Genomic DNA, 72,089 nt, shown 5'->3' with positions numbered 1-72,089 from the left:
TTTTAAGTGTTACAATATATGTTTCTAAATTAAAGTGATTATTGAATTGGATCTTCTTGACTTGATTAGTAATGAATCTATTTTATTCCAAGGACTCAGAATTTCTTTACCATTACTACATTCTCCAATGTGTGTGATAAATGAAAGATTCTAATCAACATCCTTTCTGTTAGTTTAAAGAGGAACAACAAGGTGCTAAATACAAAAATACTATTCTGAAATGCAAATCAAATCTACAGTGAGGTACCACCTCATAACAGTCAGACTGGTCATCATTAAAAAGTCTGCTAACAACAAATACTGGAGAAGATGTGAAGAAAAGGCAACCCTCTTAGATTGTTGGTGGAAACATAAATTGGTGCAGCCACTAAGGAGAACAATACAGAGGTCCCTCAAAAAACTAAAGATAGAGATGCCATATGATCCAGCAATCCCATTCCTGGCTATACATCCAGAGAAAACTCTAATTCGAAAAGATACATGCACTCCTATGTTCACAGCAGTGCTATTTACAACAGCCAAGACATGGAAACAACCTAAATGTCCATCAACAGATGCACAGATGGAGAAGATGTGGTATAAATATACAAAGGATTATTACTCAGTCATCAAAAGAATGAAATCATGCCATTTGCAGAAACATGGATGGACCTAGAGATTATCACACTAAGTGAAATAAGTCAGAGAAAGACAAATACCATATGATATCACTTGTATATGAAATCTAAAAATATGATACAAATTAACATATCTATGAAACAAAAACAGACTCACAGTTATAGAGAACATAATTGTGGTTGCCAAGGGGGTTTGAGGGTAGGAGAGGGATGGAATGGGAATTTAACAAACTATTACATACAGGATGGATAAACAACAAGGTCACACTGCATAGCACCAGGAACTATATTCAATATTCTATGACAAACCATAAAGGAAAAGACTATGAAAAGGACTGTATGTGTACAATTGAGTCACTTTGCTGTGCAGAAGAAATTAACACAACATTGTAAATCAATTATACTTCAGTAAAATACAAACAAACAAAAAAAAATCACACCAGCTTAAAATACTGCTGCCTCAGCCCTCACCTTTCTGGGACCCAGGTAAGAACAAGGAAGTGCATAGGACCTACCTCTGAGCTTCCAAAACAGGAGATTATAAAGACTCCCATTTAGTATTCTGCACTCCATTCACAGGAGAGCCCATAGGCCCTCACACAGAGCCACAGTGTTTTACTTTAGACATCCTTCTAATAAACGTGATCATCTGATTTCCCAAGGAGATAGGAGAAGGTGACAGGAGAAGTATCGAGTTAGAAGTTGGGGCATGTGGTGTGGAATAATTTTCTGTAGGTGGGTATGATGACTGCAGCAATAGTGGGCCTGGAGCGGAAGGGGTATGAAGGTGTCTCAGTGAGCAAGCACACTCATATGCAGATCGTTCTGAGACTTGATTTGAATGGATAAAGAATACCCCTGGCTCTTAAGAGTCCTCTGAACAACTCTGAAATAACTGTTATTCAAAACATTTGCTTTGAGTCCCTTTGTTTTCCACCTGAAACTATGACAACATTGTTAATCAGCTACAAAAACACACACATTAGCTTTGAATCACACAGAAAAGGACAAGTGATGTTGATTAATTATCTTTAAGAAAACAGGGACGTGTATAGGTTAACTTTTTTAGTAGGTTTTATAAAGATTAAGACAAGTTGCCCACTTCCCTTTAACTTGCTTGAAGGGATGAAATCTCAACCACACAAGAGCCAAGGAAACTTGGCTCCTCTAACTGATTTTCTAGTATTCAGATATTTATAATCTTTTGTATATTAAATTTTCATTAACTTGCATTCTATTCACTTAGAATTTTTGAATCCCAGCTGGATTGACTAAAATTTTGCCTTTGCCTAATTTACGAAGAAAGTGTTTGCCAAGCAAATTAAACATAGAGAGAGATTTAGTTTGCTTATCAAAAAATATAAAGTCCTTTGAAATGCTCTATGCAATTAGAAGCTACTCAAATATTAATTTTCTTCTGTTTATAATATGGAAATATCTCAATCTCAGCTTTGGTTTATGTACATAAAAATAGTTTTTAAAAATTGTATTTCCTTAAACATATTTCAAATTTAGACTGATCATCTAGGTGTGTCCAAATTAATAAATTTTTCTTCTCCCTCGTGGATTATATTATAATCAAATCAGTGATAACTGAATAGTTTTCAAGCTATTTGAGTAAAATGAAAAAGATGTTTTAAAAAGGCACAATCACCACTTTTGACAAATTGTAATTAAAACCTTCTTCATTAAATTGATAAGATCAAACACCATTTTAAATTGAGAAACAGGCTCTAATATATTCAACATCCAGAAAAACTTCACAAAAGTTTCATAAATGTTTGTAATTATCCTAATTTTTCTCCTATAGTCTAATTTATAAACACTGGGAAAACAATTTTCATACACTGTAAATCACAAACAACAGATGAAAGACTGAAATTATAGACATGGAAGTTTGCACATGTCTCATAAGGTAAACGAAGTCCCAGAGTGGCTCACATAGATAAAACATGTAGAACACGTCTCCTAGGGGATGTATCTGGACGATTAGGGTTAGTATTTAATATTTTCTAATTTAAAGCTGATTTAGCATCTTGCTACTTTATGTTCAGAAAAGTTTATAAACAGAGGTTGTGTCTGACTACACAAACTATTTAGGAAAATGAAACTAAATTCAGTCAAACAATTATTTCTTGTTTTCTCTAGCAACTGGATTTGGTCAGTCCAATAGATTATAACTAGATAATAACTGGTTGGTATTTTTGATTTCTAAATGGTTATTGAAATACTGATTTTAAAACCAAAAACCTTGTCTAAATAATACTACATATATCTGTGATTTGCTTTGAATTAATCTGAGAATGGAGGTGGATTATTATGGGTGAAAGAGATGTGCCATGAGTTGATAGCTGCTGAAGCTGGGTGCTGAGTACATAAGATTTGTTATACTCTTCTGTCCACTGTTAGTGTGTTTGACACTTTCCATAATAAAAAAGACGAACTTATTATCAAACACAGTAGAAAGAAAACAAAACTGATTACTAAGTTAGCATTAGAAAAGGAAAAATCAAACTGAATTGTGGCTAGTTAGCCTTGTTTCGTTTTTAACATCTTTAGTGGCTACACTGCAAATATCTACAGATGTTCTGTATAGCTTGGTCTAGAACCAAGTCTTCAGGCCTGCTGTACTCACCACGCAAGCATGGGTGAGTCAGTCCTCAGAATGCTGGGAGTTTGAGGTCCCCTTTCCAGAGCTTTTGGGTGATCCCTCAGCCCACCTGTCAACCAGATATTAGTAGGGCCAAGGAATTCATGGTTGAACACTATGAGATTTCTATACAACAGTAATTCTGTGATTTTTCCAAGTCCTCAGGCCCCTCACTGAATAAGAATTAACCCAGTAAACGTGATTCAATACCTGATTCTTGCTGAAAGTGGGCATATACGTACAAGCACACCTACACTCGCACATTTAAGAATGTATAATTATACCCCTACCTTGTTCCCAGAAGGATTTAAGATATTTGTGCACATGTGAAATAAAACTTAGTTTTGCCATTTAAAATTTCTTTCCCTAAAATAAAGCTTCATGAATATTTATATTTGCATAAAAAAGGCAAGCACCTTGTCATGAGACCCTTTTGTTCAAGTTCATGATGAGAAACTGTCCTATTTATACACAGATCTTAGATTTGCTTTTGATTGAAATGTGGTTAAGATCAGAAAAGTTGTCTTGTTAAGTATTTTGCTTTTCCTCAGTGACATCCACTTCAAATTCTCAATTCATGACTTCTCAAATTGTTTTCAGTCATGAAAACAGGGTCCCATAGCTTGTAAATTTACACATACAAGTCCAGTTGTTCATATACACTCTCTGCTGGAGGTGTCTACCCCTGCTCTTGGTCATCTCATCACCCATCATCAATAAAAGCCTCAGAATCAGAAAGTAGAAGGAAGCAATTTTCTTGCTAAAGCAAAAGGAGCAAAATCTCCAAAGATGACTTTGACCATCCAAAAGTTTAAAAGCTGGAGGAAAAAATGTTTTTTCTGAGCATTACAAGCAGGGGTATTACCCTATCACACCCATTATAATAATTGCATAAATTGAATCCTACTTGGCTGAAATTCTTCTGTTAGTCTGCCTGGGTAACATCAGGGCAGGATATGCTTCAGGCACAGTAACTCCAGCCAGAGGGCTTCAGGGACCAGGGAAACCATGGGAAGTCACTGCAAACCAAATTAACCTGGAGTGAGGAATTATAACCACATTATATTTTTCATCCAACAATAACGAAGAGCTATCAGTGCTAGGCACTGATTGTTGAAAAGTCAAGGATGCCTAAGTCTTGGTCCCCGCCCTCACTGTGCTCCTGAGACTTGGTCCTATCACTAGAGTAATTCTCATTACAGAAGCTTGGGAACATTTAGTAGATTAACCAATGGGAGCAATGAGAAGTTAGTAAATGTGGTCACTGATAAAGTTCCCTCAAAAGCCATTTAAAATAGCCTGTGCTGTGCTGTGCTTAATGACTCAGTCGTGTCCAACTCTTTGTAACCACAGACTGTAACCCACTAGGCTCCTCTGTCCTAGGGGATTCTCCAGGCAAGCATACTGGAGCGGGATCTTCCCAGCCCAGGGATAGAACCCAGGTCTCTCGCATTACAGGTGGATTCTTAACCAGCTGAGCTACAAGGGAAGCCCCCAAATAGCCTAGAAAGTGAGTTTAATCATGCAGACAAGAGATAATTCTCTAAATTATTTGTGTGGGTCCTTCTGACCCACGGATGGAACCCATGTCTCCTGCACTGCAGGCAGATTCTTTACCACTGAGGCAGCAGGGAAACCCTATCTAAGGAAAACAGCTATTTGAATGCCGACCATGATGTAACAGAATTCAGGGGCTAGTTTGCTAGCCTCAGAAGCAAAAAAGCAGCATTCCTAGTGAATGGAGCCCAGGAAGGAAAATTTTGGTTAAGGGGAGGAGGTTGGGATGTTCCCGATTTTGGTCTGTGATGGTACTACAACGCCTGGTTCCAAGCCCTGGAATATGCCTCTTGCTTGAATGTTGGTTTGATTGTGTTGTACTTAAATCTGGTTAGGGCCTAATAGATGGATGCTATTTTCCTTGAGGAAGTAGTTGATTTGAGCAACAACTAGGATCCCAGTGGGAGGAGAAATTCTTTTTTCTCTTTAATTAGGTGCCCTAGGAGTCCAAAGCTCTCTGAGAATGGTATGGATTGTAGAGAAAACTTGCGTATACACTAATGAGGCAGGTTGGGACCAAACTCAACTGGAATTCCATCACCTCCACTAGCTTTGTTTGTAGTGATGCTTTCTAAGGCCTACTTGACTTCACATTCCAGGATGTCTGGCTCTAGGTGAGTGATCACACCATCGTGATTACCTGGATCGTGAAGATCTTTCTTGTACAGTTCTTCTGGGTATTCTTGCCACTTCTTCCTAGTATCTTCTGCTTCTGTTAGGTCCATACCATTTCTGTACTTTATCAAGCCCATCTTTGCATGAAATGTTCCCTTGGTATCTCTAATTTTCTTGACGAGATTTCTAGTCTTTCCCATTCTGTTGTTTTCCTCTATTTCTCTACACTGATCTCTGAAGAAGGCTTTCTTATCTCTCCTTGCTATTCTTTGGAACTCCGCATTCAGATGCTTATATCGTTCCTTTTCTCCTTTGCTTTTCACTTCTCTTCTTTTCACAGCTATTTGTAAGGCCTCCTCAGACAGCCATTTTGCTTTTTTGCATTTCTTTTCCATGGGGATGGTCTTGATCCCTGTCTCCTATACAATGTCACGAACCTTCATCCATAGTTCATCAGGCACTCTATCAGATCTAGTCCCTTAAATCTATTTCTCATTTCCACTGTATAATCATAAGGGATTTGCTATTTCAAATCCTGAAAAATGATGCTGTGAAAGTGCTGCACTCAATATGCCAGCAAATTTGGAAAACTCAGCAGTGGCCACAGGACTACAAAAGGTCAGTTTTCATTCCAATCCCAAAGAAAGGCAATGCCAAAGAATGCTCAAACTACTGTACAATTGCACTCATCTCACATGCTAGTAAAGTAATGCTCAAAATTCTCCAAGCCAGGCTTCAGCAATACGTGAACCGTGAACTTCCAGAAGTTCAAGCTGGTTTTAGAAAAGGCAGAGGAACCAGAGATCAAATTGCCAACATCCCTGGATCATCGAAAAGGCAAGAGAGTTCCAGAAAAACATGTATTCCTGCTTTATTGACTAGGCCAAAGCCTTTGACTGTGTGGATCACAATACACTATGGAAAATTCTGAAAGAGATAGGAATACCAGACCACCTGACCTGCCTCTTGAGAAACCTATGCAAGTCAGGAAGCAACAGTTAGAACTGGACATGGAACAGACTGGTTCCAAAGAGGAAAAGGAGTATGTCAAGGCTGTATATTGTCATCCTGCTTATTTAACTTTATGCAGAGTACATCATGAGAAATGCTAGGCTGGAAGAAGCACAAGCTGGAATCAAGACTGCCGGGAGAAATAGCAATCACCTCAGATATGGAGATGACACCACCCTTATGGCAGAAAGTGAAGAGGAACTAAAGAGCCTCTTGATGAAAGTGAAAGAGGAGAGTGAAAAAGTTGGCTTAAAGCTCAACATTCAGAAAACAAGATCATGGCATCTGGTCGATGGGGAAACAGTGGAAACAGTGTCAGACTTTATTTTTGGGGGCTCCAAAATCACTGCAGATGGTGACTGCAGCCATGAAATTAAAAGACGCTTACTCCTTGGAAGGAAAGTTATGACCAACCTAGATAGTATACTGAAAGCAGAGACATTACCTTGCCAACAAAAGTCCCTCTAGTCAAGGCTATGGTTTTTCCAATGGTCACGTATGGATGTAAGAGTTGGACTGTGAAGAAAGCTGAGTGCCAAAGAATTGATGCTTTTGAACTGTGGTGTTGGGACTTGAGAGTCCCTTGGACTACAAGGAGATCCAACTAGTCCATCCTAAAGGAGATCAGTCCTGGGTTTTCATTGGAAGGACTGATGCTGAAGCTGAAACTCCAATACTTTGGCCACCTGATGCGAAGTGTTGACTCATTGGATAAGACTCTGATGCTGAGAGGGATTGGGGGCAGGTGGAGAAGGGGACTACAGAGGATGAGATGACTGGATGGCATCACCGACTCGATGGACATGAGTTTGAGTGAACTCCGGGCGTTGGTGATGGACAGGGAGGCCTGGCATGCTGCGATTCATGGGGTCGCAAAGAGTCGGACACGACTGAGCAACTGAACTGAACTGAACTGGGACCAAGCAGCAAGGTATTTCCTATTCTTAAACCTGCCTACTCCCAACTGAAAGAAAAATGCACAACCTAAATATTGAGAATTACGCTGTATTCGGTGGATATTCTAAGGACTTCAAGCCTGGGGCACAGCATCTCAGATGAGAGACTCCTCCAAAAAGGCAAGGTTTGGAGCCAGAATATGTCGGAGTTTTTGCAACAAAGATGATCCAGAACATCAGAGTGAGTGAAGTGAAGTCGCTCAGTCGTGTCTGACTCTTTACGACCCCATGGACTGTAGCCTACCAGGCTCCTCCGTTCATGGGATTTTCCAGGCAACAGTACTGGAGTGGGTTGGCATTTCCTTCTCCAGGGGATCTACCCAACCCAGGGAACCTGGGTCTCTCGATTTGCAGGCAGACACTTTACCATCTGAGCCACCAAGGAAGCCCAAGAACCTCAGAAGATAACTGTTAATTATAGAAAACCAGATACCTCAGTTAAGGAACTTAGCACTTTTCTGTGTATGGAAAAATGCAAGTCTTGGCTCAGTAAAATCATTCCTTTGATATGCACCTCTGCTATCTGGGGCCAGTATCACCTGCTTTTCTCCATCCTGAATCCCCTCAGGGTACACAGTTGGGAGGCGGCTGCACTGATGAGGCAGTGGGCAGCCCATTTGTCTTCATCCTGAGCTCCCTCCTCGGGGCTCACTGATGGGGCCAGCAGCTGTAATGTGATGGCTTGATGGCTACATCATTGCTTACTGATAGAGCAGGCAATATTTTTCCTTCACATCACATATCCTATTCCTTGTAGAGCTTTTTAAATACACAAATTTGCAGGCTGCAGGCCAGTCTTAGAGTCCAACCTCTAAGGGTGGGATTGAATTGTGTCTTTTTATAAAGGTCTCCTAGGTGGAAATCACTTAGTTAGGGGACTATGAGCTAAAAATGAGTGATGTGTATTTTGTAAGTCTAAAAAACTAATCTTCCTATCTGTGTTTATTTCCCTTCTGTTTTCCCTCAACTCATAGTATAGACTTACTTAAACATTCCAGCCAAGTCTATTTTGTACTATGAGTTGTATGTCCATGCTTGTGCCAAAATATTAAATATGAAGTAATGCTTCATCTCCCAGAGCACCAGTTTCTTTGTCTGTTAAACAGAAAATGAAATAATGTATATAATGCATTTAATACAATGCCTGTAGATCCCCAGTGCTTTCCCTAAATGGTGATAAGTAATAATTCTCATCTCTGCTAGATTTTTGCTGTGAAAGGCAGTAACTTCCTCCCATCCTTGGTCAAGAAGAGATGTGCTCAGGTGAAAGATATTAATAATCAATTGAGCAGTGAGGGCAGCCCAAGGACTCTGGGCCCAGGTCATGCGTTGGACATGTATAAGAACGCAAACTTGTATCTGAATGATGGAAAATTTGTTATTCATGTTTCATAGATCTGAATTACAGAAATGACCCAAAGTTAATTTTTTTTTCAATCTGCTAGTGCCTCTACTGTATGTAAAACAGAATTTAAATCTACACAAAATTTACTCAGGAAATTATCTCCTGCATTAGACAAGGCCACATAGTTATGAAAGAGAAATTTCCAAATGTGAAACGAAGCGCAAAGATAAATGATCAGCTAGGAGCTCTACCAGCTCTCATTTCCCTTGTTTCTGGAATAAGGCAGACCCAAACTACCAGAAGTTACCATCACATTCGGCAAGTAGTATTGTACCTGCCATGTCCATGGTGTCGTGCTAGGTGATACGGCCAGTTTTGGGTGAGAGTAGAGGTCTGGGATACATGCAAAGAAATAGTGCAGATGCCCTGCCAGAAGAGGCAGGCAGCCACACTACACTAAGAACCAGCGTGTCCCTCTTCTGTGGCGACAAGGCCCACACCTTGTGCCCTGCACACTCCTCCTACTGCCCACCCCACCGCCCCATGCTCACACTGCCCCACCTCACTGGCTCCTTTCTCTTTCTTGTCCTCACGTCAGGAGTCCCCTCCATCTGGAACGCACCCCCGACCCCACTCACTTTCTGCAAACATCACCTCTCTTGATTGGAGGAGGCCCATCACTGTCACCTCTTCTGAAATGCTCTTTCCTGACCATCTAAACCAGCATTCCCTTTCCTCTGCTCTCCTGTTAAATCTCTCTCAATCCTTTTCTGGCTCCCTTCATAGTATGACAACTCCCGTCAAGGAGGCTCAGAGGGTAAAGAATCTGCCTGCAGTGCAGGAGACCCACGTTCAATCCTTGGGTCGGGAAGATCCCCTGGAGAAGGGAATGGCAACCCATTCCAGTATCCTTGCCTGGGAAATCCCATGGACAGAGGAGCTTGGCAGGCTACAGTCCATGGGGTCGCAAAGAGTTGGACGTGTTTGAGGGACTAACACTTTCACTTACCTCTGCTCTCCTGTTAAATTCCTTTCAATCACTTTCTGGCTTCCTTCATAGTATGGCACCTCCCATCTTTTATTGTTATTTTATTTATTTGTCTGTTAACTGGGGTTTTATTTGTCTCCTTCACAAGAATGCAAAGCCCACTATAGTATCCTCAGTACTTCTGTCTTTAACATTGTTAGTGCCCAGTACATACTGAAATGAATGATTATCAAGTCAAAGCAAAGAAAGAAGGGAGATTTAAAATTATTGAAATTAAAGGGATAAGAGCTCAGAGGAGGAAGAGAGAGCCTCCTGGTATAGAGGGAAGGTGGTTGAGGTCCCTTTTCTGAGTGACTACAGGCCAAGTCTCACTAGACTCGTGAGAATGGCCTCTTGGCAGACACCCCCAGGGGTAATCATCCAAGAAGTCACTGGGTGTTTGGGGGTTTCTCAATAAGATGCCAGAAAACAGTACATTATTTACAGTCACCTGTACTGTGCTAAGTTGCTTTAGTCGTGTCCAACTATGTGACCCTGTGGACTGTAGCCTGCCAGGCTCCTGTGTCCATGGAATTCTCCAGGCAAGAATATTGGAGTGGGTTGCTGTGCCCTCTTCCAAGTGATCTTCCTGACCCAGGGATCAACCCTGCTTCTCTTGTGTCTCCTGCATTGAAAGGCAGGTTCTTAACTACTAGTGCCACCTGGAAAGCCCAAGGTCACCTGGGTCCTACTTAATCAACATGAACTTGACTCTGAGGGGTCCAGGCTATAACTAACCCTGAAAAGCCATTCCTTGGATCACGACCATGACCTCCTTAGTGCCTACAGCATCCTTACTCTCACATTAAACATTAATATTTTATTAATAAATATGGGCTGCCATCTATGGGGTCGCACAGAGTCAGACGTGATTGAAGTGACTTAGCAGCAGCATATATAATAAAATATATATATGCCCTCAATAAATGTGAGTGTTAATAATAAATTAATAGTACTCTCACATTTATTGAGCACCTACTTATGTGTTAGGCACTAGCTTTACCGTTTAATGCCCACAGCAACCCTACAAAGAAGATATAACTTAGGAAATTGAGGCAAAAAGTAGCTAAGGAATTTACCAAAGTCACCCAAGCTAGAAGTGGTAACACTGGGGCCCTATCCCAGGCATCTGACTCCAGAGCCTGTTCTCTGAAACCCTGCACCATCCTACCTCCAGAGCTGTTCATACACACTATCGGTTGATTGTACTCTCAACCACTCTAACTCAAATGGAGTTTGCTAAATATTTAAAAGCACTTCTTTAGTTCAGCAATCTATTTCAGGAAACTCTCTTAACTTTCTCTTTTGAGAATGTGGAAGCTCAATTAATTTATCCATGACAGTGGTACGGTTTTTACAAACACTAGGATGTTTTTAACAACCCGATTATTCAGCGACTTCCTGGCACTAGGAAAGATCCCATCATGGTCTTACCCAGCTTGGGGGCTACAGGGTCAATGTGCTGCTTTGTTGAAAGTCTTCAGAGGTGTGTTGCTACCACTTGACAAATCCTCCTCCTCTTTTTTCACAAGCTGCCTTTTGGATTTCTTCCACCTTGGCTGGCATATAATCTTAAATTAAAATGCCAGCTGGAAGACTGGTATACACAGTCACGTGCCCAAAGCTCACGTGGAAGTGGCGAATGCTCCTATTGCTAAGGAATCGCTGGTAGCATGCAAGGATGCCAAAGCACAAATCCTCGCTCTTTCTCATCCTAAAAGATGCAGAGGCAAAAAAGCACAACCTCCCTGAAAATTCAAAAGTGGTGTTGGCTTTTTTGTTTGATGGTGGCATACAGTTGGAACTGTGCATACTGTTGAGACTGTGTGTAGAGGAGAATGAGTCTTTTTGGCTTTCTGCATAGAACTGCTGCGTAAACCCGTCTATGCCAATATCAACATCTGGATCTGCTAGGAGAGAGTATGGAGGCCTCTGTGGTCTTTTCCCCATATGAGTGACAACTTTCACAGGAACCAGGTACTCCCAGAGCTCTACTGCTTTCTTATCTCAAAACTCTTTGTTTGGATAAAATATATAAAAAGGTTTAAAAAGGGCCAAATATAATGTCACAACATTAATAACATGTTGCCGGAAATGTGTGTTTTTTTCTCCTCTAAGTCTGTTGAAATTCAAAACAGGACTTATTTCCTCCTTATCAGTCTACAGAAAAATAAAAATTTGTGTATGGCCAAATTCTAGAAAATCACTGAAAGGTATTTTCAATCCTAGGTGAAATATCAGATTTTACCTTTTCCCCCTGCTTGCTTATTGTAACAAAGCCATTCCAACAAGTTCTTCTGGAGACATTTCTAAAAGTCTATAATTAGAAGCAGGCAGACCTAGGTCTTTTCACCAAGCAAGAGTTTTCACATATACCCTGAGGTATGTTATCAATGCTCACCCGGTGGTGGTGACCCTAAAATGACCTGACTAGTAATAAAAGATGTCAGATCTTGAATGCAGCTACTTCACTGGGTGATTGACTGTTATACTTTCTTTACAAAGCATTTTTGCATCATCTACTAAAGTTGGGACAATGCATACCCCGCACCTCAGCCATGTTCACTGCTACAGAACTAGAATTTTCTGAAGCAGAGCTTAGGCGTTGTAATGCTATCAGATGCTTCAGATATGCAGACAGATGCAAAAATGTCCGTAGCAGCACTATTTGTAATAGTCAAAAAGTGAAAATAACTATAGAGTCTATCAATGGTAGAATGGGAAAAAATTGAGGCCTAGTCACAGAACAGAATTCTATTTCAAAAATTAAAATGAAAAATCATTTCAACAGGCAACAACATGGATGAATCTCATAGACACAGCGCTTCATGAAAGAAGCTGGACCAAAATGACTGCATGTTGTTTGTGTCTGGTTATATGATGAAGCTCAAAAGTCTCTACCAATGCTAGAAACACTGCAGTCACTTTGCAGTCATTACCCGGGCTATATATTTTGGGCTTGATGTACTCTGCCATATGTGAGTTATACTTCACAATAAAAGTAATTTTTTAAAAAAATTACTGAACTATACTGTTGGGAGCCAGCGTGAGGAACTCCGCCCATGGCAAAGATCATGAGGAAGGAAGCTTGGCATACGCAAAGGCGTGATCAAGCCTCAGGAAACCCCCTGTTTCTGAGCATCTACCCCCAAAACCAGAGTACTTTACGGGGAGCTCTCCCCTATAACCATTTCTCTCAGAGAAGGAGTTAACTTGCAGCTCCAGTTAACAAAAATTCCTGGGCGTGACAAGAGTGTTTCAACTTACGAACTCTGGAGGTTCTCTGGCCTGCCTGATCAGGCTCCTCCGGCCGCATGTGATTGTTTACAGCCTCCCAACTGTGAGAGGCACAGGATGTTTTAAAACTTTCCAAATACAGACTCTTTTGAGAAGTTAAAAGATCATTAGTATAGTATTAGTCGGTAGATTAGGAATTATATTGGTGAAGGGTTTTTTCTTCATTTGTCGTGCCAATAATTACTGCTAATTCCCTGCCCTGGGTGTGACAAGGATGTCTCAGGTCAAACCTCTCTGCTGACAGACTAGCTTGTGTGACAACCTCTCAACCATACAGCACAGAGAGTTTGGAGTATTAGCATAGGGCTTTTTTCATTGATGAGTCAATGACTGCCATCAGGCCTCCATATCCTTAGGCACCTGGGAATATATTAATCAATGTATTTGGAATATAGAAAAGGAAATATAGTAGTTTTTGATGTTAGCAATACTAGACTTTTTGAGTTAATGAATCTTCTCTTTTGTTATAGATCACTGTACTTTGTTATAAATTACTATAAATCACTGTGTCCTTGCTATGCAAAAATGTAACTTTATCACTATCTTAAAACAAAATAGATCTTAAGGGGAACATTGGTGAAGGGTTTACATTTGTTGAGCCAATATTTGCTGCTAAAACTTCATATTCCTGCCCTTATAATGAATGTAACTAGCATATAGGAAAAATAAGTATTAACCTTTAAGATGAATCATGTTAACCCTTAGGTTAAATAAATTCCTTTCTTGATTGTAACTCACTACACCCTCACCCTATAGGAATGCAACTTTATTTGGAGGGTGGCACCTGATTTAAGAAAAAATCACCCCTGGAAAAATAAGTTTTCTGGTTAACTGACTGGTATCAGAAAGGGCCATAAAATGTCAGCAGACCTCATGGCCAAAAGATGATGAAACTCATAAGACCTTTGTATAATTTTATATGAAGCACCTGATTGTGACAAGGGTCAGGTCTGCTGACCCCCACGTGACTCTGTATTCATCCCTATGTATAACAAAAAGGTATATAAACAAACCTGAAAAATAAAGAAATCGGATCAGTTTCTGGAAAGACTGATTCCCTCGTGTCGTTTCTTTCTTGCTCCCGTTTCTCTGGCTGAATTCACATCTGGATTCAGCCTCCTTTTCTCCACTACACTATCTCCTACTACACTATCCGTTTCTAATCTCCCTCTATATCTGTAATTAAATAAGTTTTTTCCAGGATGCCGACTCCGTCCCCACCTTCGAATCACCCTGGATCCACCAGGGCTGGACCCCGGCACTATACATAAAGTAGATAACCGACACGGACCTACTGCATAGTGCAGGGAACTAGACTCAATATTTTGTAACAACCTATAAGGGAAAAGAATCTGAAAAAGAATACATATATAAATTTATATATAACTGAATTGCTGTACACTTCAAACTAACACAATACTGTAAATCAACCGTACTTCAGTAAAAATATTAATAGGAAGGAGCTAAAGTCAACACATATGGTCCACATTCTCAAACAATTTTGGAAAGAAATCTGGCTTCTTCTTCGTCCTTTTCCCTCTGAAACCTGAGTATATGGGGTCAGACGCCAAAGACAAAAGTGGGTCTTTCTGGAAGCCTTTATGATTGTTGTAAATCAAATCAACACCTGAGTTCCCATTTCCACCAAGTAGAACTCAGGAGTTCTAAATTCCATGTGACCAACTTCTCAGAGGCTTTTTACTTGATGAACAAATTGCACTGCCAAGAAAGCGTCAAAATTCTATCAAGCCTAATTATGCAATTTCTGTCTATAAATGACATACCTCCTGTACCCGGTGAGACCCACCCATGCACTAATAAGATATGACAGCTACATCACCAACAAAGCCTCCCCCGCCCTCACTTTTGTTCAGAGGTGAATGCTTCCTGCTTAGGAGGCATGACAGGCCCTTTAAGAAACGTGAACCCAGTGAAGTCCCAAATTTGAGACAGTGTGACCACCCAGGCTCACCTAAGGACTGTTTCGAGACACCAGTGGATGAAGAGGGGAATTCATCAAATTTCCATCTTTTCAGACCAAAATGCATTCCTGTTTGAGGTTTAAGAATTTTTTCATGATGTTTTAATTTTTTTTTAATAATTTAAAACTATTATTTTTCTGGTCAAGGTCATATGCAGTGTATTCTCGTCCAGAGGCTGGGGAGCATGACAGGCATGCTCTTCACGACTGTCCTGAATTGAGAACTCAGTTGTGACCTTACCTCATTACTAAGGCAAAAGGGGACAAATCTTTTCTCCAGGTTTTCCTGTCTCTTTATCCTCTGTGAACGAGTAAACAAATGACTGAAAGCGAAGGTTTTGAGTCTTAAGAGAAATAAAAATTCTTTCAGTACTGGCTACAAACTCATTCTTCCCCAAGGAGTATTTAGATTGGGAAAAGGAAACATCCAGTGAACTGGAAAGTAAAAAGAAACAGTCCCCTCTCTTACTCCTCTTAACCACACACCCAATTCCTCATTCAGTTCCCACTGCTTCTGAGTTCAAAGGAAGATGCCAGAAGAAGTGAGAGCAGAGATTAATCAGCCTATGCAGCCCCTACTCTCTGGAAACACCCATATGAATAAGGAAGGTGCTTTGGAGAAGGAAACGGCAACCCACTCCAGTATTCTTGCCTGGAGAATCCCATGGATGGAGAAGCCTAGTAGGTTACAGTCCACGGGGTCACAAAGAGTCAGACACGACTGAGCGACTTCACCTCACCTTACTAAACATAAGAAGGAACTATAAGACAATGGGCCCTGGGATTTTATTTTACTAAATTTTTGCTAGCATTATCCAAACAACCTTTTTATCCAAAGGTGCAAATTTTAGTAGAGGCTACATTGTTCCACTGGTGCTGATTCTACTACAAACACTTCAGTAATACAAACAATTTTGGATTTGTTTTTGCATGCAACAAGGCCCTTTTGAAATGTAAGAATTGGGGGAAATATTTGTGGATGATTTTATAAAGCCAACTCAAAGAAGGGGGCATGTTCTTTGCTTTCCCTAGTATATTGTTATTGGGAAAGGGGGAAAGATCAGAAACAACAAAGGGAAAACCAGGGGCTGGAAAATTCTCCAGACCAGTAGTTCTCAAAGTGTGGCCCCTGACTGGCAACCTCAGCCTTGCCTGGGAAGTTTGAGAAATGCATATTCCCCACTCAACCTCAGTATTTCCACCTATGTATTTTTTAATGTCCCCAGGGTTTAAATAGTCTGATCCTATTTTTACTCTCTCATCTCATGTAAAAATAACTACTAACACCATTGGATTTATTTCAAGTTATCATCTGGGGTACTTGTGTGAATGGGCCCCATCCTCTTCATTCTAAACTGTATGATTTCACATTAGTATAGAATAACCCAGTCTTGCTTTCTTGTGAGTCACTGGGCTGCCCAGTGTGAACTGTGTCACTTCTATGGCTCACTGATCTGGTTTTCTCATAGCCGGTAGAAGAAAAAGGAAAATCAGGAAGCAGCTTGTTTCTCATCTTTAATCAATTGTTACCTCCCTGCAGAAACTTTATTAGAATTAAATCAAGATTACCTGACCCTCCATGGGAGAAGAGGAGCTATCTTCCTACCCTAGATCCTGTGAGATGTCGTGGAGGGTAGGGGATGAGCTTGTTGGTGTGTGGTGTTGGGGTGCGGGGGCGGGGGGACCATGAAGGATACCCTTGAGAGAAAGATCTGGAAGCCACAGTAAAAGGAGGCCTATCTGATTCTATTCAAGATGTACTCTATCTTCATAAAACCATTTTTGGGGCCTTTTAAAAGTAAATTCAATGAAGAAGTAAAAGTAAAAAGTAAATTCAATTCATTGCATGAAAGCAGACATTTTCTCTCCAGTAGTACTTTTATCCTTACTCCATTTCATCACAGAACAAGCAGTTACTGGACACAAGTTTTGATTTCAATATGGAAGGTGACAATGTTAAGAAAGAATACATATAAAAAACGATAACTTCTTTCAACCATTCCTAATGGCTGTTGGAAGGAGGTAGAAGTCAAATCATTTGCAAAGCCAAGAACTGCTTTGGGAAACACTAAATAATTTTTCAAATTTCCTAACAGATTTATTTTCTGTAACAGAAAGAGGATGTACAGCAACCTGGAAGTCAGATGGGGGTGGGGGGCTGTCAGGGAATCACAGAGTGAACTTGGACAAAAGTCTGGTTTGAACTTGGGACCCCCTGAGCCCTTGGCATCTCGTTTGTAAAGGGTTGGGATTCCCAATCTCAAAGACCCATTTCAGTTCCAGTTTAGACTCCCTCAGTGTCTAAAAAAATTTAATAGCCAATAGGTGAAAACAATCCAAATGCCCATCAACTGATGAATGAACAAAATATGGTCTGTTCATATGATGAAATATTGTTCAGCCATAAAAGGGATGAAGTACTGATTCATGTTATAACATGGTTGAACCTTAAAAACATTATGCTAAGTGAGAAGAGTCCACCCCGAAAGACCACATATTGGGAATGGAAGTCTATAGAGAAAATAGGTTTGTGATTGTTTAGGACTGGGAGATAGGGAGCTGGAGAGATAAGGAGAGGATAACTAAGGGTATGTGTGTGTTGTTTAGTCACACAATCATGGCCGACTCTTTGAAACCTCACGGACTGTAGCCCGCCAGGCTCCTCTGTCCATGGGAATTCTCCAGGCAAGAATATTGGAGTGGGTTGTCATGCCCTCTTCCAAGGGATCTTCCCAACCCAGGGACCAAACCCACATCTCCCGTTGCAGGTGGATTCTTTAACATCTGAGTCACCAGGGAAGCCCAACTAAGGGTATAGATGGCTTTTTAAAAAAATATTTATTTATTCAAGGCTACATCAGTTGTTAGTTGCTGAGGCATGCAGGATCTTTCACTGTGAGGCACGGGCTTCTCTCTAGCTGTGGAGCATGGGTTTAGGTGCCCCACAACATATGGGATCTCAGTTCCCCCACCAGGGATAGAACCTGAGTCCTCCGAATTGGAAGCCAGATTCTTAACCACTGGGCCAGCAGGCAAGTCCTCTAGAAGGTTTTCTTTTTGAGGTGATGAAAGTTTTAAAATTGACTGTGGTGATGGTCATACAGATCTGTGAATATACTAAACATCATTGAATTGTATGCTTCAATTGGGTGGATTGCACAGTATGTGAGTAATATCTCAATAAGATTATCTTTTAAAAGTTTATTAAAAATACATTTTCATAAGTTGCTACATTTTTTTACGGGAAACAAAATCATGCAGTTAGACCAAAAACACCTTAGTGACATGAATAAGAATTATTATTTCACGTAAAGCAAGTTTCACAGGGCTTAATACCACTCCCTTAAGATAAAATCTGGAGGAAAATGGAACTCCAGGCCTTTGGGCATCAAAAGAATAAAAAGGGATTGACACAAACCAAATAAATGGAAAAGGAGAGAAACGAGGTGAGGAAAAGTTACAGGAGAGTCAACATCAGGAGCCAACTCTGCATCTGGAGGGACAGTGACGTGAAAATAATACCTGAGTGCGGACAACGACTGCTCAGTGACTCCAGAGCCGGTGGAGCGGTCAGGCCAGCAGTGGCAAGGACAGAAGAGTGAGAAAGCTAACTGGCAGGTAACTCGGCAACACACAAGGGGAGGGGCCAAGGACAGACTGGGGATGGGGGCTAGCAAGCAATGACTAAATCACCCAGCTGTAACCACCGTGGTGGCACATGACCCACCTACTGGTTGAAGGGCATTTTCAGGTCACAGAACTGGCACCCCATAAACTGAACAAACCCCAAAGCAGTGCCCTGAGTTAGACTTCAGCCAACATTCCAAACTGGAAAACGAATGCCTGCATCTGTTTTCTTGAGAAAACATATACAATGTGGTCCTATATCTACTCCATGATCCGAGTGGGTTAGCGGGCTGGGTGGTTACGTAGCCCAACAAGCAAGCTCTTTGCCCATCCTCACATAATGCACAGTGGACTGCCAGACCTCACTGATGAGTCAGCACTAGTGAGCAATTTCCAGAGAAGGGGCTACAGGAGGCGCACCAAGGCCAGCAGACAGCTTGAATCTTTAAACTCTCAAGTCAGAGCCCCCTAGACTCCAATCTGGTCAGCCCAAGGCAGTGGTTCTCAAGCCATAAACCAGAACCAATAGAATCAATATAGCCTGGGAAATTTTTGGAAATACAAATTTCTGCTGAATCAGAAATTTGGGGATGGGGCCCAGCAATCTATTTTAAAAGGGACACCCTGAAGTCACAGAACCATTAGCCAAGTCACTCCCTGTTGCAGTGACCCTAATATTGAGCACCCGGAAATCTTATCCTATAACCTCTCTGGGATGGTGAGTTGGAGGGTCAGCAGGGACTACATCTCAGGAAGAGAAATCTACAAGTGACACGCACCAAGGACAGAAATCCTCCGAGCTTCACCTGAGCCCTACTCACCAGCAGCCCTCCAGTGAATCACTCTTGTAAGTGTTGCTCCAAGTGTGAGACAAGGTCTCAGGCAAACAAATCTCCCCACCTTACCTCTTTCCTCCTTGCTCTGCCCTCTGCAAACCTTCCATAGGGTGATGATTCCTGGGAACAGTCTCAAACTCAAATAGTGCTTTTCCGCTAGGAAGTCCACTCATGAATGGGTGTGCTTGATTTAGTCCCCATAAGAACCTTACGAAGGAGGGCCCTCCCTCCAAGAGATGAGGAAATAGAAGAGAGGGGTGCCAGGGCTCTACCCCTATATTTCTCAGGCAGATTGATCTCTCTCCCCTGAACCACATGCCTTCCTAGAAAAGAGTATCTCAAAGGTTATACAACCGACTCAGATTATAGAGACACGGTGGTCTACAACGTGAAAACAGATGCGCAAGGTTGCTTCACACTTTCTCTGAGGGGTCCTTAATCCCTTCCAGGGTCTATAATCAGCCTGAGCCATGAGGCACTTCTGCTCATCAGTCAGGGTGGGGGGGCGGTTTCTGGTTGAGTCTGTGCGCACATATTTGGGAGCACCCACTGTGTACGCAGCCTTGTTTCAAGCCTGGCTTTCATAGATCTTGCTCCCAGCCTCAGGCCATTTGACTGGTCTGCATGGAGAATTTATCTTATCTCCTTCACCTGTCCCTACACGTTCCACAGTTCTAGTCCTATGGACCAGAAGGTCCTGCACCGTGGTTTTATTTGATAGTAATGGAGAAGGTAGTGTTTCCCATAATAACTAATTATTGGAGGAATTGTATCACACAATTGTAGCACTCCACAGCCTCTTATTATGGAGAGAGAGACAGGGAAGGAAGGAGAGGGAGAAGTTGTTACAGGACCACGGTACCTTTGGAAAACACTGTGTACACTTACCACGCAAATTAGCTTGTTAAAGGCCATGAGAATTTCTGCAATCAAGAAACCTATTGAACTTCATTTGCCCACTTCCCTCCAAATGTATTTGATTAAAGAACTATTTTTCATGGCAGATGTATCCACCTCTCCCAGGACACGAGCGTTCCATAAAATGCAATTAGAGTGACAAGACCCTACGTTCTCCCCTATCCTGTACTTACCTCTGCTGAATTTTTCTGACATATGCTCACCTCCTCTAGCCTTCAGAGGACCACAGGTCTGATTCTTGGGTTGCCCTCTAGCCCAGCTTCCTAGGTGTGGTACCACCCTATCTCTGAATCTGGCTGCCTCTCATTAGCCTCTCCCAATCGCGAAGAAGGACAACTTCTATTTTGAGTCCATAGCCCACTCAGGCTCCGAACTGAGTTCCTGGTTTCCTGTCTGAAGGTTGCTTCTGGTGGTGTTTCCTTGATTCATGGACAGAGAAAACTGTGATATTCTGAGCTTGGTGAATGGTCAAACCTTTATTGGGGCAGAACTCCAGACCTACCTCTTCCCTCTGGGCTTCTTTTGTGAAGGCTAGGTCAGACAGAGTTTCCAACTTGTTAGAGATGTACAATCAGACAAACACAGCCAGCTCCAGGGACATTAAAATGGAGACTTGTAAGAAATGACTAAAATGCAGACCTGGGCTTGAGTAGGAGGTCAGGGCCAAAGCTGGAGGGAAGACTGAACAGAGTGTGCTAAGTCACCTTAGTAGTGAGATGGGAATACTGGACCACCTGACCTGCCTCTTGAGAAATCTGTATGCAGGTCAGGAAGCAACAGCTAGAACTGGACATGGAACAACAGACTGGTTCCAAAAAGGAAAAGGAGTACGTCAAGGCTGTATATCGTCACCCTGCTTATTTAACTTATATGCAGAGTATATCATGAGAAACGCTGGGCTGGAGGAAGCACAAGCTGTAATCAAGATTGCTGGGAGAAATGTCAATAACTTCAGATATGCAGATGACACCACCCTTATGGCAGAAAGTGAAGAGGAACTAAAGGGCCTCTTGATAAAAGTGAAAGAGAAGAGTGAAAAAATTGGCTTAAAGCTCAACATTCAGAAAACTAAGATCATGGCATCCAGTCTCATCACTTCATGGCAAATAGATGGGGAAACAGTGGAAACAGTGGCTGACTTTTTTGGGCTCCAAAATCACTGCAGATGGTGACTGCAGCCATGAAATTAAAAGACGCTTACTCGTTGGAAAGAAAGTTATGACCAACAACAGTTCAGTTCAGTTTAGTCACTCAGTCATGTCTGACTCTTTGCAACCCCATGAATCGCAGCACGCTAGGCCTCCCTGTCCATCACCAACTCCCAGAGTTCACCCAAACTCATGTGCATCAAGTCAGTGATGCCATCCAGCCATCTCATCCTCTGTCATCCCCTTCTCCTCCTGCCCCCTATCCCTCCCAGCATCAGAGTCTTTTCCAATGAGTCAACTCTTCACATGAGGCGGCCAAAGTACTGGAGTTTCAGCCTCAGCATCAGTCCTTCCAATGAGCACCCAGGACTGGTCTCCTTTAGGATGGACTGGTTGGATCTCCTTGTAGTCCAAGGGACTTGCAAGAGACTTCTCCAGCACCACAGTTCAAAAGCATCAATTCTTCAGCACTCAGCCTTCTTCACAGTCCAACTCTCACATCCATACATGACCACTGGAAAAACCATAGCCTTGACTAGACGGACCTTTGTTGGCAAAGTAATATCTCTGCTTTTGAATATGCTATCTAGGTTGGTCATAACTTTCCTTCCAAGGAGTAAGTGTCTTCTAATTTCATGGCTGCAGTCACCATCTGCAGTGATTTTGGAGCCCCAAAAATAGTCTGACACTGTTTCCACTGTTTCCCCATCTATTTCCCAAGAAGTGATGGGACCAGATGCCATGATCTTCGTTTTCTGTATGTTGAGCTTTAAGCCAATTTTTTCACTCTCCTCTTTCACTTTCATCAAGAGGCCCTTTAGTTCCTCTTCACTTTCTGCCATAAGGGTGGTGTCATCTGCATATCTGAGGTTACTGATATTTCTCCCGGCAATCTTGATTCCAGCTTGTGCTTCTTCCAGCCCAGCGTTTCTCATGATGTACTCTGCAAGTAAGTTAAATAAGCAGGGTGACAATATATAGCCTTGACGTCCTCCTTTTCCTATATGGAACCAGTCTGTTGTTCCATGTCCAGTTCTAACTGTTGCTTCCTGACCTGCATATAGGTTTCTCAAGAGGCAGGTCAGGTGGACCAACCTAGACATCATATTAAAAAGCAGAGACATTACTTTGTCCACAAAGGTCCATCTAGTCAAGGTTCTGGTTTTTCCAGTGATCATGTATGGATGTGAGAGGTGGACTATAAAGAAAGCTGAGCTGTGAAGAATTTATGCTTTTGAACTGTGGTGCTGGAGAAGACTCTTGAGAGTCTCTTGGACTGCAAGGAGATCCAACCAGTCCATCCTAAAGGAGATCAATCCTGGGTGTTCATAGGAAGGACTGATGTTGAAGCTGAAACTCCAATACTTTGGCCACCAGATACAAAGAGCTGACTCATTTGAAAAGACCATAATGTTGGGAAAGATTGAGGGCTGGAGGAAAAAGGGACAACAGAGGATGAGATGGTTGGATGGCATCACCTACTCAATGGACATGAGTTTGGGTAAACTCCGGGAGTTGGTGATGGACAGGGAGGCCTGGCGTGCTGCAGTTCACGGGGCTGCAAAGAGTCTGACATGACTGAGCGACTGAACTGAACTGAAGTCACTTTGCTGCTGCTGCTGCTGCTGCTAAGTTGCTTCAGTCGTGTCCAACTCTGTGCGACCCCATAGGCAGCAGCCCACCAGGCTCCTCCGTCCCTGGGATTCTCCAGGCAAGAACACTGGAGTGGGTTGCCATTTCCTTCTCCAAGGCATGAAAGTGAAAAGTGAAACTGAAGTCGCTTTAGTAGTGTCCAATTCTTGGCGACCCTAGGGACTACAGCCTGCCAGCTTCCTCTGCCCATGGGATTCTCCAGGCAAGAATACTGGGGTGGGCTGCCATACCCTCCTCCAGGGATCTTCCCAACACAGGGATCAAACTCACATCTCTTATGTCTCCTGCATTGGCAGGTGGATTCTTTACCACTAGCACCATCTGTAAAGCCTGAGACATTATAACAGGGCTTCTTAAAGGTTGGAAGAGAGGACCAGAACAGGAAAGGTTTGAATTATGAGGACCAAGTTCTGCAGAGAATCAGAGCGTTCACTTGGCATCCTCAAACTGAAAAATTCCTCATTTTATTCTCATTACTCATCAAATTAGCACAACTTGGAAATGGTTCAAGTTGACATTGCAAATACAGCAAAATTTCACAGCAGAAAAGAGAGAGGCAAATACAAGTTACCAATTTCAAATTCGTACCAAAACTACAAAGAAAAGAATTGATAGAACTGGTCAAACTTCTCAAAGAGGATCATTTTATATAATGTTTTTCTGTATACCTTGGGGAAGCAGAGAAAGGAAAAAACATGAGGTAACTTCTACAGAATAACTGCAGTGAAAACTTTGGATATCTTTGACAACTTCATACAAAGACAACTCACTTTTAACCTTAAGATGACTTTCAGCTCACCATCTACAGAGGCCATCTAAACTCTGCAAACTATCCCCAATCCACACATTACTCACTTCCAAGCACTGTGGATTTTAGAGCCTTTTATCTCTAAGGAAAAATTTCTTCTTGTAATAGCGAAGTTCTATTGGAGCAAACGAAACATATTAGAGAGAACCAATGCAATTAGTTATTAAAAATAATTAGACTATAGAAACAAAAACGTAGATAGATCAAAACTGTATTCAATACTAAAGGAAGTCAGACAAGAAAAACAAATATCATATGATACTGCTTATGTGTGAAATCTAAAAAAATGGCACAAATGAACTTATTTACAAAACAGAAAATAAGTTTATTTTCACAGGTGTAGAAAATAAACTTATAGTTACCAGAGGGGTAAGAGAGAGGAGGGGTAAATTAGGAGATTGGGATTGACATACACACACTATATGTAAAACAGATGATTAATAAGGACGCTGTATGGCACAGGTAACTCTACGCAATACTTTGTGATGACCTATGTGGGAAAAGAATATAAGAGTGGACACATACTGTACAAGAGAAACACAACATTGCAAGTCAACTGTACTCTAATAAAAAAATTTTTTTTAACTGTATTCATTCAGTATCAGCTCAAAATGATTTGAAAGATGGAGTAGGGTGAAGGAGAGAGGAAAACTCATAAATCTTAATGATCTTAACATTCAACTATCTAGCATAGATTTCTTTTTCCTACATTGAACAAACCTAACCTACCTCTTTGAGGCTTTGGCAAATGATTACTTCTGGGGCAGCAGCACCAAATCTAATATACTCATTGTCACAAAAGCCTGAGATTACATTCTATTTCTCCTAAATTAGTCACCTAATAAAATTGGCTTCAAATAAAAATCAGAAGTGTGTCTTCCTGCTATCTTTAGCTCTTGTGAAGGAAGATTCTGTCTCTTGCCTTTCAGAAGAGTTAGAAGCCCCTTAACTGCTGATAGAATTATGCACAGCTTCCCCCTGACACTTTCTCAGATCTAGCACTTGCATTATAACATCAACAAAGATAATAAGAGGTCTCGCTGGGTACACAAGCAGCATGCTCCAACAGGACTCCATACTTATGTCCTTGGCCCATGGTGATAACTGTTCTTGGCCTGCTGAGTCTGGCTTTCTTTGCTGGTAAGGTTCCCTCTTATCCATAAAGCTTGTGAAGACAAAAATCAAATCAGAGTGTTAGCAAAGAAACACTTGATCTCTTCCCTGTTAGTCTACATGCAGTGTTTTAAAATGTACCTAAGATTTATTCTAAACAGGTATAGTAAGACAGAGACACATGGAAATGACAGTTACGGAGGAAGGAGCTTTTCCTTACAATTCCCTACAAGCAGGAGGTATAGCTTTCCACACAGGGAAGCACCAGGGTTGGTCAGGAGGCAGCAGGAGTGAGGGAAGGCATAGGCGAAAGACTTCATTGTGGTTTTCATAGAAAGGAATGGATGAGCAAGGTAAGCAGTTTAGAATTGGCTAATTTGAAAAATCTGGGCTATACAGGCTCATCCCAAATTGTCCACTAACTGTCCCTGGGTGACTTACAGTAGAGGGAATATTGGCTTCCTGTGTGGGTTAATGAAGGAGGTAACTGGAGGTATGGACTTCGGATTGGTTGGTTTGCATATGAAAGGTATGCTCATAAGCAAATGGTTTCCTCTCTCTAGGAATCAGCTAGCCCTGGAAAGCACAGACTGTCTGGGAATAGCAAGGCCCTAAAATGTCAAATTTGCCTGTTACTCCAGGTGTTTCTTGACTTCCTACTTTTGCATTCCAGTCCCCTATAATGAAAAGGACATCATTATTGGGTGTTAGTTCTAAAAGGTCTTGTAGGTCTTCATAGAACCCTTCAACTTCAGCTTCTTCAGCGTTACTGGTTGGGGCATAGGCTTGGATTACCATGATATTGAATGGTTTGCCTTGGAGACGAACAGAGATCATTCTGTCGTTTTTGACACTGCATCCAAGTACTGCATTTCAGACTCTTTTGTTGACCATGATGGCTACTCCATTTCTTCTGAGGGATTCCTGCCCACAGTAGTAGATATAATGGTCATCTGAGTTAAATTCACCCATTCCAGTCCATTTTAGTTTGCTGAGTCCTAGAATGTCAACGTTCACTCTTGCCATCTCCTGTTTGACCACTTCCAATTTGCCTTGATTCATGGACCTGACATTCCAGGTTCCTATGCAATATTGCTCTTTACAGCACCGGACCTTGCTTCTATCACCAGTCACATCCACAGCTGGGTATTGTTTTTGCTTTGGCTCCATCCCTTCATTCTTTCTGGAGTTATTTCTCCACTGATCTTCAGTAGCATGTTGGGCACCTACTGACCTGGGGAGTTCCTCTTTCAGTATCCTATCATTTTGCCTTTTCATACTGTTCATGGGGTTCTCAAGGCAAGAATCCTGAAGTGGTTTGCCATTCCCTTCTCCAGTGGACCACATTCTGTCAGACCTCTCCACCATGACCTGCCCATCTTGGGTTGCCACGCGGGCATGGCTTAGTTTCATTGAGTTAGACAAGGCTGCGGTCTTAGCGTGATTAGATTGACTAGTTTTCTGTGAGTATGGTTTCAGTGTGTCTGCCCTCTGATGCCCTCTTGCAACACCTACCATCTTACTTGAGTTTCTCTTACCTTGGGCATGGGGTATCTCTTCACGGCTGCTCCAGCAAACCGCAGCCACGGCGTCTTACCTTGGACAAAGGGTATCTCCTCACTGCCACCCTTCCCGACCTTCAACATGGGATGGCTCCTCTAGGCCCTTCTGCGCCCACACAGCCACCACTCCTTGGACATGGGGTTGCTCCTCTCGGCCACCGTCCCTGGCCTTGAGCACAGGGTGGCTCCTCCCAGCCGCCCCTGACCTTGGACTCAGGGTAGCTCCTCTTGGCCGCAGCCCTTCAGGCATGGGGTCCTCCCAGCTTCTGCGCCTGACTGGAAAACTCAGCAGTGGCCACAGGACTGGAAAAGGTCAGTTTTCATTCCAATCCCAAAGAAAGGCAGAGCTAAAGAATGCTCAAACTACCACACAACTGCACTCATCTCACATGCTAGTAAAGTGATGCTCAAAATTCTCCAAGCCAGGCTTCAGCAATACGTGAACCGTGAACTTCCTGATGTTCAAGCTGGTTTTAGAAAAGGCAGAGGAACCAGAGATCAAATTGCCAACATCTGCTGGATCATGGAAAAAGCAAGAGAGTTCCAGAAAAACATCTATTTCTGCTTTATTGACTATGCCAAAGCCTTTGACTGTGTGGATCACAATAAACTGTGGAGAATTCTGAAAGAGATGGGAATACCAGACCACCTGACCTGCCTCTTGAGAAACCTATATGCAGGTCAGGAAGCAACAGTTAGAACTGGACATGGAACAACAGACTGGTTCCAAATAGGAAAAGGAGTGCATCAAGGCTGTATATTGTCACCCTGCTTGTTTAACTTATATGCAGAGTACATTATGAGAAACGCTGGACTGGAAGAAACACAAGCTGGAATCAAGATTGCCGGGAGAAATATCAATAACCTCAGATATGCAGATGACACCACCCAAAAAGTGAAGAGGAACTCAAAAGCCTCTTGATGAAAGTGAAAGAGGAGAGTGAAAACATTGGCTTAAAGCTCAACATTCAGAAAATGAAGATCATGGCATCTGGTCCCATCACTTCATGGGAAATAGATGGAGAAACAGTGGAAAGAGTGTCAGACTTTATTTTTGGGGGCTCCAAAATCACTGCAGATGGTGACTGCAGCCATGAAATTAACAGACGCTTACTCCTTGGAAGAAAAGTTATGACCAACCTAGATAGCATATTCAAAAGCAGAGACATTACTTTGCTGACTAAGGTCCATCTAGTCAAGGCTATGGTTTTTCCTGTGGTCATGTATGGATGTGAGAGTTGGACTGTGAAGAAGGCTGAGTGCTGAAGAATTGATGCTTTTGAACTGTGGTGTTGGAGAAGACTCTTGAGAGTCCCTTGGACTGCAAGGAGATCCAATCAGTCCATTCTGAAGGAGATCAGCCCAGGAATTTCTGTGGAAGGAATGATGCTAAAGCTGAAACTCCAGTACTTTGGCCACCTCGTGTGAAGTGTTGACTCATTGGAAAAGACTCTGATGCTGGGGATGGCATCACTGATTCGATGGACATGAGTCTGGGTGAACTCTGGGTTTGGTGATGGACAGGGAGGCCTGGCGTGCTGTGATTCATGGGGCCGCAAAGAGTCGGACACGACTGAGTGACTGAACTGAACTGAAGATGTCAAAGCATTATAAAATAGAAAAAATTTTAAAAATCATCTAATCCCCCTTCCTGCAATTCTCATTTCTTCCTTCCTCCTCTCCAACAAAAGATCAGTCTAATCAGCACAAGCTCTCTAGCTTCCAGATGTGAGTACTATCCTCTTATCTGTGCAGGAACCCTTCCCAAGTGCTGACTTTTCACATTGCTTATGCATTCTGGTTGAGAACCAAAGTTAAAGACACCTGCATTTCAAAATCATTGGGGGGAATTTATTTAAAAATATAGTTCCTTGGTTTCATTCAATACCCACAGAAGCAGATTTTCCAAGGTAAACCAAGGCCTTCTGTGGTGGTTCATTTTTTGTAAGAATGACCCCGTAGTGCCCAGATCTGAGTGTGTCTGTAAGGGTGATTCTGAATGAAATTAACATTTGTACCACTTGCTGTTCAGTCGCTCAGTCGTGTCCGACTCTTTGTGACCGCATGCACTGCAGCACGGCAGGTTTCCCTATCCTTCACCATCTCCCGGAGTTTGCTCAAACTCATGTCCATTGAGTCAGCGATACCATCCAAGCATTTCATCCTGTGTCGTCCCCTTCTCCTCCTGCCTTCCATCTTTCCCAGCATCAGGGTCTTTTCCAAGGAGTCCACTCTTCACATCAAGTGGCCGAAGTATTGGAGCTTCAACTTCATCATCAGTCTTTCCAATGAATATTCAAGGTTGATTTCCTCTAGGATTGAGTGGTTTCATCTCCTTTCTGTCCAAGGGACTCTTCTCCCAACACCACAGTTCAAAAGCATCAATTCTTCAGCATTCAGCTTTCTTAAGAGTCCAACTTTCACACCCATACATGACTCCTGGAAAAACCATGGCTCTGACTATATAGACTTTTGCAGGCAAAGTAATGTCTCTCTTTTCTGGTACACTGTCTAGGTTTGTCATAGCCTGGTGGCTCAGATGGTAAAGCATCTACCTGCAATGTGGGAGACCTGGGTTTGATCCCCGGGTTGGGAAGATCCCCTGGAGAAGGAAATGGCAACCCATTCCAGTACTCTTGCCTAGAAAATCCCATGTACAGAGGAGCTTGGTAGGCTACAGTCCATGGGGTGGCAAAGAGTTGGACACAACTGAGCAACTTCACTTCACTTTCACTTTCTTCCAAGGAGCAAGCATCTTTTAATTTCATGGCTGCAGTCATGGTCCCTGGTAATTTTGGAGCACCAGAAAATAAAATCTGTCACTGTTTCCATTGTTTCCCCCTCTATTTGCCATGAAGCGATGGGACTGGATACCATGATCTTTGTTTTTTGAATGTTGAGTTTTAAGCCAGCTTTTCCACTCTCTTTCATTTTCATCAAGAGGCTTTTTAGTTCCTCTTTGCTTTCTTCCATAAGGGTGGTGTCATCTGCATATCTGAGGTTATTAATATTTCTCCTGGCAATCTTGATTCCACCTCATGCTTCATCCAGCCCAGCATTTTGCATGTGTATTCTGAATGTAAGTTAAATAAGTAGAGTGACAATAGATAGCCTTGACATACTCCTTCACCAATTTTGAACCAGTCTGTCGTTCCATGTCTGGTTCTAACTGTTGCTTCTTGATCTGCATACAGATTTCTCAGGAGACAGGTAAGGTGGTCTGGTATTCCCATCTCTTGAAGAATTTTCCACAGTTTGTTTTGATCCACACAGTCAAAGGCTTTGGTATAGTCAATGAAAGAGAAGTAGATGTTTTTCTGGAATTCTCTCACTTTTCCTCTGGTCCAGTGGATGTTGGCAATTTGATATCTGGTTCCTCTCCCTTTTCTAAATCCAGCTTGAACATCTGGAAGTTCTCAGTTCAAGTACTGTTAAAGCCTAGCTTGAAGGATTTTAAGCATGACCCTGCTAGCATGTGAGATGAGTCCAATTATGCGGTAGTTTGAGCATTCTTTGGCATTGCCTTTCTTTGGGATTGGAATGAAAACTGACCTTTTCCAGTCCTGTGGCCACTGCTGAGTTTTCCAAATTTGCTGGCATATTGACTGCACCACTTTAATGCATAATCTTTTAGGATTTGAAATATTACAGCTGGAATTCCATTATCTCCACTTTGTTTGTAGTGATGCTTCCTAAGGCCAACTTTACTGCACATTCCAGGATGTCTGGCTCTAGGTGAGTGATCACACCATCACAGTTACCCAGGTCATTATCTTTTTTTGTACAGTTCTTCTGTGTATTCTTGCCACCTCTTAATATCTTCTGCTTCTGTTAGGTCCATACTGTTTCTGTCCTTTATTGTGCCCATCTTTGCATGAAATGTTCCCTTGCCGTCTCTAATTTTCTTGAAGAGAAAATCTCTAGTCCAAAGACTAGAGATCTCTTCAGACTAGATTTGGATCAGTAGATTGAGTAAAGCAGATTGCCCTCCCTCATGGGGGTGGTGTTTGCTCAATTCACTGGCTTGAATAAGACACAAAAAGCTGAGTAAAGAGATAATTTACTCTCTCTGCTAGACTATCTTAGAGCTGAGACACCAGCGTTCTCCTGCCTTCAGTCTTGGACTAGAATTTACATGACCAGTTCTCCTGGTCCTTGGGTTGTCAGACTCAGAATGGAACTATATCATCAGTTCTCCCAAAATCATTGTGGATGGTGACTGCAGCCATAAAATTAAAAGATTCTTGCTCCCTGAAATAAAAGCTATGACAAATCTAGACAGTGTATTAAAAAGCAGACACATTACTTTGCAAACAAAGGTCCATATAGTCAAAGCAATGGTCTTCCCAGGTGTCATGTAGGGATGTGAGAGTTGGACCATAAAGAAGGCTGAGCACTGAAGAATCTATGCTTTTTAAAAAAATACTTCTATTTCTTTATTTTTGGCTATGCTGGGTCTTCATTGCTGTGAGGGCTTTTCTCTAATTGTGGCAATTGGGGGCTACTCTCTAGGTAGGTGGGCTTCTCATTGCAGGCGATTCTTGTTGAGGAGCACAGGCTCTAGGGTGCATGGGCTTCAGTCGTTGTGGTTCCCAGGCTCTAGAGCACAGACTCAGTAGTTGTGGCAGATGGGTTAGTTGCTCTGCGGCACATGGGATCTCTCTGGGCCAGGGATGGAACCTGTCTCTCCTGCATTGGCAGGCGGATTATTTACCACTGAGTCACCAGAGAAGCCCAAATTGATGCTTTTGAACTGTGGTGCTGGAGGAGACTCTTGCGAGTCCCTTGGACTGCAAGGAGATCAAACCAGTCCATCCTCAAGGAAATCAGTTCTGAATATTCATTGGAAGGACTGATGCTGAAGCTGAAGCTCCAATCCTTTAGACACTTGAATGGAAGAACTGACTCACTGGAAAAGACCCTGATGCTGAGAAAGATTGAGGGCAGGAGGAGAAGGGAGTGACAGAGGATGAGATGGTTGGATAGCATCACTGACTCAGTGAACGTGAGTTTGAGCAAACTCTGGGAGACAGAGAAGGACAAGGAAGTCTGGCATGCTGCCGTCCATGGGGTCGCAAAGAGTCAGACACCACTGAGCAACTGAACAACAATACCAGCTCTCCCAGGTCTCCAACTTTTTGACCAGAGATCTTGGGACTCTCAGCCTCCATAACTATATACACCTTCTATGGGTTCTGTTTCTCTGGATAATCCAGACAATTACACCTTGAAGTTCTATTAGGTACTTTGGATCTTCAGATTTAGATATAGGGTGTGTAACCTCCAGTCTCCTGCCCTTGCTGGCCCATGAAGACTTCTCTGCTTCAGCCCACACAATTTGACTTTCTCCTGAATGCTTGGTGCACTAGTCGTCACAACTACACATTTTTCTATATTTTCACTGTCATGATTAAAACTTTTATATTAAATTATAACATCATGCAATATAAATAAAGGACTCCAAATACATTCTTATTAATCAAAATCAATTTTTAATTCAAAATTATTATTGTTATTCTAGATCATTTGCATTTCTCTATAGATTCCAAAATTAACTTGCCAATTTCTACAAAACTCCTTCTGGGATTTTGATTGGAAATGCTTTGAATCTATAGATCAATTTGGGGAGAACTGACATCATAATAACATTTAGACTTTCTGCCATAAGCATGGTATGCATCTCTATTTACTTAGGCCTCTTTAATTTTCCCTCATTGTACAGGTCTTCCATGTATTTTGCTAAATTCCTAACTATTTCATAATTTTGATGCCATTATAAATAGTATTATTAAATTTCAGTTTCTAAATTATTCACCGATCAGATATAAAAATTTGATGATTGGCCTTTTATTCTACAAACTTGCTAAATTCATTTATTAATTCTAACAGATTTTTTTGTAGTTTTCTTAGGATTTATTTACATAGATAATAATGTCATCGGTACATACAGTTTTGTTTTTTCCTTTCTGATGTGTATGTCTTTTATTTCTTTTCTAATCTTATTAGACTGGCTAGGATCAGTACAATGTTGCCTAGAAGTGGTAGGAGTAGACATCCTTACTTTGTTCCCAATCTCAGGGCAACTCAGTCTTTCTCCATCTGATATAATGTTAGCTATAGGTTTTTTTTTTCTTTTTTTCTATTGCTGACAATCCTTATTTTGGTGAGAATATTTTCTTCTATGTCTTGTTTACTATGAGGTGCTTCTTTTTTTTTTTCTTTACCAAATCAGTATTGAATATTATCTGATTGTTTTAATGCTTTAGATCTGTTAAAATGAACATACTGCTTTTCATTTTTAGTCTGTTTAATGTGATAGATTATATTGACTGATTTTTGTATGTTAAACCAAACCTGCATTCCTGGGATAAACTCCACTTGGTTATGATGACCTTCTTTGTATGTTGCTGGATTTAATTTGGTAATACTTTGAAAGAATTTTTGTGCCTTTAAAAGAGAGATATTGTTTGTGACACTTTCTATATGCTTAAAATCTGCATGATCTTATTTTGATTCTTGCAAAAATCTTGTGAAGATAATATGTCAGTGTTTCTTAAAGTGGATACAGGCCTTTAAAATCCCTGTCAATCAGACACTTAAGCTGACTTTTTTTTCTATTACTTGTATTAATAAGTTTTAGACGAGAAAACTAAGGCTCAATAATTGAGAAAATTGTCCAGGAGTTAGATTTGTGATTCAAACCCAGAATTCAAACTGAAACAGGAGGGAAAAAGACAGGGCATGAACTTTAAAAGCATGATGTAGCTATTAAGGATACGACAAACACCGGTTAGAACTGATTAGGCCCAAGATGACAGAAGATGCGACTCCAAGTAGACCTTGAGCCTCATTACACACTCATTGTGATACATTAGCATGTTAAACAACACACCCACAGGCACCATGACAGTTCTGAGGCTGACCTTAAAAGGCCAAAAAGTGGGCAGTGGCCCTATTCCTGGAAATCTCTGCCCCTTCCCCCCGCAAATAGTTGGAATATCCTCCCACTCATTAGCTCTGTGAAATTAGCCAGCCCGTAAAAGCCAAGCACCTCATGTTTTGGGGCCAGTCTCGCCTTTTGAGATGGACTGCATTCTATCTATAAAGTGTTCCTCTCTCTAAATAAATCTACTTCTTACCTATCACTTTATCTGTCACTGAATTCTTTCTGCAATAGCAATACATAAAGAACCTGAGCTTCATTAAGTCCTGAGACCAAATGGTCAATTTCAGTTAAAAGACAGTGTGTTCAAGTCCCAGCCCACGGTTTCGAGTCCCAATCCAAGTTGAGTGATTTCAAAACCACTTTATGTTCATGCTGTATTTAGAGGGAAGTGACTTCTTTTCACCTTGTATAACGATTCTATATCAGTAAGAAAGGGAGTGAGAATAGATACTGAGTGTGTGCCTAGCAGTGTTGGCCACAATGTCTCTCAAGGGGAGAACTGACTATTCGACAATCAATAACCCTAGCACACTGGCCAGAAATGAGGCCACCAAGTAGCTGTATAATCCTATGGTTATATATGAGTTCAACTGAATTATAGTCAGGGTGACTCTCCTTAGAGATGTGGCTTATCACTTCAGGCCAAGCATTCCATCAATGGGGGTTCTGTGAAAACATCTGCACTGTAAGAAAGCTCAACTAGAGGGTGCAAAGAGGCTTGAATCAAAAGTTCTTCAGGTATTTAAAGCAGGAGTTGTTGACCTGCTGCCAGTTTTCATAAATAAAATTTTATTGGGACACAGCCATGCCCATTTAAAAAAATATTGTCTATGGATATTTTCAGTCAAAAACAGTACTAAATACTTGCAGCTGAGACCTATGACACATAAAGCTAAAAATATTATTATTTACCCTTTGTAGAAAAAGTCTGTTGACCTCTGCTTTAATGCAATGCTGTTCAATGTTTAATTGAACTTTCTTTGATGGTAGAAAGTACTGTATGTCTATCCAATATGGTAGCACCTAGCCACCACGACTGTTGAGTGTTTGAAATGTGGTTAGTGGGACTGAAGAAATAAAATTTAAATTTTAATTAAATAGCTTCATATGGCTCGTGGCTACTCTACTGGACAGTGCAGCTTTAAAATGTTACTGCCTCTTAAAGTAGATAGAAGCCTTCAAAATTCCTGTCAGTCAGGCGCTTAAGTTGACTTTTTTTTTTGCTATAATTTCTTAAATTTACTGCTTGACACCTAAAAAAAAACAGAGACTCATTCAAATTAACCAACTTGCCATAGTTACAGTGTTAGTGACAGACACCACAGTCAAACAGTCGCCACAAGGTCCGTGTGTGATGCTTGACAAGAGTGTGGCAAATTCATGTTTTGATTCTTTTGGAATTCTGGGTGTGATGTGGGTGGTCTTCACCCTATGTAGTCCTGGCCTGGGTAAAAGGCATATTATTAACATCTTGTCCACCCATGGCTTCCTGTTGCTCTTTCTAATATGAAATGATAAAAGGATTTCTGCTCTAAAAACTATTCATTATTTTACCATAAAGAGTCTTCCTGGGAAGGGTCTGAAGAGCTGTTTATGCTCCAGACTGTTCATTAAGATCCATTCTCTCCCTGGAGAGAGAAAACAAAAGTATGTGCCATGTGCTCAGTCATGTCCAATTCTGTGACCGCATGGACTATAGTCTGCCAGGCTCTTCTGTCCACAGAATTTTCCAGGCAAGAATACTGGAGTGGGTCGCCATTTCCTCCTCTAGAGATCTACCTGACCCAGGGATCGAACTCGCGTCTCTTGGGTCTCCTACACTGCAGGCCGATTCTCTTTGTGAGGACAGTCATTGCATTTAAGTTGTACCTAAGAAGTACCAGATAATCAAACCTACGGTTTTTCCAGTAGTCATGTACGGATGTGAGAACTGGACCATAAAGACGGCTGAGCATCGAAGAATTGATGCTTTCAAACTGTGGTGCTGGAGAAGACTCTTGAAGAGAGTCCCTTGGACTGCAAGGAGATCCAACCAGTTGATTCAAAGGAAATCAACCCTGAATATTCATTGGAAGGATTGATGCAGAAGCTGCAGCTCCAATACTTTGGCTACCTGATGCGAACAGCTGCTCATTGGAAAAGACCCTTATGCTGGGAAAGATTGAAGGCAGGAGGAGAAGATGACAGAGGATGAGATGGCTGGATGGCATCACTGACTCAATAGACATGAGTTTTAGCAAACTCTGATAGATAGTGAAGGACAGGGAAGCCTGGCAAGCTGCAGTCTGCGGGGGTCACAAAGAGTTGCACATGACTTAGCAACTAAATAACAACAAAAAGGTACCAGAAAAGGGGCTCAATAATGTTTCTAACTGAATGACTCTCCCAGCCAAATATAAGTGGTTGTATCTAGAATGCTAGCAAGGAATTAGCCCAGTGCACATACAAAAGCAGGATTCCCTTCTTTGTGGGGTGGGTCCATGGACCACTCTGTTTTCCTTGGTTACAACAGGAGGTGCCTGGAGTCATTTCTGCATTGGTTGTAAAACACCATTCTTCCACCTCCTCCACTCCACACCTTCCCCAGTTCTCTATTAATACTGGCCTGGAAACCTGCTTTTCCCATAAAATGAAATATTAGGTTGGTACAAAAGTAATCACGGTTTTGCATTATTGAACTTTGCCGTTTGATATGAGAATTCATTCTTAAATAAATGTTATGTTGCACATCATTTTAATGGCATTTCTCACTTTATATTTTTGTGCTAATGACTTATTCCTTGCTGTTTATTTTATATTTATTTTAGACTAGGGAAATGATGTTCAGTTCATTTCAGTCGCTCAGTCGTGTCCGACTCTTTGCAACCCCATGAATCGCAGCACGCCAGGCCTCCTTGTCCATCACCAACTCCCGGAGTTCACTCAAACTCACGTCCATCGAGTCAGTGATGCCATCCAGCCATCTAATCCTCTGTAGTCCCCTTCTCCTCCTGCCCCCAATCTCTCTCAGCATCAGAGTCTTTTCCAATGAGTCAACTCTTCACATGAGGCGGCCAAAGTACTGGAGTTTCAGCTTTAGCATCAGTCCTTCCAAAGAAATCCCAGGGCTGATCTCCTTCAGAATGGACTGGTTGGATCTCCTTGCAGTCCAAGGGACTCTCAAGAGTCTTCTCCAACACCACAGTTCAAAAGCATCAATTCTTTGGTGCTCAGCTTTCTTCACAGTCTAACTCTCACATCCATACATGACCACAGGAAAAACCATAGCCTTGACTAGATGGACCTTTGTTGGCAAAGTAATGTCTCTGCTTTTGAATATGCTATCTAGGTTGGTCATAACTTTCCTTCCAATGAGTAAGCGTCTTTTAATTTCATGGCTGCAATCACCATCTGCAGTGATTTTGGAGCCCCCAAAAATAAAGTCTGACACTCTTTCCACTGTTTCCCCATCTATTTCCCATGAAGTGATGGACCAGATGCCATAATTTTAGTTTTCGGAATGTTGAGCTTTAAGCCAACTTTTTCACTCTCCTCTTTTACTTTCATCAAGAGGCTTTTTAGTTCCTCTTCACTTTCGTAAGGGTGGTGTCATCTGCATATCTGAGGGAAATGACGTTAGACAAAAGCAAATTGAAGCAATTTTCTTATTTGAGTTCAAAATAGGCTGTAAAGCAGCAGAGACAACTTGCAACATTAACAATGCATTTGGCCCAAGAACTGCTAATGACCGTACAGTGCAGTGGCAGTTCAAGAAGTTTTGCAAAGAAGATGAAAGCCTTGAAGATGAGTAGCATAGTGACTGCCCATCACAAGTTGACAATGACCAATTGAGAGCATCATTGAAGCTGATCCTCTTATAACTACAAAAGAAGTTGCCCAAGAACTCAATGTCTACAGCTGTTCAGCTTTTGAAGCAAACTGAAAAGGTGAAAAGTTTGATAAGTGGGTGCCTCATGAGCTGACTAAAGTAAAAAAAAATCATCATTTTCAAGCGTTGTTTTCTCTTATTCTATACAATAACAAACCATTTCTCAATTAGACTGTGATGCACAATGAAAAGAGGATTTTATATGACAGCCAGCGATGATCAGCTCAGTGGCTGAGCTGAGAAGAAGATCCAAAGCACTTCCTAAAACCAAACTTGCATGAAAAATAGGTCATGGTCACTGGTGGTCTGCTGCCACTTTGATCTACTACAGCTTTCTGAACCCTGGAGAAACCATTACATCTAAGAAGTATGCTCAGCAACTCAGTGAGATGCACCAAAAACTGCGACACCTGCAACTGGCATTGGTCAAGAGAAAAGACCCAGTTCTTCTCCACAATGCTTGACTGCGCATCGCACAACCAACGCTTCAAAAGTTTAATGAATTGGGCCACAAAGTTTTGCCTCATCTGCCATATTGACCTGCTGCTGCTGCTGCTGCTGCTGCTAAGTCACGTCAGTCGTGTCCAACTCTGTGCAACCTCATAGACGGCAGCCCACCAGGCTCCCCCGTCCCTGGGATTCTCCAGGCAAGAACACTGAAGTGGGCTGCCATTTCCTTCTCCAATGCATGAAAGTGAAAAGGGAAAGGGAAGTCGCTCAGTCGTGTCTGACTCTTTGGGACCCTATGGACTGCAGACTACCAGGCTCCTCCATCCATGGGATTTTCCAGGCAAGAGTACTGGAGTGGGGTGCCATCACCTGACCTCTCCCCAACTGACTACCACTCCTCCAAGCATCTCAACAACTTATTGTAGGAAAACACCCCCACAACCAGCAGGAGGCAGAAGATGCTTTCCAAGAGTCCACTGAATCCCAAAGCATGGATATTTACACTATAGGAATAAACAAACTTATTTCTCATTGGCAAAAAATGATTAATAAAGACGTGCTTTGAGCCTAGTTATAATGATTTAAAAGAAAGCTGTGGTACACATACACAATGGAGTATTACTCAGCCATTAAAAAGAATACATTTGAATCAGTTCTAATGAGGTGGATGAAATTAGAGCCTATTATACAGAATGAAGTAAGCCAGAAAGGAAAACACCAATACAGTATACTAATGCATATATATGGAATTTAGAAAGATGGTAACGATAACCCTGTATGCGAGACAGCAAAAGAAACACAGATGTATAGAACAGTCTTTTGGACTCTGTGGGAGAGGGAGAAGGTGGGATGATTTGGGAGAATGGCATTGAAACATGTATAATATCATATAAGAAATGAATTGCCAGTCCAGGGTCGATGCAGGATACAGGATGCTTGGGGCTGGTGCACTGGGATGACCCAGAGGGATGGTACGGGAGGGAGGTGGGAGGGGGGTTCAGGATGGGGAACACGTGTACACCTGTGGCAGATTCATGTTGATGTATGGCAAAACCAATCAGTTCAGTTCAGTCGCTCAGTCGTGTCTGACTCTTTACGACCCCATGAATCACAGCATGCCAGGCCTCCCTGTCCATCACCATCTCCCGGAGTTCACTCAGACTCACGTTCATCGAGTCCGTGATGCCATCCAGCCATCTCGTCCTCGGTCGTCTCCTTCTCCTCCTGCCCCCAGTCCCTCCCAGCATCAGAGTCTTTTCCAATGAGTCAACTCTTCGCATGAGGTGGCCAAAGTACTGGAGCTTCAGCTTTAGCATCAGTCCTTCCAAAGAAATCCCAGGGCTGATCTCCTTCAGAATGGACTGGTTGGATCTCCTTGCAGTCCAAGGGACTCTCAAGAGTCTTCTCCAACACCACAGTTCAAAAGCATCAGTTCTTCAGCGCTCAGCCTTCTTCACAGTCCAACTCTCACATCCATACATGACCACAGAAAAAACCATAGCCTTGACTATACGGACCTTAGTCAACAAAGTAATGTCTCTGCTTTTGAATATACTATCTAGGTTGGTTATAACTTTTCTTCCAAGAAGTAAGTGTCTTTTAATTTCATGGCTGCATTGTAAAGTAATTACCCTCCAATTAAAATAAATAAATTTCAATTAGAAAAAAATTCACGATCTGAAACCACAATTACGTCTGCACCAACCTAATAATTAGAAAGGAACATGATTTGTGTTCATATCTATATCAGTATGGAAGGAAAGGGTGTCTGGCTATGACAAGGCCAGTCATGCATGGGTGGGTTCTGACCCTGGTGTGGGCCTGCAATTTGTGGAAATTAAAACGTGTGAGGGGTGCTGTCGCCAGAGGAATCCTGTGATGCAGTCGCAGCAGAAAGGGCACTACTCACACAGGCAACAAAAAACAGAATGTACTGAGAGATAAGTCTGGCATGCCATGTGTGAGACCTATATAAAGACAACAAAAAGATTTTATGACAGACAAATGAAGAGGCCTCATATAAGTGCTGAATTTGGGCCTGAGAGGGCTGCCAGACCATGAATAAAGTGCCAATTGTGCTCTTGCCTCAGCAGTAATCATTCTACCTTATGAAGTTGTGGCAACGATTAAATGGAAAGGTTCATGTCAATAGCAGGGTCAGTACTCACTATATGTTATGATTATCAATCAATTTTAACCAAACAAAACATATTTTTAAAGGGAAGCAAAGAACACTAGTTATATCATGTATTTAAGCACGACTTAAAACAATGAATAAAAACAACAGGTTACTGACAAAAAGATAGATGTGTAAATAAATAGAGAATAGAAATTGGAGACTTACTCTGATTGTGGAAGTAATATATTATAAAGGAACCATCACAAAATAATGATAAAAAAAGAATTCTTTCAGTATTATTGGGATAGAATAAGCTATTCGGAAAGAATAATTTAGATTAACCCTTCATAACACACACTGAAAATAAATTCCCATATGTATGCTAAAGAGTTAAACAGTTCTCATAACACACAGAAAAACTAGCAGAAAACAAAACTGAGTGATTATCAGATCTCTGGGGGATTAACTTAAAGCTATGAAATGATCAAAGTGTTAAAAAACAAGACAACAGGCCCAAAATGGCATTGTTTATGCTAAGCCCCACTTCACAAAATGAAGACTTAATTATAGTTTCAGCGTTTTTCAGAAATGGAATCTTAAAGCAGTCAATCAGCAATCATCTGATCAGCACTAGCTAGGTAATCTGCCTGAGAGATCCCTGCCATCCCATAAAGAAAAGCCACATTTCTCAGCCTGTCCTGCCTTGCCTTTCCCCTAGAAACCCCAATGAAGGCTGAAGCCTAAGCATTCTCCTCCATTCCATCATTTGCTTCCTGACCAACACTTTCCTGGTCTTTTCTACGTGTCTCGGGGAGGCAGGCTGTTCTTCCTGTCTCTACGACCTGTTAGTATAATACACTTTCTTTTACCTTGAGCCTCTTTCCTCTTGTGGCCACACATGACTGATCATCTCATAAAAGAATACAAAACACTCTGAAATACCATTTGAGGGAACTATTTCAAAAGGAAAAAAATGGGATAACTGCAGCAATATCCATAATGGTGAAAAACTGGAAACAGCCAAAGTGTACACCAGCATGGAAATAATTCATCAACTTATGCTACGTGTAATCAATATACTATTATCATTTAAAAAAACAATACACTGTACAAATACTAAATGTTTATATGATTGGACATTCAGCATAAAACCAGCATGCATACATGCTAAGTAGCTTACTTGTGTCCAACTCCTTGAGACCTCAAGAACTGTAGCCTGCCAGGCTCCTCTGTCCATGGGATTCTCCAGGCAAGAATACTGGAGTGGGTTATATATATATAAAGTTTGTGTATATATATATAAATATATATATAATGCTCTCCTCCAAGGGGATCTGCTCAAACAAGGGCTTGAACCTGCACCTCTTATGTCTCCTGCTTTGGCAGTCAGGTTCTTTACCACTAGCACCACCTGCGAAGCCTATAAAAGCAGCAGACAAGCACAAAATAATGAAAACAATTTGATATTTTGTGGTGGAAATATTTTGGGTGAATTATTTTCCATTTTATATTGGTAGCTATAGATAATGATATCTTGTCAATGCAATTAAAAGTTTAAAATTTTATAGCCAATAAATGCAGGTATCTTCTAACATTATGGATTATAGATTTCTCAAGAATATAATATGAAAACAGCAGTACTCATTTAAGTTATTACTTTTTATTCTTTCATTAAGTTAAAATGTAAAATGGAAGATCTCTTTCCTAGAATTAATGTCCATTTTAATATGATTTTTAAATTGCAAATCTTTTTAAGAATGAAGAATTGAGTGATGAATGCCAATTCTCCCACCAAGGCCAGCTGGAATACCTTCTGTGGCTCATGATGCCCTGAAAGAATCCAGCGCCTCAGCTCTGGATTCCCACAATCCTTCACTCTCTGCTAGATGCCAGAGAGGCTATCTCCGCTCAGCTGCATTGGAGACCAAGAGGTCTATTCTTCTCTGGGATCCACTTCAATAAGGAAGTACTTCTCCCCTTGACACTGGTCTTAGTAAGGATTTTTTTGATATGACGCCCAAAGCACAAGCAACTAAGGCAAAAATAAATAATTGGGACTACATCAAACTACATAAAAGCTTCAGCACAGCCAAAGAAATAATCAACAAAATGAACAGGAAACCTACAGAATGGGAGAAAACATTTGCAAACCACATTGATAGGAGGTTAATGTCCAAAATATATAAGGAACTCATAGAACTCGATAGCAAAAAAACAAACAAAAGAAATACCACCAGGCAATCCAAATAAAAAACAGGCAAAGGACCTGAATATATTCTATTCCAAAAGGCTATCCAAAGACGGTCAAATAGCCATGGTACCTGAAAAGGTACTCAAGATCACTACTCATCAGGGAAACACAAATGAAAACCACAATGAGATATCACCTCAAAACTGTTAGGATGGCTATATCAAAAATACAAGAGATAACAAATGCAAGCAAAGGTGTGGACAAAGGAGAACATTTGTACATTGCTGGTAGGAATGTAAATTAGTGTAGTCTCTATGTAATAGTCTCTATGTAAAACAGTATGGAGGTTTCTCAAAATAGAATCATCATACAATCTAGCACTCCTACTTCTGGGTACATCCCCAAAGGCAATGAAGTCATAATCTTGAAGGGATATCTGCACCCCTGTGTTCATTGTGACATTATTTACAAAAGCCAAGATATGGAAGCAACTCTTTATGACTCCCATGTAGCCCGCCAGGCTCCTCTGTCCATGGAATTCTCTAGGCAAGAATACTGGGTTGCCATTTCCTTCCCGACCCAGGGATCAAACCTGGGTCTCCTGCATTGCAGGAGAATTCTGAGCCAAAAGGGAAGTCCCAGTAATCTAAGTGTCCACCAATAAGTGAATGGATAAAGAAATGTGGCACACATACACAGACAAAATGGAATATTACATATTCAGCCATTTGTGATGTGAAATGAACACATTATGCTAAGAGAAATTAACCTGACAAAGACAAATACTGAATGACCTCACTTATATTTGGAATCTAAAAAGAACCAAATTATAGAAACAAAGAACAGACTGTTGATCGCCAGGGGCAAGGGTGGACCACCTTGAAGGTGGTTAAGGGGTACAAATTTCCAGTTATAAGATGAGTAAGTTCTGGGATGTGATGTATATAGCACAATGACCATAGTTAGTATTACTATATTGTATATTTTAAAATTGCAAAGAGTAAATGTTAAAAGTACTCACCACATAGACACACACACAAAACTATAATCATGTGAAGTCATGGATGTGTTAACTAACCTTACTGTGGCAACCATTTTGCAACATATACATATATAAAATCACTACATTATATATCTTAAACATTCACAATGATCTATGTCAACTGTATCTTATTAAAGCTGGGGGAGAAAAGGATACTTCTGAGACCAAGGGACAGTGAAATCTGGGTTCAAAACCTTTTGCCAAGTTTATGATTTTCAGTTTGATCAGGAGCTGAAAAAAACTAAGTATTCAGTAGTCATGGTATCCAACTCACACACAGACTAAGACAGAATTTTTACAAAGTCTAAAGCAATTATGATGATAATAATAAGCATTCAGATTTCCTGACAGACCCTCCGTAAGTTAACATCAAAAAGTCTCTTTTCTGCCTGACAACTCTTCCCAGAGAGATGATGTGATAAACACACCATTTTTAGCAATAGGCTTATTTTTTCTCATAGCCACTGTGATTATGCTCCCTTTTTTCTTTAGTTGCTAGGAAGCTCAAAGTCAATTTGCAGTCCGCTCCTGCTGGGGTACAGGACTTTAACGGTCGGTGCTACTCAGTGTTCTCACCCAGCCCCTAACAATACCTTCCTTCTTTTCCTTTGAATTTATTGGTTAATGGCCAGCATACAACCAAACTTGGTGAATAATCCACATGTATTTGAAAAGGAGTATTCTACTGAAATTGGGTAGAATGCTCTATAAATGGTAGCAGCTTTAGAGTGAGTGGTCAGGAAGGGCTTCTCCAGGACAGTCATACTTAAAATTGGGGCTTTCCTGGTGGCTCAGATGGTAAAGAACCTGCCTGCAATGCAGGAGACCCGGGTTTGATCCCTGGATTGGGAGGATCCTCTGGAGAAAGGAATGGCTACCCACTCCAGTATTCTGGCCTGGAGACTTCCATGGACGGAGGAGCCTGGCAGGCTACCGTCCACGGAAACACACAGTACCATTGTGTCGGAGTCAGACACAACTAAGCGACTAATTCTTTCACTTTCACAACTAATTCTTTCACTTTCACTTTTCACAGTTAAAATGCGAAGATGACAAAAAGGAACCAAGTTGGTAAAGACCAGGGTAAGGGCAGACTGGACAGAGGGAGGAACCAGTGCAAAGACCCTGAGAGGGGAGGTGGGCCCTGTGATAACTGCTATCAGGGAGTTTTATATATATATAACTTCCTCACAGTTCATGCTCACTCAGGTTTTAGAGAGCTGCTGTCACACCAGAACTGGTGCTTTGTATCTGTGATCCTCCTTTTTTCCCTGACCAGAGGCCAATGGAACTGAAGGGACTGGTGTCCAGTTACCTAAGTGGCAGGCCTGCCTTTGGCCTTTGCCTCAGTAATGATTTCCAGGCTGCTGTCTTATCCCAAAAACTCACTAAAATAACAATAATTCTAAAATAATCATAGCAATTATCATCTACTGCATGGTACCACACACATAGTAGATTCCACTCAATCTTCACAACTACTTTATGAAGTAGGCATCATTAATCCTTTTACATGTAAGGAAAGTGAAGTTCAGTGAGGCTGAGGAATTCTCCCAAGTTCATGTAGCTGCAAGACGCAGAGTTGGGTTTAAAACCCAGACAGCTCTGACTCTAAAGCCCATGCTTCTAACCATTAGACCACATGACCTCTCTTCACCCACTTGCTGTACCAGTTGTGATCCTCAGATCCATGTCTTAGTTCCAATCCTGATGCTGCCAAGTTTCTCAGCACACCGAGCATGGAGCCCTGCTTTGCTCCTACTGATTCTCCCAGCCTGGACAAACACCCATGACTGGATTCTGCTCTATCCTGACATCCATCCCCAATCCCACTGCCCACCTTACTGTGTGACATTGCCCTGCACCTGGACATCTCCAAGCCACAGCAGCGGCTGTGAACATGTCACAGTATCCAGTGGGATTCCAGGTTTTGCCTCCTGGCCTTGGCCTCCCCGACTAGGGCCTGAGTCCTATTTCAAGTCCTGGCCTCTTGCCCACAGCCTCATACATAAGTGACTCACCACACTCCAAGCCTGAAGGAGTCACACTGCCCACCTCCACAGCTTCCACCTCCCTCTGGGGTTCTGTGAGGTGTAAATTTCTGAGACTTATGGGGACAAGTCTTGACTTCACACCTTAAACAGCAGCAGCAGCAGCAGACACCCAACCATTTTCATCAGAAACTCCATCAATAAAACATTTGTGCACTTGTGCCCCCCAGTATATGCACATTTAACTATATGTAAGTCATAGTACTATAGCATTATATTGTATACTTCATAAAGCACAAAAATATGGAAAGTGTTAAATTATAAATTATAGGATTCTGTAATATATGTTTAATATATAGGGTTTCCCTGGTGGCTCAGATGGTAAAGAATCCGCCTGCAATGCAGGAGACCCAGATTTGATCCCTGGTTGGGAAGGCTCCCCTGGAGAAGGGAACGGCAACCCACTCTAGTTTTCTTGCCTGGAGAATGCCAAGGCCAGAGGAGCCTGGCGGGCTGCAGTCCATGGCGTCACAAAGAGTCAGACACGACTGAGAAACTTTCACTTCACTTTACTTCACATATTATATATGTTGTTATATGTCCTACATTAAGAATTCCACCTTAAGGATACATTTTGTGTGTGTGTGTGTGTGTGAGAGAGAGAGAGAGAGAGAGTTTTACCTCACTCTTTAACAGTTTTTATATTTTGTGTGCATAATCTGTATTTACACACTAATATATTCTGTGCAAAGGATTTTTTGTGGTTCACTTGAAGGTACACCCCTCCTCTGGAGACCTCTTAACCACAGGATCCAGGCCAACCCCCTCAGGAGCCATCCTGGCTCTCCACAGACGGACTTGTCACCTTCTCCATGTTTCTCCATGCTTTTCCAGGTCTCATACTCATTCAGACAGGTCTCCTTGTCAGACAGGTCATCCCAACACATGCTTTGGGGTCAGAACACCTGAGGTTAACTACAGATGGCTGCTTACCAGCTGTGTGACCATGGACAGTGAATGTAATCTCTCTGGGCCTCAGTTCAGTTCAGTTGCTCAGTCGTGTCCAACTCTTTGTGATCCCATGAATCGCAGCACGCCAGGCCTCCCTGTCCATCACCATCTCCCGGAGTTCACTCAGACTCACGTTCATCGAGTCCGTGATGCCATCCAGCCATCTCATCCTCTGTCGTCCCCTTCTCCTCCTGCCCCCAATCCCTCCCAGCATCAGAGTCTTTTCCAATGAGTCAACTCTTCACATGAGGTGGCCAAAGTACTGGAGTTTCAGCATTAGCATCATTCCTTCCAATGAACACCCAGGACTGATCTCCTTCTTACCTATAAAATCAGGACAACAGCACAAACTTCTCTGGCGGTTGGGCCTGGCCCAGAGATGGAGGTCAATGACTGATGACCATCACCATCATTTTGTCAAGGGAGTCACTACCGCCTCCAGTTACTATTTATTCTGATCCATCCTGCCCTTCTGAGAGGTCCTTCCCGTCGAGTTCAAGGGGTACCTTTCCTGACCACTCCAGCCCTCCCTACTCTCTCTGCTCTGGGATCCACCTCCCCAACAACTTTCTTAGACTGCGTATCTGCAGATTGCCAATTAACTATTTCTGACTACTCTCACTTCCCCATCGAGCTCCGATGCTCTGGGAGGGCAGGGGCCACAGGCTCCGGCTTCTGGGTGCTCACCACAGGTGGCACTCAGGTAAAGCAGATGAAGTGGACACGTGCCCTCACAGTGCTTGGCTCTGAAGGCTTCCTGTGCCACCCCCTCCTGGCATTTTACCACCCTTTGTCCCTTCACTGAAATCACAAGTTTGCATCTGCTGGCCTGTGAAATCCCACAGGCTCCTGCAGAAGAGGCCACTCTAACCAGACACTCCAGCAGATTCTGCCAAGCTAGGATCAGCATCTCATCACGTTTCCATCACAACACAGTGAGAAACATGTGACTGGCCCTTAGCAACGGTCTCTCAAGAAAGCTACCCCTATAGAGAGCTCATTAAGTTAACTGAACACACGTGAGGCAGAAATCTAAAAACAGACCTGTGCTGGCTGAAGCCTCATGTAGCACGTGGCAGAAGCTGAAAAGGGCAAGGATGGAGCCTCACTCCCAGGAAGACCAGGGAAAGAGAAAAAATCTGCAGGGCAGGCAACCCATGGGTCAGTCCAGATCCCTAAGGAAGAAGAGAAGTGTGGACTGGGGCTGAAGACCCTTTGGTAAAGCTAGACCAGCTATACACAGACACAGACACACACACACACACACAGACACACAGACACCCCCCCCCACCCCCACCCCCTCCACTCCCTAACCAGGAACACCAGGACCTGGCTTTGAAGAGCATTTGAAATGGTAAAAATTTAAAATTCATTTCAATTCAGTAAACCTCAGGCAGCTGCTATGCTGCAAATGTATGTCCTCTGTGACACAGTCTCCACTCTTAAGAGATTTACAAGGACAGGATAGGACATGTAACAAATACCTACGACTCAGGATAACACATGGTAAAAGCTCTAATGGGGGGGGCAGGCAGAGCATTCTGGGAGCAGAGAGGAGAAGGAGAAATAACACTGAATGGGGAAAACAGGCAGTCAGGGAGGGCTGCGTGGAAGAGGCAGTGCTTGCCCTGCACCTGTGAGTTGTCTTCCTCAGTGCTCAACTGAATTCAGCAAGCACTGGTTAAGAGGTTAAATAAGAAGGTATTCCAGGAGTTTGGTTATTACCTGTGCCTTGTTTGCTTGCCAAGGGTAGCCTGGAAATGCTACAACTTCTTTTGCCTTTAGGGAATTTATTCAGTGGGGTTGCTCAGCTCTGCTGTGCTCAAATTGCTCAGTCACGTCCTATTCTTTGCAACCCCGTGGACTATAGCCCACCAGGCTCCTCTGTCCATGGAATTTTCCATGCAAGAATACTGGAGCAGGTTGCCATTTCCTACTCCAAGGGATCTTCCCAACCCAGGGACTGAATCCATGTCATTTGTGTCTGCTGCCTTACCACTGTGTCGCCTGGAAAGCCCATCCAATGGGGTTAGAGAGACTCAAACCTCAGAGAGGAGACACCAAGGACCCCACTCCCTTGCACCCTTTGCTAGTTGTCCCCCTTCCTTATGGAGACCAGTGAGATAAAATGGGCTCCTTGACTCACTTTGATGTAAAAATAGGAAAGCAAACTGGGCCAGCACACACCTGTAATTTATGGTTCTTAAAATGATTTTAAAATGCAAAGCAGTCTCACCTACCTTCACTGAATACTTGCCTTCAAGTAAAATCAGCACAAGGAGTTAAGACTAATCCCTTTGCCTGGAGTGTACAAAAGGCAGCCTTTCTGTATTAAAGGAGCAGCAAACCTGGAACAAACAGAGAAGGGGGATATGTGTTCCACCCCGATATTATGTGTGTTTTGAACCCACAGGTCTTTGCAGGCTGTCACAATAGGAAAACTGGTCAGAAAAATAATAAACCACACACGCACACATATACACATTGAACAGAGAGGGAACGTTCAAGAGTGCCCAGGGTCTGAAGCAAAGCACGTTAGACATGCAGGCCACCAGAGCTTGGGTCAGACAGCTCTGGCTCCACCACAGCGGGTGAAAGTGTCACAGGTTGAGTGGGAGCTGCTGTGGGGTGTTAGCAGTGGAAATCTAGCTCCCATTTTCAGAGTCACCCCCCAAAAGCAAGTGCGTGAGGGAGGGGAGCAGCTCATACCTGCTTCAGACAGAGCCACACTCAAAGCTAGGACACACGTCTGTGGTTCTCTCTCAGACCCACATATGAAGTAAAGTTGTGACAAAGCGGTCTGTGAGACGTGGAAATAACGGCAGGACTCTTCACCAAGAAAATGTGCGCTGTGAAGCTCTACAAACTTCAGGGTTTTGTTTTGAAGGAAATTAACATCAACATTACTTCAGTAGGAAAGAGTATCTGCTTCCCAGCCTCTTAGTAGCTAGTGCTATTGGTCTCACTCCTACCCACTTTGCTAAAAATTAATCAGCTCATTTCATATATTTCTTTACTCAACTCATTCGATGCATGCTGTCGAGTATCTAATTCATGCTAGGGCCAGTAAAATGAATAAGACATGCTAACGCTCTCAAGAAATTCACAGCCTGGCAAAAAATGTTCTACAGGTACTAGTTACACCAAATGCATAGAAAAGGTCTGAAAAGAAACACTCCAGAAGTGACTTCCTCTGGGGAGGAGAGCAAGATGGAAGTATTACTGAATTCTTTACCAGTGAAAGAGTCAACCAAAGCACCAAATGTCCCTCTGGTTTTTGAAAAATGACACCTCTGTAAGCTTCCTTCTCATATTCAACAAAATGGAAAGAAAGTTTTTGACACTGGAACAAGCTGCTATTTCAATTAGTCAGAAATTTCATGAAATGGACATGACTGCTGCTGGCAGCTGCTCCCAGCTGAGCTGAATTCACCCCTGAGTGAATGTCCCAACCTGCAGGTTGCATGAGCACCAAACAACATTCAATTATTTTCCAGTTCATACTGTCCACTTGGAGGCCAAGCAAGTTCTGTTTCACGTGAGTGGAGCTCCTCGGGCTCACTTCAGTTCCATTTTCAACTTCCTGTTGACCCAAATCCCTCTCTGGCCCTGGGAGTTAAGACTCTGTGTTCCAGTTACATAAATTCTCAGCCTCAGAATAGCCATGGATGCATGACAGCCATTTACCCTGTTCCTGGGCCCCCCACGCCCTGCTATTCTGCCCTTTCAGATGACCACACCATCTATCAACACTCTCTGGTGGGCAGGGCCAGGGGGTCTGATAAATGGGGTCCCACACCACCCAGTTATACATGCTGACCTACAGTGCCCACTCCCCCACTAGAGGACATGGGGAAGAAGGCTTCCTAAGTGTCCTCCAATACATTTTAAACAAGCAGAAGCCACTTAAAAACTGAATGGTAGAATTAAAATATAATTCTTTGCTTCTCAAAGTAGAGTACCCAGACCACAGCACCAGCACCTGCAGCACCCTAGAAACTGGCGATGAATGCAGATTCTCAGGCTGTGCCCCATACCCACTACATCAGAAGCTGGGCCCTGAATCTCAGTCTCATCAAGCCCTCCAGTGGGATCTGGAGTGTTCCTGCTGAAGTGTGAACAGCACTAATGCAATTATCTCAAGCTGAGATGAGAAATGAGTTGTTCCCGGTACACAAAACTTACAGAAACCGCTCAGTTGAATGTCTGCCTCAACAAGTGTGTGTGAGTGGTCATTTCTTCAGACACTTAATTCTACAGATGAGCTAAGTTATTTGAAGATGTGAGAATGAGAGTTATGTCAGTCTGCTAGGGCTGCCATTACAAAATGGCACCACAGACTGCCTGCCTTACAGACTTTTTCTGTCAGTTCTAGAGGCTGGAAGTTCAAAATCAGGGTATTGGCAGATTTGGTTTCTCCTAAAACATCTCTCCTTGACTTGCAAGGGGCTACCTTCTTGCTGCCTGTGCAGAATGGTCACCACTACATACACGTATGCCCCAGCATCTCTCTGTGTGTCCTCAGGGCCTCTTCTTATAAGGGCACCATATTGGATTAGGGCCCACACTAACAGCCTCATTTTAATTTGGTCACCTCTTTAAACACAATCTCCAGACACATTCACATTTTCAGGTACTAGAGATTGAGACTTCAATGTGTATATTTGGGGGGATATATTCCAGTCCAGCACGGGCGGCTGTGATGGCGCACATAGCACAGGCAGTGTGGGGCCACCCAAGACGGGCAGGCATGGTGGAGAGGTCTGACAGAATGTGGTCCACTGGAGAAGGGAAAGGCAAACCACTTCAGGATTCTTGCCTTGAGAACCCCATGAACAGTGTGAAAAGGCAAAATGATAGGATACTGAAAGAGGAACTCCCCAGGTCAGTAGGTGCCCAATATGCTACTGGAGATCAGTGGAGAAGTAACTCCAGAAAGAATGAAGGGATGGAGCCAAAGCAAAAACAATACCCAGCTGTGGATGTGACTGGTGATAGAAGCAAGGTCCAATGCTATAAAGAGCAATACTGTATAGGAACCTGGAATGTCAGGTCCATAAATCAAGGCAAATTGGAAGCGGTCAAACAGGAGATGGCAGGAGTGAATGTTAACATTCTAGGAATCAGTGAACTAAAATGGACTGGAATGGGTGAATTTAACTCAGATGACCATTATATCTACTACTGCGGGCAGGAATCCCTTAGAAGAAATGGAGTAGCCATCATGGTCAACAAAAGAGTCCAAAATGCAGTACTTGAATGCAATCTCAAAAATGACAGAATGATCTCTGTTCGTTTCCAAGGCAAACCATTCAATATCATGGTAATCCAAGCCTATGCCCCAACCAGTAACGCTGAAGAAGCTAAAGTTGAAGGGTTCTATGAAGACCTACAAGACCTTTTGGAACTAACACCCAAAAAAGATGTCCTTTTCATTATAGGGGACTGGAATGCGAAAGTAGGAAGTCAAGAAACACCTGGAGTAACAGGCAAATTTGGCCTTGGAATACAGAATGAAGCAGGACAAAGGCTAATGGAGTTTTGCCAAGAGAACACACTGGTCATAGCAAACACCCTCTTCCAACAACACAAGAGAAGACTCTACACATGGACATCACCAGATGGTCAACACCGAAATCAGACTGATTATATTCTTTGCAGCCAAAGATGGAGAAGCTCTATACAATCAACAAAAACAAGACTGGGAGCTGACTGTGGCTCAGATCATGAACTCCTTATTGCCAAATTCAGACTTCAATTGAAGAAAGTAGGGAAAACCACTGGACCATTCAGGTATGACCTAAATCAAATCCATTATGATAATACAGTAGAAGTGAGAAAAAGATTTTAGGGCCTAGATCTGATAGACAGAGTGCCTGATGAACTATGGATGGAGGTTCATGAAATTGTACAGGAGACAGGGATCAAGACCATCCCCATGGAAAAGAAATGCAAAAAAGCAAAATGGCTGTCTGAGGAGGCCTTACAAATAGCTGTGAAAAGAAGAGAAGCAAAAAGCAAAGGAGAAAAGGAAAGATATAAGCATCTGAATGCAGAGTTCCAAAGAATAGCAAGAAGAGATAAGAAAGCCTTCCTCAGCAATCAATGCAAAGAAATCGAGGAAAACAACACAATGGGAAAGACTAGAGATCTCTTCAAGAAAATTAGAGATACCAAGGGAACATTTCATGCAAAGATGGGCTTGATAAAGGACAGAAATGGTATAGACCTAATAGAAGCAGAAGATATTAAGAAGAGGTGGCAGGAATACACAGAAGAACTGTACAAAAAAGATCTTCACAACCAAGATAATCATGATGGTGTGATCACTCACCTAGAGCCAGACATCCTGGAATGTGAAGTCAAGTGGGCCTTAGAAAGCATCACTATGAACAAAGCTAGTGGAGGTGATGGAATTCCAGTGGAGCTATTTCAAATCCTGAAAGATGATGCTGTGGAAATGCTGCACTCAATATGCCAGCAAATTTGGAAAACTCAGCAGTGGCCACAGGACTGGAAAAGGTCAGTTTTCATTCCAATCCCAAAGAAAGGCAATGCCAAAGAATGCTCAAACTACTGCACAATTGCACTCATCTCACATGCTGGTAAAGTAACGTTCAAAATTCTCCAAGCCAGGCTTTAGCAATACGTGAAACATGAACTTCCAGATGTTCAAGCTGGTTTTAGAAAAGGCAGAGGAACCAGAGATCAAATTGCCAACATCCGCTGGATCATGGAAAAAGCAAGAGAGTTCCAGAAAAACATCTATTTCTGCTTTATTGACTATGCCAAAGCCTTTGACTGTGTGGATCACAAGAAACTGTGGACAATTCTGAAAGAGATGGGAATACCAGACCACTTGACCTGCCTCTTGAGAAACCTATGTGCAAGTCAGGAACCAACAGTTAGAACTGGACATGGAACAGACTGGTTCCAAATACGAAAAGGAGTACGTCAAGGCTGTATATTGTCACCCTGCTTATTTAACTTCTATGCAGAGTATGTCATGAGAAACGCTGGGCTGGAAGAAGCACAAGCTGGAATCAAGATTGCCGGGAGAAATAGCAATCACCTCAGATATGCAGATGACACCACCTTTACGGCAGAAAGTGAAGAGGAACTAAAAAGCCTCCTGATGAAAGTGAAAGAGGAGAGTGAAAAAGTCGGCTTAAAGCTCAACATTCAGAAAATGAAGATCATGGCATCTGGTCCCATCACTTCACAGGAAATAGATGGGGAAACAGTGGAAACAGTGTCAGACTTTATTTTTCTGGGCTCCAAAATCACTGCAGATGGTGATTGCAGCCATGAAATTAAAAGACGGTTACCCCTTGGAAGGAAAGTTATGACCAACCTAGATAGCATATTCAAAAGCAGAGACATTACTTTGCCAACAAAGGTCCATCTAGTCAAGGCTATGGTTTTTCCTGTGGTCATGTATGGATGTGAGAGTTGGACTGTGAAGAAAGCTGAGCGCCAAAGAATTGATGCTTTTGAACTGTGGTGCTGGAGAAGACTCTTGAGAGTCCCTTGGACTGCAAGGAGATCCAACCAGTCCATTCTGAAGGAGATCAGCCCTGGGATTTCTTTGGAAGGACTGATGCTAAAGCTGAAACTCCAGTACTTTGGCCACCTCATGCGAAGAGTTGACTCATTGGAAAAGACTCTGATGCTGGGAGGGATTGGGGGCAGGAGCAGAAGGGGACAACAGAGGATGAGATGGCTGGATGGCTGCTGCTGTTGCTGCTGCTAAGTCACTTCAGTCGTGTCCGACTCTGTGTGACCCCATAGATGGCAGCCCACCAGCCTCCCCCGTCCCTGGGATTCTCCAGGCAAGAACACTGGAATGGGTTGCCATTTCCTTCTCCAATGCATAAAAGTGAAAAATGAAAGTGAAGTCGCTCAGTCGTGTCCGACTCTTCACGAACCCATGGACTACAGCCTACCAGGCTCCTCCATCCATGGGATTTTCTAGGCTAGAGTACTGGAGTGGGGTGGCACGCATCACTGACTCGATGGACGTGAGTCTGAGTGAACTCCGGGAGTTGGTGATGGACAGGGAGGCCTGGTGTGCTGTGATTCATGGGGTTGCAAAGAGTCAGACACGACTGAGCGACTGAACTGAACTGAACTGATATTCCAGTGCAACTGTTGTATCAGTTTTCACCAGCCCTGTCTGATGCCCTTTCCTTGGGTAGTGGGACCAAGGGGAGAATAACTCGATTCTCTTTCCTTCTCCTTGGCTCCCTCATCCCCTCACACCACTGTCTAGGAGGCAGCTGATTCTATAGGCCTGAGGATTCCTGGGAAGGACAGCCTTGCTGTTGGCTGAGAAGCAGACAGGAAGAGGAAGAAACGGACAGGGAATAGGAAAGAAGGGAGAAGGAGAGACTGACAAAAAGAAAGAAGGACTTGGGTGAAATCATTAATGAGCTCAGCAGGGAGATGTCTACCTGCCTTCATTTCCAGAATCAGCGACTCTACCCCCATTTGGTCTGCAAGGCCAAGCAGGGAGCCAGACCAAGGCTATGTTAGGTAGGGGCTGTGTGGGCTTGTGTCAGCCATTTACATCTTTGCTGTCTCTGTTCATTCATTTGTTTGTTCACTAGTTCATCCTGCCAAATAAGAATGGGCTTTAGACCCTGTCCTAGGTTATATTTCCTTTAGTATAATGGAAATAGTAATCCCAGTTTGCAGAGTTGTTAGGAGGATTCGAGACAAATACCTAGTAAAGTGTCTGTCTGTGAATCTCATCTCCTGTGAATGTAAGCCCTGGAGGACAGGGATTTGGTGTGTGTGTTTTCACGTCTCTCCCCTAGCACCTGGAGAGTGACAGGTGTTCGAGGGATATTTGAGGAAGGAAAGAAACTTGAAGGATGGGGCGTGGGGAGAAGAAAGAGGCAAGCTTGGTGCACTGAACGGTCACTGCCAGTGCTGCTACCTTTGAGATGGCCCAGATCCACGGGAGTCCTGAGGACGGTCACGTTAGCACCAGATCGTGGAACCACATCACTTTCCTCCCACCTCAGTAAGGCTTCTGGCCACAGAAGCTATACACGACTTGAGGGGACTCCAGGTCAGCTGTAGACCAGTTCATGAAGCAACTGAATTTGTCACGGGTGAAGCACATTAACAATTCCTGGGAAACATTATAAAAATAGGATCTGGGTAATAAAATAAAGTCTAACCTTGTTTTCTTTTCCTTTGCGCTTGTGTAGTTTCACTTGAAGTGCACTCCGCGCTTCCAACCAGAGTTCCTAGTATGAACCAGCTGCGCCCAGCACCTCAGCTAGGCAGGTAGTGTGCACCAGTGCTGGGCACAACACTGCAATTCAACATGGCGGTGGCAGCGGCTGCGGGCAGAGACCCTGCGCCTGGTATCGCGATGCCTCGCAGCGGCGCGAGAACTCTATCCCGCCCACCTTCCCACTGATGGTTCCAAGAACCTGCGACCCATGAGGAGAGTTGGTGCTGCGGTACAGGTTCAATCTCTCCATTCATTCTCTGATTGGACGATAAAGCGTTCCTTTGCTTCTGAATCAAGCCTGGTTTCATTCTATTGGCACAAATAGAAGGCACCGCTGGCCAGGAGAATCTCTGTCAAAATTTCTCTTTGACATACTTCACCCTGCTTTATGGTGCCCCTCATTCCTGATGCTCACAGGCTGCTAGGGCCCCTCACCTTGAGGGAAGAGGGGAAAGGGCAAGGACAGAGCTCTGAACTCTCCCATCCTATACCCCCTCATACTTGCCAGCTATGGTCTGCTTCCCATAGTTCCAGAAATCTGGTCTATGGAATGAGCTGATGAACGAATTCTCACCATGGTATAGTAAACACGGCAGGATGGTGTGTTACCCTCCCAAGGGTCCCTGCCCTGCTGCAGGGTCTGTGCTTTAAGCCACAGACAATCACTACAGAAAGTTAGCACTGGGAGGGACCTTACAAACCAGCCAGCCCAACCCTTCATCTCCAACAGCCAATTTGCAGCCCACCCTCCCGCCCCCGACCCAAAACATAAAATATAATACTGGGCCCCTGAGCAGGATGTCTCCTTGTGACTCCCTAAACCCCAATTTCCATGTAAGCCAGTCTGACCTACATTCTTGGCTTGGCAGAGGCAAGCGAAGAAATTCTCTCTTCCGTCCCACTGCCGGTCTCAGTGCTCTCAAAACACAGCCGGGTATTCTCCCATTATCACCTCTAATTTGTCAAGAAGTAATTTCCTGACACAGAAACAGTTCTGCTGAGAAACCATTCCCAAGACTAGAGCCGTCAGGCTGGACCACGATGACACCAGCCCACATAAAACCTTAGGCCCCAATGCCCCTCCTCTCACACACTCTTCTTTTGGACCATGAGAGAGTTTGCCTTCCTTCTCCTGGGGGCAGAAATTGCCATAAGGAGGAGCAGCCCTTTCCCAAGCTATTTTTATTTGAGAGCCTGTGTTTCCTGTGCATGCCTGCTGAGTCCCTTCAGTCATGTCTGACTGTTTGCAACCTAATAGACCATAGTCTGTCAGGCTCCTTGGTTCATGGGAATCTCCAGGCAAGAACACTGGAGTGGCTTACCATTTCCTCCTCCAGGGGATCTTCCCAACCCAGGGATCGAACCTGCATCTCGTACATCTCCTGCATTGGCAAGGGGGTTCTTTACCACTAGCACCACCTGGGAAGCCCTGCTGTGTTTCCCACCTCTTAGCAAAGGAGGTGGGCCTCTGTCCTGGGCCCCAGGCTAAACATTTAATTGGGTTTCATGGGACATTTTACGTGCTCCACAGTTGCTTCCATGTCTTGTTAGATTCTTGCTAGCTACCCTGAGGAAGGGCTTGCAGGAAATCTGCCACTGCTCACTGGGCATTCTCCCCTGCTCTCCTGACACAGAAGTGCAAGGTCAGGAGCTATGAAGCAATGTGAAGAGTAGGGTGGTGAAGGAGGATCAAGGTCTGAAATGTGTGAAGTCAGAGGTAAGCCGTCCTTTCTTTTCAAGTTATTTTATATTTGGGAACATGCCTGCATGTGTGCTAAGTTGCTTCAGTCCTATCCGATTCTGCAACCTCATGGGCTGTAGCCCGCCAGGCTCCTCTGTCCCTGGAATTTTTCCAGGCAAGAATACTGGAATGGGTTGTCATGCCCTCCTCTAGGGGATATTCTTCGCCCAGGGACATGAAACATCAACAAAAAATCAAATCAACAAGACCACACTTCTGCAGGTTGGGAAGGGTGTTGGTGCCCAGGTTGGTGTTGAAGACTGGGACTTTCATTGGGTCACAGGAATGGCTCAACATGACCAGTGGCTTGCTCTGTCCTCTATTAGTTACTACTTTTTAAAATTATTATAAAATAAAATGGAATGAATACTTATGTTTTTAAAAATCCACTGGCTTCTCTGAGCAGGGCCAGCAAGCGTGAGGCCATCAGATCACCTCCCCCAAAATCACCTGGAGGCTTCTTATAAATGCAGAATCCTGAGGTCCACCCTGGAATTTCTGAATCGGGGTTTCTGAAGGGATTTGAGACCCCGAAATTGAAGACCCTACTTCACCAAGTGAGAAAACCAGATCTCAGAGAGGGCATATTAAGATCAAGTTCCTGGGACTTTCCTGGTGGTCCAGTGGTTTAGACTCTATACTCCCAATGCAGCAGGCATGGGTTTGACCCCTGGTCACGGAACTAAATCCCACATGCCACAACTAAGAGTTCACATGCTGCAACGAAGACTTCAGGCAGCCAAATAAATAAATTTTCTTTTTTAAAAAAGACCAAGCTCCCATGGATAGAAAATGGCAGATTATTGGGAATTCCCTGGTGGTCCAGTGGTTAGGACTCAGTGCTTTCACTGCCAAGGGTCCGGGTTCAATCCTGCAAGACGCAAAAAAAAAAAAAAAGAGGCACATTGCCTAACTCCAAAGCTGCGTTGTGTCTCCAACACATAATAATAATCTATTAGGGATATATTATGGGCTGCCTCAAATTATCTAAGCTCTAGTCTTCTGACAGACCCTCAGCTGTTCTTATTCCCACTGTATGCCCCACTCCCTTGCAGTTTGGCACAGCCATGTGACTAAGTGCTAAAGATGATCACATAAAAGGAAAAGATGTGAACGATTTCCAGATGGTGGCCTCAAAGGGAAGGAGACTGCTTTCCTCTTCCCCTTCCTCCTTTCCCAAGACCTGGTCATTGGTATTAGAGCAACTTACACATAAGACGGAAGCTGAGTTTTGAGAGCGACAGTATGCTGAGATGAAAGGTCCCTGGTGTCCACCACCACCACAGAACCACCACCCAGCCCTGGATTGTGATGTAAGAGAAATAAACTGCTAGCTTGTCTCGTCCACTCTCATCCCAGCTTTTGTTGCAGTTCCCAAACTTACATCCTAGTACACATTCCACCAGGCAGTGTAGCACAACTGGTAGAGCCAACCTCTGGAGTTAGATCTGAGTTCAAATCCCGGCTCCATCACAAAGATGGCTCTAGCTTTTTTCTGATGATTGCTATTCATCTTCTTTGATAACCACGTTGTACATCTTCCTAAGGGACATTCACATGCCATACATATTCAGCATAGTAAGAGCTCAGTGGTTGAACCCAAGGACTCAGACTATTGAGCTCAAGTCCTAGATCCACATGTTCTAACCATATTACCTTGGGCATGTTGCTTAACCTTTCTGGGCCTCAATTTCTGCATATGCAAATAAGGATACTAATAGTGCCTTCCTCATAGGGTTTGCTAAGAATTCAGAGAGACCACAGCCACTCACTATGAAAGCAGAGCAGACATAGCTTCCTAATACTTAAAGATACCTGGTCCAGGACCTGGTATATGATAAGCATTTAATAAATGTTAGTTGCTGCTCCTGCTTATTATTATTATTATTATTCTCATGCTGAGCACAGAGCTTGGTGCATAAGATGTAAATGCTTTCAAAAGGATGAATGAATGAAGATCTAAACCACATTCAGTGGAGTAGATAAGGCACAAAAAACCCCTAAATATCAAGGTGAGGTGTTTTATCCCAGATTGATCACTGCTCATCGGTGTCTGTCCTCAGTCTGCTCCTCCTCAGTCCGCAGACCCTCACAAGAGCTCCTCAAGCTTGAAATGGTTTCAGTGTTGTTTACACTAAATCAAAGCTTAGACAGTGGCTCCTCTGGTACCTCCTTGATAGTGGGGATCCCATACAGCCCTGGGGGATTGTCCACAAAACACAGAACACTTTTACTCTGGGTATTGACCCCTCCTATTTAGTGCAAACATAAGAATCTGTGCTTGTTATTCAAAAAGGAGAGTGTAATTCTCACCAGTGATGACGCTCCTGGATTGGCAACCCTGCTTGGGCACCGGAAGCTAACTCCACAGAGTTCCTCCTCCAACAGACAGCACCACTCTTTCTAAAGAAACAGGGACTGACCTGAACGATGGAGCTGGCCTGGGCTCCTCAAGGCCTGAAGGTCTCTTTGGATCAGAGAGCTGGAATCAACCCAACCAGAGGCAGGGCTCAGAATCAGACTTCCTGAGTTTGCCATTCACAATCTGGCCCCATTACTAGTTACACAGTCAACTGTCTGTCTCTGAAACTTGAATTCCTCACCTGTCAAATGGATTTAATAACAGTATCTACCTCACAGGTGATTGTAAGAAATAAAACAGCTAATGTGAAAACTTTATAACAATGCCTGGCACATAGAAAGGCTGCGGTAGGTGTCTACTATTATTCTTGTTATTTTTAGCGTTTTGGCTGGCTGGGGCACACAGCAGGACGCAGTGATACGTGTGCTATAGTGTGGTTTGTCCTTCGTTCTTCTCTGCTTAACCTGTCCCTCTAGGCCAATGACTCTGCTGGCTCCATCCTGGTCGCAAGATAGTCGCCCCCCACACTAGACCAGCTGCCACTCGGAACACCTGCCCAAACCGCACCTCCTGTCTCAAGTATGCCCCACTGCATTTTTAAGTTAAAAGCAAATGGAAAAGATATATTTCAAAGTATTTTATAAATTACGCTTGAAGTAACGATCTAGCCTGGTCAGCACTGTTCTCTTTTCTCCTCAATTCTTTCACCTCAGAGACATGAGGGCAAATTGTTTTGGCAGAGGGTACTTTGCCAGGTGACCTTTCTATTACAATGCAGCCAGGTAGGTGCAGGGGCACCCCCAGGGCACTGTCAGGTATTAGCTCATCCTTTCAGCATGCTGGCATTTCTAAAGCTCTTTATCAGCATTTAACCCAGAGGTGCACGAACAGTATTAGGCAGGGAAATACTGCCACCTGTTGATCAACCAGAATCCCTGTTTGAGTGCAAGCATTTCCTTTATCACACGCTTTGTAAATATTACTCTAGCCTTTTACTTGTGCTAGATGCTTAGAAAATTCAGTGTCTAATGTTTCTGCCCAATGTGTCCATTTTACACAAATAACTAGTAAATAGGGTTAAAAATACCTTTCAGTACTGGTTCCCTATTCTCAAAATCATTGTGCCCATTTCATACAGAGTCAGCCCTCCATATCTGCAGGTTCTGCATCCCACAGAGGACAGACTATGAGAGCCTGGACCATCTGCAGTGTCTGCTCGGGGTCCTAGGGCCAACCAGCAGCAGATATCAAGGGATGACTGTACATTAATGGAAGTTATGTAGGATGAGAGGAGTAAAGGAGTCTTCAGCTTCTGGGCTCTTTTGTCACCTGACTATTGATTAGCTGTGGCCTGGGCGAGTGCGTTCCCCTCCTAGGCACTCTTCTGGGTGGGGCAAACGGGGACTTGCAATTCCAATACTACATGGTTCTGGGTACCTAATAACACATACTTACAAGACATTATAAGTGAATTTTTTGAATCAAGCATAACATCAAAAATTATATTGGAACAGTTCGGTTTTTAAAAAATGAATAGAAAGAGCTCTCTTTGAGGCATTGCCCGGTGGGTCATTACCACTTTGCAACAATTAACTGGGTCTGTGCTAAAGAGTTACCTCCAAGCCAGAGAATGACTGGAAATGGCTGCACACCCATTCTCCCCACATGTGTCTGAACTGTGCCTTCCCGACCTTTCAAACAGAAGGTAGAGTGTGCTCAAACTACCCTTGGCTACTGCTGCCACTAGGAGCCCAGATCCTCCAAAAAGCTCAGGAACTGGGGCTTCCCCACAGGAGGAAGAAATAGTGCCCAGAACACCCTGGTACATGGCCCTGGAGCTTTGAGGGTTTGTGGCACCAGTTGGGACTTTTTCTCACACCTAGTAAAACAGGGCCTTGCAGGTTGGACAGTCAGCTTCAGAAATGGAAGAACTAAGTGGGTTCAGAGGTTCATGTACAGTCACCTGTACAAATAAAAATTTGTACTTCTTCAAATAAAAATGTTACACATTTGCCAAAATACTAAAATCAATTGTAAATTATTGTAATATAAAAGAACCTATCCTATAAAATTTTCAAAATAACTTCTATGCTCGCTAAACACATCTTTCAGTTTTTAAATGTGTTTACTTATTTCACCTAATTCATCCTCAGATGTCCTTTGAATTGGGCTTGGTTAGTCTATGCTTCAGACTCCAGTTTCTCCAATCATTAGAATAACCTGCCAGCCACACTCACCAACAGAAAATCTCTCTTCTCAATTAAGACTCACCCAGTGAAAATGTGAGAGTTTGAGACATATTCTCCCCAAATGAGAGTCTCTTTTTCATGGTTTCTATCTTGTCTCTCCAAGTCCCTGTTAAGTAACTTTTGGAGCCCTGCAAACTAGGAAGCCCTGATATGTAGTGTTTGCCAATATATGAGGTGTAAATACTTCTGCTGTGGCCAGTTTCAAGTGGCTGTGATGTTACTGAGCATGGAGTTGGAGAGAAATGTGCAACTGGCAAGAGCCAGCCCCACACCCACCCCCACCCAGCACATCTCTGCAAAGTGAGCTCATGCTCAAAACTGATGAATTCTGAAAGTCGAATTTTTCCTACATGTGTATGCTGCTGCTGCTGCTAAGTCGCCTCAGTCGTGTCTGACTCTGTGCGACCCCATAGACGACAGCCCACCAGACTCCCCCATCCCTGGGATTCTCCAGGCAGGAGCACTGGAATGGGTTGCCATTTCCTTCTCCAGTGCATGAAAGTGAAAAATGAAAGTGAAGCCACTCAGTCGTGTCCGACTCTTTGCGACCCCATGGACTATAGCCACTAGGCTTCTCCATCCATGGGATTTTCCAAGCAAGAGTACTGGAGTGGGGTGCTGTTGCTTTCTCTGACATGTGTATATACAAAGTAAAAAAATATTCTCTGTGAAATAAAACATTGCGTTAATAATCTGCAAAAACATCAGCACAAGTTGTTTTTTTCACACACATATCCCTGAGAAAGCCTTGGGAGGGTCTCCCCAGTTCTTGTGGATGCAGACAACAAGAGAGTGAGAGAAAGGGGAGTCATGTATTTTATTGTTGCAAAATCAGGAAAGTGAGAGAAGAGTCTGGAAAGGAGGACCAGATGCTAGTAAATACATGTGCAGAGAAGGTGAAAAAAGGGGCTGGGTAGCAGTCCATCTCAAATTGAAATCTCTCCTCAGGGCTGAGCCCTTGCAGAGAAGCAAGCCGGAATGCCAGATGCATGAATAACATCCCAATCCAATCCATAGTTCCCATGAGTCCCCCTCAGCACCATCAAACTTTAGTGTGACTTGAGTGAGCTCCCACTTCAGGGAAGAAAGACGTGAAGCAAGGTCCCAAGGAATCTGTGAGAAGAGGAGCATCAACCTCATTTGGACCCAGCTAAGCCGTCAAGTCAGCATAGTGGACAATGTACTTGGCTAAATGCCACTGAAGCTTAGTGGGAGATGACCAGCCTCTGCAAAACTTGTAAGGAAGCAAACATGTGTTTTCCTTCTTCCATCCTAATCCTCCCCCTTCCTCTCCCCGTTTGTCCAGCTGCTGGCTCCCTTCCAGCTAATCTGCACACACATGAGATGAGAGATGATTGGCCAGTCTGCTTCAACTAAGAATTCCCTTCAAAAAGCAATTTGCATTTTATTAATGGATCTGTGGAGACAAAAAAAGCCTTCAAGAAACCAGCAGTCAGTGCAGGCGGGTGGGGGTAGAGGCTGATCTGCCTTCCCAGGAGGCCAGGGCTTTGTCCCAGACAGGAGTCTTGAGAGAGCAAGACTAAAACAGAAGGTGATTAAAACAGAAGTCAAACATGTTGGTGTTCATATAAATGCTGAGCACCTTCTGCAGAGGACTAAAGGAGAGCAAATGAGTTTACATTTTAGCATGAACTGTATAAAGGATATAAGGGAAAAACTACAGATGACAGTAATTATTTTAAATGTTTCATCATACCGGGATGGGCTGTCTTATCATCATTTGTCTCGGTGATTTTTCTTTGTTTCCCTCTTAGATACTGGATTTTTTTTTTTAGAATTATATCTCAATTAAATTGATTAACATATAATTTTGCTTTTAGAATTACCCTTTAAGCTTCATTATATGAGATATCTTGAGGCATCATGGGAACAATTGGAAGTGATAGTGATTTTTTCCTTTTATCTTTGCACAAAGCAGATTAATCGAAATTGTCATGAATAAGCAGAAACGTCTCTAGCAATGCCTATTAAAATAACCTCTACCCAAGTGGTTATGAGTTCCACATACTATTTCCTTATTTGCTAATTTGATTTTAAGCATTTATTCCTCTTTCCTTATAACCCACACCCATTTTTCCTCCTATCACGTTCACATAGGCAAACATTCTAATATTTTCCATGTATGTGTTTTTCCATTCTATAAATTTTATGTTGTTTCATATACTTGGACTTTTATTTAAGTGAGTGATATTGTGTTCCATAGTACACTCTCTGTTGCTTTGTTCGCACTGATTTGAATATCCATCCAGTTTGTTCTCTGGAAGTAACCTGGATGAGTATAACTGCCGCAAAGCAACCCAGGCAGTACCCCCATCACATTTTACCTCTGCTGTCCTTGTGAGGGACACTAAGTTCATTTCCAGTGCCCCACAAACAATACTGTAATGAGCAATCTCCGCATGGATCTGGTGACAGTTTCTTTGGGATAACCACCCAGGAGAGAGTCGATGGGTCATAGGCTATGCATATGCTGCATTTTTCTAAGTAGGACCGAAAACCTTCTTTCTGTTCTTTCCAGAAAAAATGAACCAGTCATTCCTTCTGTTGAGCAGTGTGTAAGGTTTCCTGCATTTTTACAAATATCTGGCATTATCCAACTTCATATTTTTGCCAGGCTAGTTAAAGTAATCCCTTCTCCAGGAGATCTTCCCAACCCAGGGATCAAACCCAGGTCTCCTGCATTGTGGGAGGATTCTTTACCAGCTGAGCCAACCAGGGTAGCCCAAGAATACTGGAGTGGGTAGTCGATCCCTTCTCCAGCGGATCTTCCTGACCCAGGAATCAAACCAGGGTCTCTTGCATTGCAGGCAGGTTCTTTACCAGCTGAGCTACTAGGGAAGATCTTAGCTATTGGGCTAAAGATCAATCCCAGATTTAGTTTAGACTTCTAAACTGTTTGCTCTCTTTCTACCACCTCTCCATTAATCTTTTCACTGAAGATTAACATTTAATTTTGGGTTAATCCAATTCATTTATTTGTTGTTATTTTTGCAACATGATCTGTGCTTTTAAGGTTGTGCTTAAAAAGATTTTCTCTGCTTCATGAAGTCATGAAGATAGCTTCCCTGGGTCATGAAGATAGCTCCTACTTGGATCCACTTTATAATTTTATCTTTTATATTTTCATTTTTAGTTTATCTCCAGTCCACCAGTGAGTGATATGGCATTGGGTAGAATCCAGTTTTATTTTTCTTTAGGAAATGAACCAGATCTCCAAACGCATTTTTACTTAACAGTCTGTCCTTTGCCTGCTGATTGTTACCTCTATCCTGCAGTTTTCGCATGCACCTGGATTTGTCCCTGAGTTCTCCATTCTGTTCCTTTGATCTGTTTGTCTGTTTTTATTCCAAATCTAAACTTAAAAAAATAGTTATTTGGTTTGGTAGTACGGTGTCTAGTAGAATTAGCCCCTCCCTATCTTCACTCTCTTTTTTAAGGTTGATTAGTCATGAATTTTTTCTTCATATAAATGTTAAAGTTAACTAAATCCCTCAAAAAATATTCAGCTGGAATGTTAATTGAAATTGTATTTGATTTATAACTTACTTTGAAGAATAACTGACATCTTTATAATACCATATCACATTATTCAAGAGTATGGGTAGTCTCTATTTATTGACGAATTCTATGGTGTTTTTAACAGTTTCAACATTTTCTCCATAGAGTTAGCATCTAGCTTTGGTCAAGAAAGAATTCCTGTATACTTTATGGCTTTTTTGTTTCTATTATGAATGGTATCTTAATTCTGATTATATGGTGTAAGAGATACCACTAGTTTTTACAGGTTGATCTTTATCAGGTTAATATTGCTAAATTTTTGGTACTGCTAACAATGTAAATTCCTATTTATTTTTCTAGAAAGATGATTATATTTACAGAGAATAATGAAAGTTTCAACTCTTCCCTTTCAATCTTTACACATACATATTTTTCCCCAGTATTGTCCAGGACTGCTGCTGCTAAGTCGCTTCAGTCGTGTCCGACTCTGTGCGACCCCATAGACGGCAGCCCACCAGGCTCCCCCGTCCCTGGGATTCTCCAGGCAAGAACACTGGAGTGGGTCCAGGACTGCTAGTCCTCTGTAAAGTAGTATTAAGGAGTATTAGTTCTAACAGTAGCAGTGGTCTTCATTTTTGTCTTTGTTAGTATGTAAGGGATATCGTTCGGATCCCTATCTGAAAGGAACTGTGTCTAGAGTTTCTTCATAATATGCATAAGTGTGCCTTTGCTTTAAGATTTTGCTATGTAAGCTTTATCAATTAAAGGATGTTCCTTCCATTTTCTAGTCTGATTAAGAGTTTTTAATCATAAATAAGTATTGATCCTTTTCCAAAGCTTTTTCCTGCAGAGACTGAGATAATTACATAATTTTCCTTTATATATGTGGACTGTGGGGAATTACATTGATTGGTTTTCTGATGCTGAGCCATCCTTTTATTCCCAGGATAAACCTCACTTGATTTTGATGTATAATTCTTTTAAATAAACTGATGTATCCATGAATATTTTATTCTCTGCTTATGTATCTATGTTCATAGTGAAATGGGTCTATAATTTTATTTGTCTTCTGTCTTTGCAATCAAGACTAAATTCATAAAACAAATGAGGCAGCTTTCATTTTTTCCTATTTTCTGGTACAATTTGTATAAGATAGGAATATCTGTTTCTTGAAAGTTTGGTGAAGGAAAGTAGACCATTGACCACCTTCTCAATTTGTTTAATACCTGAGACATTACTTTGTCAACAAAGGTCCGTCTATTTAAGGCTATAGTTTTTCCAGTGGTCATGTATGGATGTGAGAGTTGGACTGTGAAGAAACCTGAGTGCCAAAGAATTGATGCTTTTGAACTGTGGTGTTGGAGAAGACTCTTGAGAGTCCCTTGGACTGCAAGGAGATCCAACCAGTCCATCCTAAAGGAGATCAGTCCTGGGTGTTCATTGGAGGGATTGATGTTGAAGCTGAAACCCCAATACTTTGGCCACCTGATGCGAAGAGCTGACTGATTGGAAAAGACCCTGATGCTGGGAAAGATTGAGGGCAGGAGGAGAAGGGGACGACAGAGGATGAGATGGTTGGATGGCATTACCTACTCAATGGACATGGGTTTGGATGGACTCCGGGAGTTGGCGATGGACAGGGAGGCCTGGCGTGCTGCAATTCATGGGGTCGCAAAGAATCGGACATGACTGAGCGACTGAACTGAACTGAATTGATGTTGTTCAAGCAATTTTTTCCTGCACCCATTTTAACGGTTCATATTTTTCTGTGAATTCATTTCTTTCACCTAGACCTTCAAATTTAGTGGTAGATATGTGTCCACATGCTTTTCCAACCTCTCCATTATAGTTATTTCTCTTTTTATTCCTATATTTTAAAATTTATATCATCTTTTTTTTTTCTTGATCAGTCTTGCCAAAGATCTGTCAGGTTTGTACTTTAAAAAAATATCTTGTGGGATCATCTATTTTTTTCTGCCATTCTTTAAAACTTTCTTACTAGGCATATATATGCTTGTAGTGGACAGATCTTTTTTGTGTTCTGTTATTCCTTTTATGCATATATGATGTCTACCATCTGTCCTCTGTGGTATTTTTTGCCTTATTTTGTAAAATATTAATATTGCTACTCCAGTTTTCTTTTCATTGATAATTACCCAGTATATATTTTAATCTACTTTAATTATTGACTTTTTTTTCATAAATTTTGTAGACTACATATTTTTCATATTTTGTTTTTTAATGTAATCTGTTAATCTCTGCCTTTGGTGAGTTTAACCTTTTTACTGTTCTAGTCCCACTCTCTTATTTATTTATTTTCTATAATCACCACAGTATACACCGTATCGCCAGGATTTATTTTATACTGGAAGCTTGTACCTTTGACCATCTTTACTCATTTCACCTGCCTCCGGCAAGCACCAATCTGTTCTCTCTTCATTTTTCTTTAGATTCCATATACAAATGAGATCAGACAGTATTTGTCTTTCTCTGACTAACTGGCATAATGCCCTCAAGATCCATGTTGTTGACTATTTGCTATTTGCTCTACTTTCTTTTCTCTGTTCCTCAATTCTACTGCATATATCAAGTCTCCCCCAGTTAACCGCTGTCTATCTATCCCCACCTACTTTACCATAATTTCATGTCCTCTTGGCCTCCATCCCACTCTGTCCCCTTCATCATGCTGATAGAATGTTAGTTCTGGGTTTTATGTGAGAGAGGTTTTTTCCTTCTGACACCAAATACATGGACTCTTTTCCAACACTACTTCTCCAACTCCCTAACACCTTCTAGGTGTCCTACAATCCAGTTCTGACACTAACTACCCAGAGTTGGTCAAATTCCACAGGTTTAAGGATTTAGGCCTGGAAACTGCCATCACTTCAGATGCTAGTCACAAGACTTGGGTTCCCAGGATACTCATGCTTCTGTCCAACTTGGCTACGAAGTCAAAAGTTTTTCACAACTCTCATCCCAGGCTTGATAATTTGCTAGAATGACTCAGAATTCAGGAAAAATACTGTACTTACTAATATAGTTTACTATAAAGATTATTGGGTTTGATCTCTGGGTTGGGAGGATTTCCTGGAGGACGGCACAGCAATCCACTCCAGTTTTCTTGCCTGGAAAATCCCATGGACAGAGGAGCCTGGCGGGCTACAGTCCATACTGTCAAAAAGAGTTGGACATGACTGACTCCAGCTCCTCTTCCCTCTTGGAGGTTGGGGAGTAAGGTTCAAAGTTCCAAGTTTCTAATCAAGACTTTTTCCTTTCTGGCTACCAGTTCCCTACAGAAGCTATCTAGGAGCTTGCCAGAAGTTGCTTCATTAGTCAAAAGATGCTCTGTCATCTTATTACTCAACAAGTTTGAAACATAAAAGCTTTCTCTCTCCTCTGTGGGGTTTTGAATTTCAGGAGGACAACTCAGAACTTTAATGACACAAGGCTACTTTTTTCAAGGATGAGGCTGGGGAAAGATGAACCTGTTAGGTTTTGTTTATTAATGTTTCTTACCTTATTATATAGATGCTATGTCTACACCTTTAGTAGTTGCTACAGTTCACTGCTCAGGTCCTCCTCAGCTGGTAGCGAGGGCTAGGCAGATTGGGTCACTTTCCTTACTGTAGTGTCCTGTGGCTGGTTAATGAGGGATCTGGGTGAGGTATGAAGGCCTGGCCCTCTTGACTCAAGATGGTACAGCTCTGAAAGGCTAACCATTGGTGCTCCCTGTGAAATCAGCTGAGATCTTGGGTCTGATGGTCCTAATTTTTCACCCTACTCACCTTGCTCCTTGCCTTCCCCTCCATGTGTTGGCCCACGAAAGCATTCTCCCAGGAACTTTCTGCACACAGATGTCTGCTTCACAGACCACCTCCTAAGACAAGCTCCGTGAGATAGATATCATTTATTCACACTTTGTAGATGTGGAAACAGGTTCCGTGAGCTTAAGTAATTTGGCCGAATAGTAAACATGATATTTGATTACACAACCTGTCTGATTCCCAAACCTTTGTAATTTTTTGTCCAGTGAGGACAGGGATGTGTAGTAATAACATTCATTCAACTGTTCTTCCCAGGTCCTCCCTACCAGGCACCATGCCCCCAAACTATAGTTACATTACAACATACACACAAACACACACACACCTCTGCCCCAGGGTTACCATCTCATCCATGTCGAAAATTCCCAAAGAGAAGTGAGGAGCTGCAGGCCCTGGAGGTATGCTTCAAATGCCTTTGCAATTTCATTGGCATTAGGCCAGGCTCCAGGGCTGGGAAAGAGGGCTGTGGCTGACTGGCACTCCCCTCGGGGCTGAGGCTGCGCTTCCTCTGCCAGGTTCAGAGGAGGAAGGGCAGCCAACTGGGCTCTGGGAATGGCTGCCCCAGAAGGGCTCCTTCTCCTCGCTAGACTTCCACCTCAGTCTTCTCCATTCCTGAAAACCTCACAGCTGGGGGGTTGGAGGGAGGCGGTGGTGGTGCTGGTTTTCAGATTCCAAGGCAGAATCAGGAATTGATGCGTTCTTTAAGAACAAATGCCATCTGCTGTCAGAGCACAGCTAATAATGCTCCCTCTGGGGCCTTCATTATAACATACACCCCCTCTCTCCCCCCTTGTAGCCACATTTAACGTGTCTGGGCGCTGAAATATTCTCTGAAGTGTAAGGTCCTTGCCTAGCACCTTTTTAAAGAGGCAGTCGTGTTCTTTGTTGTGGCAGAAACACCCTGAGCCTGCCCGCTGTTAGAAAGCACCCTGTGCAGTGAGGTCAACCCTACCTCACTCAGAGGGCCTGCAGCTCTCCTTAAGCAAAAGCCTGCTGGGTTGTGGCATCAAGGAGAAAATGCAAAGAAACCCTAGCTCTGCACAAACCGTGTGGCTCATTTCTTGCAATGGACCCCCCGTTACCCAGGGCCTGTGTGTGGTTTCTCAGTCTCAGGCCTGGGCCGGTTCAGACTGGGTGCTTGGCTTGGTGCTTCTCTCCCAAGAGGACAAGTGACAGAGCAGAGGAGAGAGGGTGGGGCTGGAAAGGTGCTGTCACTCAGGAGGAATCGCAGCCAGGGCCCAGCTTTCGGCACTTGCAGCTGGTCAGTGTTGCCCTCTGTGCCAGCCACGTGCCCTCAGCTCACAGTGGCAGCCTCCTCTGTGAGTCTTTGAGGTGATGGCTCCAGCTGTTGAGCCTGGCCTTTTCTTTCTCTCTTTTTCTTTTTTGTCTAAAGGTTTTATTAAAATATTGGGAAGACAAAGTTGAGTGTATCACCTTGAAAGCTTAGGAGTTCTGTCACATAGCAAAAACATACCACCACCGTCTGAAGCACAGTACTTTGTGGTGCCCTGGCCTCCCTGTGGTGATCCAAGGACAAAAGGGCAGATAAAACCCAGGAGAGTCTTGGAATGCAGGAACAGAAAAACCTAACTCTTATTGTCTTTCCCTCCCCCAAGTTACAACTATTAATGGATTTCAGGTCCTCCTGAGCAGTATACCCTGTCTCCCTTCCTACCTCACAGGGAGAAGGCATTTGCCTTACTCTTCCCCCTGCCCAGTATACATGCCTCATCCAAACAGCAAATGACCCACAAGACCCCATATCCCACTCTTTGTACCCTGGCTATAAAAGTGGACTAAGGACTCCTGTTCAATGTTGGTTCTCCATTGAGCTGGCCCGCTAACAGCGACTTCCATTCTAATAAACGTTATTTCCCTCTCATTCTGTCTCATGTCTGGAAATTCTTTTCCAACCTGCGCCCAGACCATGATACTCCCCAGGGTGCTTGTCCACCCTTCCTCTTGGTGGACAGCTGTGGTCCCTCTACCCCTGGTCTGTGACTTTCCCGCTGAGGCCCTCTCCAGGCGGGGAAGCTGGGCAGCTCTTCCTGCATCCTGGGTGCTCACCATTGCACTCACATGCCTTGCAGAATACACCGGAGTCCAAACCCTGAGCATTAGAGCTGGGAACACGGTAGTGGGGGGCCGGTTAAAAACCATCATGGAACTTATCAAGTCTAGGGAGAAGATCAACACTGATCACAGAATTAACCAATAAAAGTATAGTTGTGCCAAGTACCAGGAAAAGGAGGTAGATGGAACCGTGAGAGCATGTAACAGGGGCCCTGATCTAGTCAGGCTGCCCTGACTCTGGAGGAGTAGCAGGCAAAGTGAGCGAAGGCTGCTCTGGGCAGGCAACAGCAGTGGCGGGAGGGCGTGTGGCTTCTGAGGACTGGAAGAAGGCCAGTGAGAGTGGGAGGGGAAACTGACAGGTGCGCTGTGAGCCAAAGCTAGAGAGGGGCCAGATGGGGAGAACAATGGAAGTCTTTAAAGTATTTGCAACAGATTTACATTATTAAAAAAAAAACCACTATTGCCTGCAGCAGATAATAAAATAGGAAGAGATGGTGAAGGTCAGTTAGGAGTTACACTTTAGGCTACAGTGTGCAGATGAGGAAGAGGGAAGAGGTATTAGAGATCTTTCTGAAGGAGGATTAACAAAGACTTGGTGGATTTGAAACAATGTCAGACTTTATTTTGGGGGGCTCCAAAATCACTGCACATGGTGACTGCAGCCATGAAATTAACAGATGCTTACTCCTTGGAAGAAAAGTTATGACCAACCTATATAGCATATTCAAAAGCAGA

This window comes from Budorcas taxicolor, chromosome 9, assembly GCF_023091745.1.
Source record: "Budorcas taxicolor isolate Tak-1 chromosome 9, Takin1.1, whole genome shotgun sequence".
NCBI classification, from domain to species: domain Eukaryota; kingdom Metazoa; phylum Chordata; class Mammalia; order Artiodactyla; family Bovidae; genus Budorcas; species Budorcas taxicolor.
The sequence above is the reverse complement of the archived record's forward strand: the minus strand, read 5'-3'. Positions refer to the sequence as shown.